Genomic DNA, 72089 nt, shown 5'->3' on the forward strand with positions numbered 1-72089 from the left:
CGCATAATACAGGGTGCTCTCAGAATGGATATGCACTTCTATTAGGGTTCTCCAGAGAAACAAAACCAATAGGATGAAATACATATTATATAATGGTATTGGCTTATGATTGTGGAGTTGAGAAATCCCATAATCTGCCACATGCAAGCCCAAGACCCAAGAAAGCCAGTGATGTAGTTTGAAGGCCTGAGAGCTGGAGAGCCAACAGGGTGAATATTCTAGTCTGCATCTGAAGGTATGAGAGCCAGGAGCACCGAGGGCATGACATCTATGTCTTGGCTAAAGAGATCAGGCAGCAAGGGTAAATCCAAACATCCTCCATATTTTCATTGTATTCAACAGATTGAGGAAGGTGCATTGGGGAAGGTGATCTGTTTTACTCTGTCCACCAAATCAAATGCTAATCTCTTCCAGAAATGCACTCACTGAAAAAAACAGGAATAATGTTTGATCAAATATCTGGGCATCCTAAGGCCCAGTCAAGTTGATACACACAATTAACCATCAAAACACGAATTTCTAATTTGTTAGATAAAAGAATAATAATTATACTTTGTCTCACTTTTATTTTATGAAAACTTTATACCTTTAAACCTCCCAAATTCAACAATGATTATCAATATTTTGTCACATTTGTTTCATGCCCCCCATCTATTCCTTTCATTTCTTGTTTCATTTAAATATTTTCAAGCAAATTCAAAACATCATGTCACTTATCTCTACAAGCATCAGCATGGAACTCTAAAAAATGAAGATTTTCTTCATGTGCAATATGCAATACAATCACTTATAAAATTATAATGACAACATGTTTGTTTTGTCAAGTGTTGGTGAGGATGTGGAAAAGAACTCTTGTCCATTAATTAATTATTACAGCCATCATGGAAAACAGTAGCTCCTCAAAAAACTAAAAATAGAACTGTAATATGATCCAGCAATCTCACTTCTGGGTATATATCCAAAGAAATTAAAATTAGTATCTCAAAAGAATATCTGCACTCCTATACTAATTGCAGCACTACTTGCAATAGCCACTATGTGAAATCAACCTCTAAGTGTCCATCAATGAATGAATGAAGAAAATATGGTGTATATATATACACACACACAATGGAATATTCAGCTATATAAATAATTCTGTTATTTGCAACAACATGAATGGAACTGGAAGTCATTATGTTAAGTGTAACAAGCCAGACACAAATCCTGTATAATCTCATTTATATGTGAAAACTAAAAAAGTTAAACTTGTCAGTAGAAGTAAAATGGTTACCAGAGGCTGGGAGCATGGGGTAAGGAGGGAATGAGGAGTTGCTGATCAAAGAGCACAAAGTTTCAGATAGACAGGGGTGATAAGTTTTGATTTATTGCAGAGCAGGTTGATATAGCCAATAATGTATATTTCCAAATAGCTAAGAATACATTTCCAACAAATGCGAATGAGGGGATGTATATGATAATTAGCTTGATTTAACCATTCTCCATTATTTACATATATCCAAATATCATTGTGCCCTGTGTATTTTTACAACAATGACTTATCAATTTAAAAGATTAATTTTAAAGCTACATTTTATATTTCTTTAAATCAGGAACCAAACATCCACGTAACATTCAGTCTAGAGCAATCCAGCTCCCCATCCCAATGTTTATGCTACAGACTTGTTGTAGAAGCAAGGCTAGTTGTTCTGTAATACCTCTCACATTCTGGGTTAGTCTATTTGATGCTGTGTGCTGTCATTGATCGTCTTCTCATAATCTCTCCACATATTTTTTGTAAAAATCAGGGGTTAGCAAACTTTCTCTAAACGGTCAGGTAGTAAATGTGTCAGGCTTTGGAGGCCACATATGGTCTCTGAAACATACTCTGATTTTACTCACAACCCTTAAAAATGTAAAAACAATTCTTACTGTGCAGGCCATAGAAACACAGACCACAGTCGGAATTTGGCCAACAGGCTATATAGTTTGCTGAACTCTGCCTCTCTAGGGTTTCATTGTATTGGGGTTTAACTTTCTTGCATATAGACTTGATAAGTGGTCCTAGGTGCTTCACTTGCTAACATACCAGGAGGCACATAGTATCTAATAATTACACTGATAAGGGGTTCAGCTGGGGCTGCCTGATTCTTCAGTGTAAAATTTCTTAGCAATGTACCATCTAATGGTTCAACAGGTGACTTATTGCTTGATTCAATTGTTTGATTCTACCTTTCCTTTAGAACTTACTATTTGAAATCTTCGTAAAAAATATTTGCTCATCAACTAGGACTATTTGGTTGCTCTGAAACACCATTTATTCAGGAATGGTAGAAAGCATGCTTCATTTTTTCTTTTAACTTTTAATGTCTGAGAATCTAATGATTCCTAATGGGTTATATTTGTTTTTGATTGGTGTTCTGTCTTTGCATTTTTGTGTATGTATCATTATGAATTAATAATTATTGAGGGTTTTGTAGTTGATAATCACACGCTTTAAAAATTACATCTTTGTACAAAGGGAGCTCCTTCGTGTTAACAGTATACCCTTTGACATGGCCAATTGGTCTGTGATAGCTTCTTTGAATTCTGGTACCAACTCCTCAAGGCTCAACTGGAATATTTCCTACTCCAGGCCAGCAATCATTTTTACTTCCAAGAAGTTCTCATTCTCCTTATGGGGAATGATTTGAGGAGACTACCATTTGGAAGGGAATGATAGAAAGGAGAAAAGACAGTAGTCATTAAGTGAAATAACAGGGACCTGAATCAGTGAAGTCTGAGGCCAACATATACACAACATACCACACTTAAAAGTACTAAAACTCCAGTTTGTATGAAATTTTATTACACCACAATACAAACAGAACTTTGCCTGCATAAAAACTCAGGTTCTTATCAGTCATAGGATGTTAGAATCAATGATTCCATAACAATCTTGTAACACAACTTCCTTTACAAAAGAGAAAGCTGAGGCTCAGAGATGGAGGCAGGGACTACTCTGCTGGGGTTGACTATTGGTCAAATGGACTCTAATACTCAGGTCTCCTGACCCAGTTTTTACTGTCATTTCTATTCTACACAGTATACTCTGCTATATTTATTTCTCTTGCCTTTAGCCTCACATGACATCAGTCTCATTTTTCTGTTTCAATCTGTATCCATCTTCCTCTTCCTCTTCCTCTCCTGCCCTTCTCTACACTTATTTATTGACTTCTTGATCCAGTTATTTAACATTCCATAATGAGCTATTGTGTGCCAGGCACTGTGATGGGCACTGGAGATGCAATTCATGAGACAGTTAGGCTTTTGCAAAGTTCCCTGTCCCAGGGAAGCCTGCCTGAGGATGGGGCATAACAGCAGCTCTTTCCTGGGGGAAAGACATACGCTAATGACACATCTTACTCTTTCCTTCACACAGAAAAGCATGTCTTGTCCCTTACTCTGCTTTCCCAGGCCTCATCCCATCCTGCATAAATCACTGCTGCATCCACCAATCTCCCTGCTCCAGCGACTGTATCATGGTCAGGTTCTGGCCATGCTTCTTCCACAGAAGTTAGTGTCTCCACTTTGCCTGCAGGATCAAGTTCAAACCCTCTAGCCTGGCATCGAGGGTCCTCTCGAGGCCAGCATGCACCCCTCCACGCATAGACGGAATGACTATGTCTCTGACATGCACCCTGGTTAGGGGATGAGACTGCAGCTTCAGAGGGTGGCCTCTATCTAAATGTTCATTCCAGGCTTTGTCACTGGGGATGTGAATTGCAATTAAGTGCAACACACTTTGTGGACCCTGTGTCTCAGCCCTTCTCTTGCCACTCTGTAGCTGGTCAGTTCCCCAAATTCTGCTCGCTCCAGAGGAGTCTCAAACCCCTTCCCTATGCCATGTGTCCCACATCTGTGCAATCAACTCAGACCTCTTTGTGCCTGAATCTTCAGTTATGCCAAATAATACTTAAAGGACCCCATGTAAAGCACATAGGATGTACAGAAACTATATATAATAGTTATACTAGTTATAACTAGGAAGTATTTATACATAAATGGCAAATCTCACTGAAAAGAAACTCAAATCCAATAAAATAAGTGTTTGGCTTCTTAACCATAGTAAAAAGAAAAAACACTATTACTGGTGAGGTTGGGGTAAAATTCTCTCTCTGACTCTCTTAATTGTAATGAACACTTTGGAAAGTGATTTGGCAATGTGCTTTCAGAGCCACAGAAACTCATATTTTTGAGCCAATAACTCACTTCTGGGAACTGAGCCCAAGGATATAATTCTATATCTGAGAAAGAAAAGCAACCTCTATGCATAAATATATTCCCTGAAGCATTATTCTTAATAAGAAAAAAAGCTAGGAAGAGCCTTAAAAGGGAAGTGGATATATAAATTATCCTGGATACAATCAATGGACTCTGGCTACTGTTTCTAAACAAGTTAGGAAACCTCTAGAGCAACATGGAAAATATACCATGGACAAAGCAGAAAAAAAAAAAAAAAAAACAGAATAGAAAATTAAACATACAGCACTTTGGGAGGCTGAGGCAGGTAGAGCACCTGAGCTCAGGAGTTCGAGACCAGCCTGGGCAACATGACGAAACCCCGTCTCTACTAAAAATACAAAAACTTAACCAGGCATGGTGGTGCACACCTGTAATCCCAGCTACTGAGGAGGCTGAGACACGAAAATCACTTGAACCCAGGAGGTGGAGGTTGCAGTGAGCCAAGATTGCACCACTGCACTCCAGCCTGGGTGACAGAGCAAGACTGTCTCCAAAAAAAAAAAAAAAAAAAAAAAAAACCGGCATGATTTTATCTATGTAAGAATGGAAATAAAGTCCTAAGGCCACAAAATATAAGCATTTTGATGTAGTGGGGGGAAATGTTTTACTTACTGTTATCTGGTTTTCAAGTATCTAAGGTACAGCTGTATCACTTTAATGTGGTAAAAATACTTTTAATTAAATTCAGAGATCTATATTGATGGAAGGCTAATTGAGGGTTTCTCCACTCCCTGGAGAAACATCTGAAAAGGTCAATGACTATATATCCTTCTCCTGAGAAGAGGTGTAGGGTTTGCTACGCAAGGAGGACGACCTACATCCTAGCTACAACTTGGCTCTATGAAGAGCCTCCTCTGCAGACAGCTAGAAGATCATGTTTGAAAGAAAATAATTTCACTGCACTTCCTTGAGCTACAGAGAGTATTTTTTAGACAACTGGCTGATCTTTCACACCTGTTTTGTGCTTGCTAAAAGAGCTACAACAGATCACTCGAGAAACAGAAAATCCCCAACGCGACCCTCATGGAACATGTGCCTATCACCTTAGCATTCATGGAGCATTGCTGCCTCCACTGAACCTACACGCACCCTGTCACAGCAACAATTTCTCAACCTCTGTACCGTTGCAGGCACTATCATGGAAAGGGGGCAAGGGACTCACCCAAGATCACTCACAATATAGTGAGAGCGTCACCTCTCCATCCTCCTTAACAGACTCCAAGTTCAATGACATCTCAAATGGATGAACTGCATTTTAACTCCCATTCTATAACTTATTAACTATGTGTCCACAGCGAGTTGCTTCATCTCTCAAACACGGTTTGGTTATTTATTAACCAGGGGTGATAGAAAGCATTGCTACGCTTCATGTTCACAACCAAATGAAGCAGATATTACTATCATTGGATGTTGATAGGTAACTTATGTATAATACCTTACCACGAAGTAATATAAATGTGTGTGCTGGCTAATTAAAGCAATGGCCCAAGGGGAGATCATTACCTTAAGGACTTTACATTCCAGATGGTCAAGTAGCATTCCAACCAGGAATCACACCTCCAGTGTGGGTACTTGGTAACCCTTTAGTCAATACTAAATGTTATGCAAATTAACATTGGATATGGGAAATGGACCCTCTTTTATGAAATTAATAGCATCTACAATATATAGCCTGATTAAAATACGTTAAATATTTCTTCACCATTGCATTAGCTAAGAAAGAAAATCCAGAACCCTCTCTAGCCTGAATCCTTAGGGAAGGCAATATGGTTTGATCCCTAAATAACCCTGTCTAGCCACTAGGTGGAATTCTTACTGCCCGATGCTGACCAAAATGATAATGGTTCCAGAATGTTGTTTGGTCTCCAGTTAACCTTTCATGCAAACCACAGTTGGATCACCTAAAATGTCATTGAGCTAAGAGAATGAGTTGTAGTGGCAATTTTGTGCTATCTTCTTAAGTCTCTTGAGTAGACACCCACCTGGGTGACAAATTCTGGTCTGAGACTCCTCATCTACAGCCGAGCAGCCTGACTTGTCTGCACCCACAGCAAACTTGTCCAGAGCTGCCCTGCCCTGGCTAGAGAGCCCAGTAGATGGCTTAGAGGATGGACAAGGCTGTTGCAGTAACCACCTGGCTGCTTCTATGAGTCAGTAGCCAGGAAAACCCAGGACCACAGGCCTTTCCTGAGCTTCTACTCTGCACTTGGCCTGCTGTTTTAAGAACTGCACCGGCCTGGCCAAGATGGTGAAACCCCATCTCTACTAAAAATACAAAAATTAGGCCAGGCTCAGTGGCTCACGCCTGTAATCCCAGCATTTTGGGAGGCCGAGGTGGGTGGATCATGAAATCAGGGGATCAAGACCATCCTGGCTGACACAGTGAAATCCCGTCTCTACTAAAAATACAAAATGAAATTAGCTGGGCATGGTGGCCGGTGCCTGTAGTCCCAGATACTTGGGAGGCTGAGGCAGGAGAATGGCTTGAACCCGGGAGGCGGAGCTTGCAGTGAGCCAAGATCACGTCACTGCACTCCAGCCTTCCAGGCTGGGTGACAAAGCGAGACTCCATCTCAAAATCAGCCGGGCTCCAGTGGTAGGTACCTGTAATCCCTCCTATTCAGGAGGCTGAGGCAGCAGAATCACTTGAACCTGGGAGAGGCGGAGGTTGCAGTGAGTCAAGATCACACCACTGCACTCTAGCCTGGGCAACAGAGCAAGACTCCATCTCAAAAAAAAAAAAAAAAACCTGAGCAAACTGGGTGCTCATGCTTGTAATCAGAGCACTTTGGGAGTACGAGGCAGGCAGATCATGAGGTCAAGAGTTCAAAACCAGCCTGGCCAATATGGTAAAACCCTGTCTCTGCTAAAAATAGAAAAATTAGCCAGGTGTGGTGGCGCATGCCTGTAGTCCCAGCTACTTGGGAGGCTGAGGCAGGAGAATCACTTGAACCTGGGAGGCGGAGGTTGCAGTGAGCTAAGATTGCACCACTGCACTCCAGTCTGAGTGACAGAGCAAGACTCCATCTAAAAACACAACAAAAAACAAACAAATGAATTGAGCAAACTGAGGCCCAGAAAAGTTAAGTGCTTTGTCCATGTCAAATAAGTCTGCACAGAGATGGTCCAGGGCATGCTCAACACGTGGCTCTGAGGTCTGGAAACACTGTTCCCATCTTTCTTGGAGAAAGTTACAGAAGTTCCCGCAGACTCTCACCCCCAGATCCTCATAAAATTCCTTCATGGCGGTCTCTGCTCAGGTGTGCTGAATCCATGCTCCAAAATAGAGCAATGGCTTGGGGAACTCCACCTGGACCTAAGTTCATGGGCTCAAGAGGACACATCCCCCCTCATCTGTGATGCAAAAGGAACACAGTGAGATGCTCTGACAAGTGGCCATTGCAGCCCGGGCTTAGAGTCACAGCTCGTCCCAGGCAGGTGCCAACAGGCCAGGCTCTTGGTGCGCTCAATCTGCAGGAGAGCTGTGGAGGGACCTGCTGTGGTGCACTCCCTCCACACAGTGTCCTAGCTCTTCTGCTTTCTTGATGGGAAGAGGAGGGGGTGTTAAAGGGGAAAGGGCCTGTTGAGGCCTGCCTGTTGCCTTCAAGAGATGGTGCCTGAATCTCTGGGAGCTTCAAGTTCTCGTATCACTGAGTACAATTCTGCTCCAGCTTAAACACCTTTGTCAATAGCCGAATGCAGCATAAGGATCAGAGACAAAGAGGAATTAACACTCAGTGGGCAGCTTCCCTGCCTGATATGGTTTGGCTGGGTCCCCACCCAAATCTCACCTTGAATTGTATTTTCTAGAATTCCCACGTATTGTAGGAGGAACCCAGGGGAAGAGGGGAGGTAAATGAATCACGAGGGCTGGTGTTTCCCATGCTATTCTCATGATAGTGAATAAGTTTCATGAGAGCTGATGGGTTTATCAGGGCTTTCCGCTTTTTCTTCTTCCTCATTTTCTCTTGCCCTGCCATGTAAGAAGTATCTTTTGCCTCCCGCCATGATTCTGAGGCCTCCCCAGCCGTGTGGAACTGTAAGTCCAATTAAACCTCTTTTTCTTCCCAGTCTCAGGTATGTCTTTATCAGTGGCATGAAAGCAGTTTAATACACTGCCCTAGACATGCTGCACCACAGGCCATTTTCTGCTCACAGCCTCAGTGTCGGCAACATTCCCCAGGCTTTTCACAGCAGGCGAAGGGAGCTCAGAGTTGAGTTGGAGGGTTATCCAAGTATGCATTCATTCATTTATTCAGCCATTCAATAATATCTATTAAGATTGCATTGGTCATTTGGGGCAGCTTAGTTCAAAAGCACTGAGCTTTGTAATCAGATCCTTCTTCATTCAAATTCAGGCTCAGCCCCTCTTACTAGCTATAATGCCTGTGTGGAAGTTCCTTAATCTTTCTAAGCCTTGGGTAATTGGGGATGATAATGTCTTACCCAGACAATCCTTATGATATTCAAGTGAGACAGGAGTGACAAATTATCTCACACTGGGCACATATTAATGGCACAGTAAATGAGGCTGGATGTTCTAACTTGATCACATGTAAATTTGCACAGCTTCTTGGTGTAAATACCCTTCAAAACCTGTGTTTGGGAAACATTGCAGGAGGTGGGAACTGTGCTGAAGCTCAGAATTTTTACTACCAATTATCCCTGGAAGAACACCCTGCATTAGAAAATCTTTCATAGATCCAAAAGTAGGGCAAGATCCCAAGTCCACAATAGATTAGAAGGAACTGGGGTTAGAGTCCAGCCACAAAACAAACTGAGGGGAGACTCAGGGAGTGATGGGTTGTTAGAGAATCTCAAAGACCAGAATCTGATGGGGTTGGGGGCATAGAAGCTTTTCTGTTTATGCATAACAAACTGCCCCAAAAGTTAGAGGCTTAAAATAATAGCTCATTCTTATCCCACTTTCTGTGGATTGCCTTGTCAATTCCTCCAGCCTTGCCTAGGCTTGCACATTCAGCTGGAAGGTCAGAGGTGAGCTGGATTCAGCTGGACAAGGGTGGCTGGGCCTCTGTCACCATGTGATCCATCACCCTTAAGAAGTAAGTCAGACCAGGCTTCTCTGTGAAGTAATGGCAACATTCTAAGAAGGCCAAGTGGAATATGAAAGACCTTCTGAGGCCTGTGTTGCTTCTAACACAACAGAAGAGCAAATGAAAAGGCCACCCAGATTCGAGGGGTGGGAGACTAGATGCCACCACTCCATGGGAAGAGTTTATGGTTGTGTTTCATCTCCCACGGAGACCAAGAGTATGGATGACATAGAGGAGAAATGAGTCAGGAGAACAACCTTGCTTGGGGCTGCTGGAGAAAGCATTTGTGTTCACGTGCAAGTGTGTGCAGTTGCTAATCTGACCTTGAACATCTTCCCCAACTCGTTTCCCCTTCCCCTTGCTCTGGTCACCCACATTTTCCAGCCACCAATGATTATTTGTAGTTCCTCCAGATTGCTCTGTGGCCTGTGTCCTGCTTTGCCTGGAATATGACCTGTCCCCTTTCTACCCCTACGTGAATTGGCCAGTGTATTAATTTTCCATGGCTTCTTTAATACATTGCCACAAACGTAGTGGCTTAAGACAACAAAGTTCTCTTACAGTTCTGGGTGCCAGAAGTCCTGGCTCAATTTTAGCCCCATAAAACTGAGTTATGAACAGAGCCATACTCTTTCCAGAGTTTCCAGAGGAGAGCTCATTCTTCCAGTTTCTGGTGGCTCCAGACACTCCTTTGCTGGTAGCCACATCACTCTGAGTCACTCCAATCTCTGCTCCATTTTTACATCACCTTGTCTTCTGTCCATATCAAATCTCCTTCTGCCTCTCTCTTATAAGGACACTTGTAATTAGATTTAGGACCCTAGCTAATCAAGGACAATCTCCCCATCTCTAGATTAACTTAATCACATCTGCAGAGCCTCTTCTTCCACATTCAGCAACATTTACAAGTCCCGAGAATTACGGCCTGGTATTTTGGGAGGCCTACTACCCCTGGGTGTCTCAGATATTTATAATGTCTGATTTCATCCCGTCATCTCTGAAATGTCCGCTGGCCACAGCCTGTTCCTTGCCAGCAGGGCTTCTCAACCACATACCCCTGATCCCCGCATTTATCAGGTTGGATTATGATTGCTTTTAAACACGTCTTTGTTCAAATTGAGCTCCCGAGAGCACGAATTATGCCGCTCTACCTCCACCTCCCCAGTGTCTACAATGGCCCTCAAAGATAGGAGAGGACTTTCAGATGACTGTGACATTGTTGGAGTGGGGTTTGGAGGTGAGGGGTAAGGGAAACCTCCATTCCTTGCACAAACACATCGCATTTATCCCCCAGCACAAGCCACCAGGGTTTAAGTCAATTCTTACGAATCTGATGTGAGCTCTACAAATGCACATTTTTACTGTGTCTGAGATCCATTCTGCTTAAAATATTTAACCAGGGATCCAGAAGGCAACTTCCTAGGTTAAGACCCAGACAAAGAGTTATCCAGTGTGATTTGGTGTTTGAGCAGCATGTCTCCAGGGTAACTGAAGCCCAGTGTGGAGAGCTGGACCCTGGGGTATTAAAGATTCCAAACTGAGGAATCTGTATATAAATGTGCTTCTGCCTTCCTTATACACATTTGGCAAACACACAGATGAGAGGCCTGACCACAGAGTAGCATTGCTGGTTGCTTTGCTTTAACTTAACCACACATATTAGTCCACTTGCATTGCTACAGAGGAATACCTGAGGCTGGGTAACTTATAAAGAAGAGAGGTTTAATGGGCTCACAGTTGTGCAGGCTGTGCAAGAAGCATAGTGATGGCTTCTGCTTCTGGTGAGGCCTCGGAAAGCTTCCACTTATGGTGGAAGGTGAAGGGGGAAGCAGGCACATCACCTGGCAAGAGAGAGGGAGCAAGAAAAAAAGAAGGGAGGTTCCAGGCTCTTTAAACCACCAGCTCTTGTGAAGTAACAGAACAAAAACTCATGACTTCAAGGAGAGCACCAAGCTATTCATGAGGGATCCACTCCCATGAACAAAACACCTCTCACCAGGCCCCACCTCCAGCACCAGGGATTCCATTTCAGCATGAGATTTGGAGGGGACACATGTCCAAGCTATATCACCGCCACCTAAATTCCTGTTTTGGAGATAGCACTGTATATGTGGAAGCCCATCCCAGGTAGGTTCTCTGCTTGGTTCTCCTACCATACGCACACCACAAGGGGCAGGGGAACACCATTCCTGCTTCCTAAGGAGCTGACCAGTTACATCAGATTTTCTCAGTATGTTCCTTGAGACTCCCACAACAGACTCACCTGGAGGGCTGGCTAACATGCAGACTCCCAAACCATGTAGCTCACAACACTTTGGACTCTCTGAAGGGGTGGGCCCCAGGAAGATGCATTTGAACACATTCTTGGGGTATGCTCATGCTCCTTCCAGTCTGTGTCTAGCACAGCAATGCAATGTGATGTTTGCCAAAGAGAGGATCCCTGGGGGGTAGTTCCATAAAAGGGCTTCTAAAAGGATGCAGTTTTCTGTCAGCTATGAATGCTATCTCTCCCAGGATTCCTCCTTAGACGGTCTTCCCCAGAGAAGCCCTTTTACTTCAGAATTGCTAACAGGTCTGGTGGCTCTTAGAAGCCCAGATGGTCATTCAGGCCTCAGTAACAAAGGTCAATTGAGAAAAAGATTAGCAATGTGCCCAGACCAGCTCAGTCAGGGAGACCCTAACCCAGTGGCATTGGAGGAATTATAGACACACACACAGAAATATAGAGGTGTGAGGTGGGAAATCAGGGGTCTCACAGCCTTCAGAGCTGAGAGCCCCAAACAGAGATTTCCCCCCATATTTATTAACAGCAAACCAGTCATTAGCATTGTTTCTATAGATATTAAATTAACTAAAAGTATCCCTTATGGGAAACAAAGGGATAGGCCGAATTAAAGGAATAGATTGGGCTAGTTAACTGCAGCAGGAGCATGTCCTTAAGGCACAGATCACTCATGCTATTGTTTGTGGCTTAAGACTGCCTTTAATTGGTTTTCCGCTCTGGGCGGGCCAGGTATTCCTTGCCCTCATTCCCATAAACCCACAACCTTCCAGCGTGGGTGTTAGGGCCATTATGAACATGTTATAGGGCTGCAGAGATTTTGTTTATGACCAGTTTTGGGGCCAGTTTATGGCCAGATTTTGGGGGGCCTGCTCCCAACAGCAATGGGTATGCAGGGTGGAGATGAGGGATACCAGTGAAAGAACACTATTGATGACCAAATATGCAGCTAGCCTTCCCACCATGTCCTACCCTAGTCTCTTCATCCCTGCCCCAATCCCCCAACCCCCCAACCCCCCAACCCCCCAACCCCCACACATCAGAGCCCATGTCATCTCTTGCCTGGGAATTCACACCAGGTTTGCCCATCTCAAGTAGCCAAAGACTTGTCTCTGAGCCACAGTGGGATACAGGTACTGTTTCCTATTTCTTCTTGTCCCCTGCCCACCTCAGCCTTCCTGTTGTGCTGGGTACCTGCTGGACTTGGTCTCTGCATCCTCTAATCCTGTTACTTACCTTTTCCTGGGGCAGAGTTGACTGTAGAGGAAATTGTGACCAAGGATCCAAGTAGAATGCAGCAGGCCCTGGGGATCCCATCGACTGCTCAGAAGCTTCTCTGGAGCCATTGATTCCTGTAACTTTTAGGAAAGCTAACTAGCTTACCTGTTAAAAGTGCTGAACAGGGTTCCTGCTTTCAGAAAAGTAGGATTACATAAAGATACATGCATGGGTATGCACACAAGTCTGTTTCAGGGTTTGCTTGTTTGCCCTGTATCAAGACCTCTGTTACATCCAACCCATTCTCTTTATCTGTACGAACTTGAAAGGATGGCAGTGATCTGCTAAATGCAAAGAACAATTTGCAGAGTAACTTGTATATAGGCAGCTTCTGTTTCCAAAGACAGAGAAAAACCCACATGCAGGCGATGAGACATGCCCACAGTTTTCTGAGAAGTAGGATAGGACTCATGGTCCTCACTCACTGCCCGCTTGAAGTAGGTTCTCCGTGGGATTCATCTGATGGCCAAAGCTGCCCAGATGATTGTCAAAGGCAGGCCATTCTCAGAAATGCTGAACTAGCTGAGCAGCCTCAGTTCTCCGGCTCTCCTGGCAACCTCTGCACAAAATGAGCTGGGACCACAGCCACACAGGGCCTGGGTAACCTATGTTGGACACACCTGCTCTGCTGCAGAATCCCATGGCCATCAGTGGTCTGGAAGTCTCAAGAAACCCTCAGCCCTGAAAGAATGTGAGGAATCGTGATCAGCGCCCGGGCCTGCCCTGCAAGGGTTTTCTGCAAGCCCTGGATCTGAGCTTCCCAGCAGGTGTTTTCTCTGCTGGCACTCACCCTTGTTGCCAGAGGTTGCCAAGCTCAGAAGGAGAGGCCAGGGGAGCACAGGTTCACAGTCACACATTTCATTCAAACTCCACTCTCTCCATGTATTCACGGTGTAACTTTGGGGAAATTATATAACCTCTCTGAGACCATAGGGAGAGGGAGCTCAGAGGCCATTAGCCCCTGTCTTGGCTCTGGAAATGACCATTCCTGCATAGACAGAGGACTCTGGCCAATGTTCTCCTGCCCTTGAGCTTCCCTTGAGCTTCCCTTGAGGAAGGAGGATAGAAACAGAGCATATTGTTTCTCCCAGGAGGACATTAAATGCCAAAATGAGAGAAAAGAATCCATCAATAAGAACTATCAATAAAAGCTATGGGAGTGTTAGTGCAGTGAAAAACATAGTGGGCAAATAGGGCCTCAATGTTATAACCACGACTCTGCTGGAATTCTATGTCTGCCTTGGGGAGGGCTGTCCTCTCAGGCTCTGTTTCCCAAGTGTAAAAAGGTGTTTGGGTTAAGAGATGCTTTGCTTTCTTTTTTTTCTTTTTTTCTTTTTTTTTTTTTTAAGTCAATACTTTGGTTCAAAGAAAGTCACAGGGAGAAACACATAAACAAAGCTGGGAGAGAGAAGGAGGGCACCCAGACCTCAGCTGTCAGTCTTCCTTGCTAAGTCACATCACCCCAGAAGGGGCTCAGGGTACACAGTTCAAAGTCAGTCATGATTCCTTCCAGCTCCTGGCACAGCACCACGTAATCAAAGACTCCAAAGATTAAGCTTATACCCCTTTCCAGTAATTTCTGTAAGCCTGAGCAAGTCACTTTGTTCATCTCATCTTTGAAATATGTAATGTATGAATTCACTAATGCCATAAAATGCTTACTGTGTATCAGGCCCTGCCTTTCTAATGGTCAGAGCAGTCAGTGAAATGGCCCTATTACTGCATTCACTTTACAGATGGAGAAACTAGGATTAAATGAACTGAAGTCTGTTTAAGGAATGTAATACATGGATACCCTCAACTTCTGCACTTTGCCTAAAATTGAGAAGAAACTGAGACTGAGCTGAAACAAACAGAAGTAGTTTGTTACAGTTCCCACACCTATCCCACAAATGGAGATACACACATGGATATTTGATATGCTGTGTTTTCATTTTCATTCAGTTTCTATTTTTAAATATCCTTTTTCAGTTATTTTTAGACTCATGGGTTGTTTAGATTTTTTTTTAGCCTCCAAACATATAAAAATATTCTAGACCTGTTATTGATTTGTAGCTTAATTCTATTGTTTTCAGAATATGACATCTCATTTTGAATCTTTTACATGACTAGCCAGTCCTGCTCTTCAGGTAAACACAAGACTTCCAAAATTCAGTGTTCAAGACATAATGAGATATCGATACTTAGAGGAATTTCTTCCTACCCTCATCCAAACTGTGTTCTCAAGAATAGTCCACCTGACCAAGATGTTTATGTGTTAATATCACCTCAGGGACAACTAATATCAACATTACTCTATGGATCACCCCAATGGTTTGCTATCCATGTTCTCTAATTGAACTCAACATCAGGATCTGAAATGATTATAAACAATGAACAATGGCATAACCCAAAGTTTTCTAACCTGACATAGTGTTAACCTGGCAAAATCACATGGAAGTTGATTCACGGCAACCTGAAAATGCAGATTCCCAGGCCCATCCTACTCCATCCCATGAGGCCCATGTCCATCCAGCAGGTCATGGACAGAGCAAATTCATGAGGGTATGGGACAAAGTCTATCAGCTTTAATGGGCAGCTACACATGGAACCAGTGACTATATCACTTCTGAAGCTGGGAGGACTGGGTTCAGTCCCAGCTCAGACCTGGATAATCTGGGAGAAGTCAGACTTCTCTTTTGAGTCTGTTTATTCTCCTGAAAATGAATAGAATTTATTCCCAATTCTTCTGAAATTGTATATCAACAAAAAGAAGCATGTGCCATATCCGCTGTTTTTGGCTCTGCTGTGCTTGTCTTCAAGGAGCTCAGTCTAGTGAGGAGCCCATATCTGTAATATGTGGATGTATATGTAATCCTGTGTGCAGTGATGGCAATAGACACATGGGCAGGGTATGCTGAGAGTACAGAGGACAGGGCTCCCAGAGGAGGTGGTGCACGTGCAAACAAGTTGGGCAGGAAGCCAAGGTTGAGAGAGGTGTCCAAGGCACTATGAGCAAAGGTGAGGAATAGCTGGGCACCTTTGGCGGCCACTAGGGCTCTGTACAGCTGATGTCAAAGGACAGGGTAGGAAGGATTTGGAGAGGCAAGTGACATTCAGACATCAGGCAAGGGAGATGGATTTTAGCCATTTGGGAATGAGAAGCCTTTGAAGGATTGTAAACCAGAGAGTGAAGGGATCAGAGAAATGTCTTAGAAAGGCAGAGAGATGCTCATAGCCTCTTCACCAGTGTCTCACAGCCAGCTATGGTCCATGTTTAGAACTTCGCTGCCTTCCTGTCCATACTGCTGACCTTTCCAGATGCCCTCTCATTCTGAGATCCCATCTAAATGCTCTCCCTGCCCCATGGAGGGCTCAGATCAAGAACTTCACCATTCACCCCACTTCTCAGTACCTGGGGTTCCACGGACTATCTATGCCCACAGATACATCCCAGGCAAGAGAGAAGAGCTAGGTGGAGACTTGGTTTCTGTATTAATCCATTTTCATGCTACTGATAAAGACATACCTGAGACTGGGCAATTTATACAAGAAAGCGGTTTAGTGGACATGGACTTACAGTTCTACGTGGCTGGGGAGGCCTCACAAGCATGGCAGAAGGCAAGGAGGAGCAAGTTGCATCTTACGTGGATGGCAGCAGGCAAAGAGAGAGAGCTTGTGCAGGGAAACTCTGCCTTATAAAGCCATCATATCTTGTGAGACTTATTCACTATCACAAAAACAGCACAGGAAAGACCTGCCCCCATGATTCAATTACCTCCCACAGAGTCCCTCCCACAACATGTGGGAATTCAAGAGGAAATTTGGGTGGGGACATGGCCAAACCATATCAGTCTCCTTCAGTTAGACATCAGTTCTCATAACTGAATGTTCAGAGATTGTTAGTATGTAATTATTATGCTAGAATTTGTTTTTTCTGTTTGGAAGAAGATACAAAGTAGGCCATCTGGGTGGTTATCTGTACAGAGGTTAAGGCCCTTCACTTGGTATGTGCTGTGTAACAAAGCATGAATGCACATCATTGGCAGCAGGAAAGGTCTGGGGTCAAATCCTGGCCCTGCCATTTGAAAATTAATCTTGCTTGTACAAGGTCATATAGTTTACTAATCCTCAATTTGCTCTTCTATAGAATGCAACATCTACCTCATGGAGTTGCTACAAGGATTAAATACATGTCTTAGCACTTATTCCTGATGGTAAGGGCAAATAGCTAGAATTTTCTATTAGAAAGTAAAAGATCATAGAGGAAAGAAGATACGACAAAGCATGAACCAAAGAATGATTAAACATCCCAACAGCAGCATAGTATCTGACAGTATTCTCTGGGCCAGTGCTTTGCATTCTTTAATGTGCATACAAATCACATGTTGAGGGATTCTAATTTTATATGGTCTGGGGTGTAACCCAAGATTCTGTATTTTTAACACTCAGGTGATGCCAATGCTCCTGATCCGTGGACCATACTTTAGCAAAGGCACTTTAATGAGATACAAATGTGATCTGAATACATATTGTAGTTTGAGAGAAGCTCTATACTATATCAAGAAGTTGTGGTCATTAAAGAGAAATCATTTAGGGTGACTCTAAGAGCTTTGACACTGTTGGCTGTGGAACAACCTCTGGGAATAAGGCATTGACTCAGAAGGTGCAGAGGATGCCACTTTGTGCATGAAACTTTTAGTAGTTCATTGGAGTAACAGGAAATACAGCTACGGTTTCCTGAGTATTTTCACATGTTACAGTCCTTTGTATTGTTTAATCCTCACTTTAACTCTCAGAGACAGGGACTGTCATAATTGCCAAGGAAGCCAAGGATTATGAGGTTGGGTCATGGTTTTACAGATAACCCAGTTAGGTTTGAACAGACCTATTGTGTTCAGAGTCCACAGGATTGAATATCTTTCCTTCCCAGTTCAGCAATCTGACAACAATGACAGAAGCAGAGGGACCTCCACAGTAGGGAGCAATGGCCAATGACCATGTGCTAGCCTCAGTCCTGGGAGCTCTGGGTCATCTCTGTCCTGCACTTTTTTTTTTTTTTCATTGCGTACATTGGCTTTGAAGCTGAAAAACTGAGCCTGCTGCATCCTGGGGTATATGCCGAATCCCTTTCCTCTTTTCTCTCCTTGGTCCATTAGACTTTTCAAGCACCTGCATGTTGGAGCTGGAGGAAAAGTACAGACTCCTATCCCAGCTCTGTCTGGGGCTATGCAATCCTATGAACTCGGACCTTCTCCAGTGTGTCCTTCAGCACCATGGACAAAGCCGACAGCACCTTTATTTGTTCTCTCATCATTTTGGCCCTAACCTACAAGGCTGTTTGAGGGCACATAAACAGCTAAACTCATTTTCTCCCAAACCCTTTAATTATTGTAAAAATAGAAGTCACTCAGTTATCCAACTCTATAACCATAAATAATGCACATTAATGCACAGGCTAAGAATAGGAGATGGGGGTGCCAGCCGTGAGCAACCAGGATTGGGGTAAGTGGTATGTATGAAACTTCCAAGAAGTATTTGCCCACACACCATATTATCTATACTTTCAGAGGCAGATGCCGCATGATACACTAAACAGGCTGCTTAAAATACCCAGACCAGCAGCGTCAACATCACCTGGCATGAAATTCTGGGGCTGGAGCCCAGCAATCTGTGTGTTAAACAAGTGCTCTAGGTGATTTTGATGCTTTAGTTAAGAACCATGGTTTTATTTCAAAACTGACTTCACAGGTGAATAACTTCTTCAGAACTAGAAAATGTCTCAGAGGAAGGAGAAAAAGCCTGTGTTGGCCAGTGCAGTGATTAAGAGTGGAAGGTGGGCTGGGCGCAGTGGCTCACGCCTGTAATCCCAGCACTTTGGGAGGCTGAGGCAGGAGGATTACTTGAGATCAGGAGTTCAGGACCAGCCTGGCCAACATGGTGAAACCCTATCTCTACTAAAAAATACAAACACTAGCTGGGCATGATTGTGGGCACCTGTAATCCCAGTTACTTGGAAGGTTGAGACAGGAGAATTGCTAGAACCTGGGAGGCAGAGGTTGCAGTGAGCCGAGATCATGCCGTTGCACTCCAGCCTGGGCAACAAGAGTAAAACTCTGTCTCAAAAAAAAAAAAGTGGAAGGTGGACTGTGTTGGCCAACCAATTCCTTGTGGCCCATGAGTCTTTGTCCTGTTATTGATACTGCCTCCATTGTCTGCATTCAGAAAGAATGAGTGGAATACAATGTGCCTGTTGTCCACTCCACACCATCTATTTCACCTGTACCATCACCCAGCAAAGGATAAATCCTCTAACAGTGTATGGAGCCCACCCATTCACTGTGGAAGTACAGAGGATCTTGGAGGAAAATATTTACTTATCAGACTCACCCACTAATCATGGACCAGATGACCTCCCCTGTCTACTTCTGGCTCCAAAACATCTTTGAATCTCAGAATTTCGAGTAGCCTCACACTGAAAAACATCAGAAAGATCCAGGTTCTGATTCAAAGTCCCTTAGCTCATGGGCTGTTCTCCCTATAGGAGGAGAAGTTATTATCATAGATCACATCTCTCCCCGTAGGGCCTGCAGGAAGACCAGAGGCATCACGGCAGCTGTTTTGTAAGTAGGCTGCCTGGAGCAGGATCAGACCGGTGGCTGGCCCAAGGTCTCCTGTCTAATTAGAAGGCGAGTGGCATGGAGACAATGCCACTAGCTACTGCCTCTGCCCTGTCTGTCACACAGCAATGGGATGACCTTTCTAAAGCACAGTTCTTCTGGAAAAGGCCTGACGGAGCGCCTTACTACCTGCAACTGAAGCCAAGGTTCTCAAGTTCTCCAGACAGTTTCCCACCAGCCTTCCTTGAGCTAAATCAGTGGTTCTCGAGTGAGGGACTGGGACTTTTGCCCTGCCTCCAAGGATATTTGGCAGTGTATGGAGACACTTTTGATTTTCACAATTTGGTAGAGGCCAAGGAAGCACAGGACAGCCCCCATAGCAAAGAATTATCCAGCCAAAAATGTCAATACCACTGAGATTGAGAAACCCTGAATTAAATTCTGAGCTCAAATGTTGCCTCTTTCAAGAAGCATTCTGTACCTGCATCCTCTTCTCCAAGGGGACTTAGTTGCCTTTGGGCTTCCATAGAGGTAGCCTAGATAATACAGAGGGCACCTACACTGTTACATTCATTTAATTACAGTTATCTGGTCACTGTATATTCCCTCTACTAGACCAGGAGGAGGTCTTTCCAGGCAAGAATGAAGACCAGTTCCTTTTTACTGTTTGTAGCCTCAGGTGCAGAGCATGGAGATTTTTTTATACCAAATAATTAATAGAACTTATCTTCCCATGCAGCATGTAACAACAGTTTGACACACAGTGGATATTCAATAAGTATCTCTCCAATCAGTAATATGTCTGGAGATTATAAATCGCTTTTGCCTTCCTGCTACAACCACTTAGCATGGAAAATAAAACTAACAAAGGCACTGGGCACCATGGGAAATGCAGGTCCCTGGCTCACTGTGAGGAATGGGGTTTTTTGGCAGGGCTAAGCCAGATGGGAACCCGAGGCTTCTCAATATTTATGCCAATGGCTTTACTGGAGTCACACAATCTCTGAAAGGTCACCTGCCTCAAGGTCCAGGGAAGAGTGGGAAGGCTCTGCTTGCCTCTGACTTGAAGACATTGAACAACTCTTGGGAATCAGACAAGGAAGTTTTAAAGGGGCGTCAATGGGCCTGCATTTAGAACAAATACTTAGAACAGTACTTCTTCGAGGCCCTGTCGGGAGCCACCGCATACCCTCAGTTGATTGATAGAAACCAGTGTGTTGTAATACTTTCCTTTATGTGGGTCTTGGGCTTGCTTTCTCTAGCATCTCATTGGCTCCTGACTTGCTCACCTGCCTAGTGAGCCACTGCACAGAGCATCTGGTTCTCTGCTGAATGCACAGGTACCATCTGTGCTGCAGAGGGTAGCTGACATTCTGTTTGGGAGCATCCAGAATAGCCATAGGGAAGCAGCACCCTGTGGGACACAGAACAGCCTTGGCTACTTTTTCAGCTCAGACTTCTCTCACTATGCTCATCCCCTATCAGGTTTATGGCTCTGGTGAAAATGGAAGAAAACCATACAAGACAATGGATTCCTAGTTGTGCAATCTGAAATTGTCTGCTGCTGAGTCAACTATAACTCAATAGGACTCAGCTGAATTTCTTTTATTTGCCTGCTGAAATCCTCCAGTGTCACAAGCATGACGTTGGAGCATAAAATCTATATGAACTTTTATTTGTCACCATATGCATTCTGAAATACTGAAGAAATAATTTCTTAGTAATGGCATCCCCCAACCAAACCTACGAGTTTTCGACCACAGACATAAGCTTGTTTTTGTGGGACATGACGCTTGTCCCCACATCTTCCCTTATAAGTCTTCAAGGTCCCTCTAGGATAAAATCCAAACTCCATGAGTACCGAGACCCTTCCTCAGTTTTGCCTCATAACATTATCTGCTTTCTACTCCAAGGAAATTGGAACTGCTCGGGATCTAACATCATCGTATCTCCAGGCCCTTCCTAGTCTCCACTAGAAGGTTCTCCCCCTCTCTCACACAGCACTAACTACAACAAGGATGGTGATGAGACTATAATGAGAAGACATCAAAAATACTAGCTCCACGTAGTATTCAAACTCTTCCCAAATACTAACATAATTCTCATAAGGTGTCTGCAAGACAGATCGTATTATTCTAACTTTACCAATGAGGACACTGAGTCACAAAGGGTTTAGGTAACTTCCCAGGTCAAACAGAAAGATAGACAAATTTGAATCTAGGACACAGGTTTTAGAGATTGGTGAATGCATCACCCTTTAGCACTGGACTAGCATCTATTAAAAGAACAGAAGGCTCACTTCTCTGGATTTTAGCAATTTTATCTAGCAGAGAAAGGAAAATATTGAAGGCAAGATAACTAATTTTTAATGTGAAACTACTGGGTGTCAGAAAACAAGGTGCTTCCAGGTACACTGTCTGCCTTCTTTCATCTCATAACACAGCTATGAGGACCCAGGCTCAAAGAGCCTAGGCAGATAATTGCAGGTCATCTGGCCAGTTAGCACACCTGAGGTCCATCACAGGCGCCCATCTTGGAACACGACGGGAGGTCTTCCCTCCTCTTCCTTCTCTCTCAGGGCTCCGGGTTCCAAAGAGAAGCCACACAGCACAGCCCCTAGGAGGGTGGGAAGCCCAGGAGCACCCCTTCTGCAGCAGCACCTGCAGAATCCTGGAGTGGATGCTCTGGCTCTGAGCCACAAGAGGGCGCTGCAGGCCCAGGAAGAGGCGGCCGCGGGGCCTCTACCTCCCACCTCCTCCATCGTCTCACTCTGGTCTCTAGACAGAGGCTCTCTCAGGATTCACTGAAACAGAACTCAGTGCAAACAGCACAATTTAGAAAAGGCAACAAAACCAGCCCACGCCTCTTTCTACTCATAGATTTTATAGCCCAGTGGAATCCACCCTCCACATCCCTCTAAGCCAGGATGACTCGTCTGCTCACCCTACGGCAGCCCGACGCCAGCATCTGTCCTGGGCTTACTTTATTGCATTTCCTAGAATCGAAGGCTAAACTCCTGGAAAGGGTCCGCTGGAGCTCCTTGCATCCCTGGCCCCAGCCTTTGCCGGTCTGATGGACTTGGCCCACTCTGCCCAGGACTATTGGCCAGACTTTATCATTGCCATCATCTTCATAAGTTAAAACTCACAGTTACAGTAGAACAGCATCAGCAATAGCTAACATTTGCTCAGTACTTTGTTAGGCACTAGGCCCAAAATTTTAATCCTCCCAACAACCACACAGGTAAGAACTTGTCATCCTCTTTTAGAAAAAAGAGAACTGAGTCTCAAATGTCATGAATACACGTCAACACCAGCATGTGAAGTCACGTCTGTTTGGCATCAGTCTGTCAACCCCAGCATGTGAAGTCACATCTGCTTGGCATCAGTCTGTGGTCCTTCTGCTGAATTGAGCCATTCTGGTTCTCTGATCACTTTGAGTCCACGACCTGGATATATGAAAGTCAGACTCTCATTCTTTTGCTCATTTATTCAACAAGTAATTATTAAGCACCTACTGTATACTCACACACTCTGACTATACATGCAATATAATTTGATATGGAGTCTGACCCTGAACTATGGTAAATATCACCCCAGGATTGTTCTAAGCACACTATTCAGGAACCAAGAAGACAGTGATTCCGAAAGACAGGTAATGAGGTGACCAAAATTACCAGGATAATACAGAATGGCAGACTATTTAGTACTGTTCTCAGTTCCTCTCTCTCACCAAGGCCATCTGGATCTATGCCCTCCTCTTGCCACTCTTGATCAGGCTGCAGGTGGCTCTTTGGGGATACTCTTTTATCTTGTATTAAAACGCTGAGTCAGATTTTCTCCAAAAGGACTTACGACTGTGGATGGATATGCCTGAATCCATGGACATCTCTAAATACTGGAGAGAGGGCTCGTTTCCAAAATGAACCTAGCAGAGGCAGCCCAGTGACACAGACATCGAGCAATATCTTAGAGCTAACGGTGGATGCAAGGAGAGGCTGCATGAAGGCCGTGGAAGAGACAGGGAGGTCTGAGTCCTTGAAATACCATTCAGCCGTGTGAACTTGGACCTTCTCCCCATCATCTCTAAGCCTCATTCTCCTCACTTGTAAAAGAGAAAGTGAGATTTAATAAGCTTTCCACCTTATTCCTGTTTTAGTAATCACCAATTTTATTATACAGCTCACTATTAGCGGTCTGACAGCCAGTCATCTCTAAATCTAATCTCTAATATGCAATATCCTCATCTTGGAAATAGGGATAACATTAATGTCCTTGAAACATTGACATAAGAATTAGATAGAAAACGTTCGTATACCTTGCACTTGCTTATAACAGGGACCCAACACATCATAGCCATAGCTGTAATTAGCAAAATAAAGGTCGATAACGGAAAACTAAAATCAGAAATGCAATTCCTCGGGGCATGAGACTCCATCCTAATGAATTTCCTGGTTCCGCAAAGGAGGCGGCTGTCAAATCCCCTCCATGAGTCATCAGCTCCCTCCTCCTTCCTAAGGTCCTCTCTTCTGTGACTCCAAGCCTCCACTGTTCTGGAGAAGGGGGTGAGGGTGAGCCAAGGCTGATCAATGAGGCCACAGAGTGTTTGGGATGGGGGTGGAGTGATTGTTTGTTCACCAGAAAAAAAAAATGAGGAGGTTGGACATGATGAGGCATAAAGGCCCTTTCAGGTGGGAGATCTGAAATTGGCAGAGGCCCAGAGAGAGGAAGTGACTCACCCCAAATCATACAGCTAGAAAGACTAGGCAGAGCTTGAATTTAAACATTGCTTTAAAAAAAAAACAAAAACAAAAAACCCAACTGCAAGAGTGTCAGTGAGGCCTGGGCTTAGAAGTTCCAGAACCTGTGTTGTTGTCCTTGTCGTCTATCAGTACTGGAAGCAAGACACATGCTGTGTGTGCAGGGGGTTCATAGGAGGCGCCGTATTTATACCTGTCTGTGCTTTGTGGTCATAAATTAATTCTGAGGTCATCAGAGAGACAAAAGAGGATGAGCAGAGACGTCCCTGTTCTTCCTAAGGAGAAGGGATGACCTATGACCATCCTTGCCCAGACTAACGTCATTAACATACAAAAACACAGACACACTGGAGCAGGACAGGTCAGTCCATGGAGAACAGAAAGAAAGGAAGGTCATCAAGGCCAACTTTGGCGGTGCCCAGCAAGAGCTGCCCTGGGCCCAGCTGCCTTCACCCCAAGGACACTCGCAGCTGCATGCCCTGAAGCCAGGAAAATTTCGAACCATCCAATCAGCAGCCTCTGCTCTGAGTCACAAAATCACATCTGCAAGAGCCCCTGTATGGAAGAAAACTGAGTCATCTTCTCCTTTCACAATAATAAAAATAGTTCCCTCATTTGAGCACTCATGATATGCTAAATGCTTTACATTTTAGCTCACAAAAATCATATAAGGTAGTTCCCATTTATCCCCATTTTGAATAAACAAATGCAAAGAAAGGTAAATTATCTTTTTTTAAAACCTAAGCTCTAAAAGCTAGAAATTGGCAGTCTTGATTTCAGACAGATCTGCCTGACTCCAAAAGGTTTCTGCTAGGATACTCTGCTGTCTGAAACTTCTTCTACAGCCATGTCATATGTTGATATGTGATATGTAAGCATACATATAAACATACTTTAAATGTAAACATGGTAAATGTTCCTTAGGAGTAAATGGAAAATTCAAGCAAATACAAGGACGATCACTGTGGGATAAATGTCAAAAATGTAATGTTTTACTCTAGCCTCTCTCCTCTTTGTGCACACACATTCAATGATGACATACTTTTTCAATCTGCTTTGTTAAATGAATATATTGCCTGTATTTTGCACATTAATTATCAATATAATTCTAAATCATTGCCTGCTAGTTCATTATTTGGCTCTACCATAATTTATTCAACTGATCCCCTCACTGCAGGGTGTTTAATTGTTTTGTTTCTATCACAAATTACACTGTAACATTTGCACATGTAAATATTTGTGTGCATAGCTCTGACTATTTTCCTGAATTATTCAAAGGTTCCAGGTATTTCTGATAGGTCTGCTTAACAGGGAGAGAATGGGATTGACACATGAATATACATCTACCAGTGTGGCAGAACTACTTCTCATTGTAATTTAATAAAGTGGCGTTTGGTTCACTTTATCCACTCCTGCGCGATTAGCTAATGTGAGCGCCCTCTAAGCGAAGCCAACACCCCCGGGGGCTGTTGAAATCATCTTTCCGAGCCTGCAAGCCCCTGGATGCTGGTGCATTAATCAAGGTGAATGCTCCCTCGCGAGGCTTCCTGCCTGCCGGGCGGTGAACTAGCTCTCCTGAGAAAGAGGCACACTCAACAGGCAATTGCTTTCCGTCCTGAACCTTTGTCCCAGAGGAAAGCAAACACTGATTGATCATTATAATTGTATGAATGAGAAATGTCATTCTTAGCCTCTGCCTTTTATAAATTCTTATGGATTCAAAGCCAGACAGTTGCTTCCCTCTTAGAAGGATTTACAAATGAGAAAGACAAATTTTTTGTCTGAGGAATGTGAGCTCCTTGAAATTATCAGGCCCAGAGAGGCATTGAAATGTGGCAGTCACCTCTCACTCCCTGCCTGAGGTAAGTAATCACTTCTGGAAGCTACTTGCTATGTGGACTCTAGACTAGCTGACAGTAAGTAGCCAGAAATTAACCTAACAATGCCAAACACTGGAAACCATAACTCATATTCTAAACCTGAATAACATGAGCCAATAACATATCAACATCATTCCTGTAAAACAGTGAGATTACCTGAAACACGACTTTTGTAATCGCCCCCTCTCCTGAGTTGTCCTTTTTTCTCTCAAATCTCTAGCTGCCGTCTTTGTTCTCTACAGCATTTCCCAGAGTGTCCTGAGCTGGGCAGCCGTGCTCAATCTTGGCCCAGATAAAACTCTCCATGTTAATTTTGCCTTGTTTTTTAGAATGTAAGTTGACACATATGTCTACAGATTCGTGACTCATGAATGGCCAGCTTAATAGGAAAGACAACACAACATTAAGCTCAGGAAGAACTTTCAGGGTTCCCCCAGGGTCTCCTCCACGCCTCTCCTCCTATCTAGTCCTGCCACACTCCCCCACACCCCACACATACATCATTACAAATGCTACACTCCCTGTCAACCTGCCGTTTCCCCAGCTCCTCTGGTCCCCCCCATCTCAGACCCACAGGGTGCTTCACTGAATTGTCAGAACTGTCTGCTGAAAGATTTCTCAGAAATTCCAGCCTTGGTGAAATCTCTTAATAGCTTTCTGCTGTGTCATGGAGGGGGAGCCCAAATTCAAGGTTCTTCAAAGTTGGCCACCAAACCACTTCTCCAGCTTCATTCCCCATAATAAAATAGCTCCAGCCATTCTGAACTATTCATTTCCTACCCCAGTGTTCACCATTTCTTCCTCCTTACTTTGCTTATGCTTTTTACTCTGCCTACAACCTGCCTCTGCTGTAGCTTCGTTTCTGAAGCTGCCAAGTGACCTGCCTGTATCAGCTCCACTTCTTGGGTTCATCAGAAATGCCACCACCTAGATCGAATTCTCCCCTGAGGACTTCTGCCTCCAGCCATGATGGAGTGGCAAGCAGCAGAGCAATGCAACCTGAAGAACAAACAGAAGAGCCCACAGAGGAGCAGAAGATGTGTTCCAAGGAGTCAGATCGCTATGGCAGCATTTGGGATTTGGGGAACCAAGAGTTTTGAAAGGAAATGCAGAAAAATATACTCACACTCTGCACCTGACTTTTCCTCAGTGTGTTTGCCAATTCGTGATTGAGGGTATGGGGGCTACGATCCCACATAATCCAGCTGACAAAGGACCACTGCTGGAAGGCAGAGAAATCAGAATGAAAATCTTACAGGGCAGGAGAGACCCCAAAAATGGGGTTTGGGGGTGTCAAGGCAGCCAGGACTTAGGACCCAAGATGCCAGTAAGAAACTAGGCACAGAAAAGTGGGCCTAGCATTCAGCTGGTTTCTCTGCAAATCATTGATATTCAAGTAAGCAGTGCTTAGAGCCTAAGAAGATCAGCCAAAGCCACTGAAAACAATCGATTAATGTAGAGCATCATCCTAACGTGCTGAGAAGACAAACCTTGGTTCACAACCAACAAAGACCACATGTTCTCACTTAAGTGGGAGCTGAATAATGAGAACACATGGGGGAAGAACAACGCACACTGGGGCCTGTCAGAGTTCTTCAGAGTTGGCCACCAAACCACTTCTCCAGCTTCATTCCCCCTTCCTTGTAAGGACCATAATAGCTCCAGCCTCCTGTGGGGAGTGGGAGGAGGGAGAGCATCAGTAAGAATGGATGCTGGGCTTAATACCTAGGTGATGGGATGATCTCTGCAGTGAGCCACCTATGGCACACGTTTACCTGTGTAAGAAACCTGCACATCCTGCACATGTACCCTGGAACTTTAAAGTTGGAAATAAAAATATACAGCCTGAACTAGAAATGTCCTCTAAGCAGATCCCCTGTAAGGAGGATTTGTAATAAACAAATATAAAAACCTACAGATCTCAGGTGCTAGATGCTAAAAGAAAATAAGAGAAACTAACAGGTAGAATAAAATTTTATTCTGTTTGTTCAAACACACACACACACACCTGGGAGGCCAGCTCACCCACTCAGCAAAACTCAGAGCCATAAACATCCTGCCACTTCCACACAAACACTCCCCCTGACCCCCAAGCTGTTGTACAAATATGAGATTAACCAAGTTCAGATGTGAGCCAGAAGCAGCCTTGAGCTTCCCCCCATTACCCTTGAAACAAGCAATATTGGTCATCTTTCATTTTTAGTACATGTACTCCCCTTCCTTCTCTCCCTCCCTCCCTCTCTTCATTCAGGAACTGTGGGACAATATAAAATGGTGACAACATAACAGGCAGACAACTGAAAAACCAAATGAACAAGAAAGAAAGGACATAAATAGTTGAAGTAATGGCTGGAAATACTTCAAAATAGGTGACAGACACACAACCACAGATCCAAGAGGCTCAGAAAATACCAAGTAGGATGAACACCAAAAATAAAGTTACCCAGGCATATTATACTCCAACTGAGGGAAACCGAAAGAAAATATTAAAGGTAGCCAGAAAATGAAGTCTTAAGGAAAATTTAAACATTTTTTGAAGTTAAAATAATGCAATTATTAAAACTTACGAGATGCAGCAAAAGAAGTACTTAGAAGGAATTTAGAACATTAAATACCTATATTAAGAAAGCAGAAAGACCCAAAATTAGTAGCCTAAGCTTACACTTTAGGAAATTAGAAAAAGGAAAACAAAACTAAAAACAAGTAGAAGAAAGGAAATAGTAAAAATTGTAGCTGAAATAATGAAATCAAAAGCAGGAAATTAGAGGAAATCAGAATCAAAAGTTGACTCATTGAAAAGTTCAAATAAAATGGATAAACCTATAGCCAGGAAAATTGAAGAAAAAACACAAATCATGATCAGAAATGAAAAAAGAGGTCATTGCTACTGATCCCATGGAAGTTAAAAAGATAAGGAAACACCATGAGCAACTCTATCATCATAAATTTGATAACTTAGATGAAGTAGACTAATTTCTTGAAAAAAACAAAGCTTATTCAAGAAGAAATAGATAACCTAAATAGTCTTAAAGTGAGATCCATCCCAGAAAGGCAATGCAGGTTCAACCTTCATAAACCATTATAATTCATCATATTAACAGACTAAGAAATCATACAGATACAGAAAAAGCATTCTACAAAATGTAATACCAATTCATAATAAAAACTCTCAAAAAACTAAGAATATACAGAAACTTCCTTCACTTAGTGAACAGTATTCATGAAAAATCTACAGCTAACATATTTAATGGTGGAAAACTGAAACTTTCCTCCTGAGATTAGAAGCAAAGTATGTCCCCTTTTACCTAAACTCCTTTTTAACATCGTACTGGAAGTCCTTGCTGGTGCAATAATACAAGAACAAAAAATTGTCACACAGGTTAGAAAAGAAGTAAAACCATCTTTGTTTGTGGATAACATGATTGTCTATCTAAAAACCCCAAGGAACCTACAAACTAATTTTTGGAGTTAATAAGCAAGCTTAGCAAGGTTGCAGGACACGTGGTCATTTGCTTTCTTATGTATCAGCAATGAACGATTAGAATTTGAAGTTTTTTGAAAACCATGGTAGCTCCAAAATATAAGTATAAATACAACAATGCATGTGCAGGGTCTGTATGCAGAACTACAAAGAAATCAAAGATCTAACTGTGAGAACAGCCAAAACAATTCTGAAAAAGAAAATGCAGAACTCACATTACCCAATTTTAAGACTTACAAGACTCTTGATTTCTGTAAACTTTTATAGTATTAGTGAAAAGATAAATTATCAATGGAATAAAATAAAGAGCCCAGATAATGGTATACTCAGTCTGATTTTTAACAAGGTGGAAAGGCAATTCAATGAAGAAAAGAGTCTTTTCTTTCAATACACAGTACTGGAACAATCGGACTTCCAAAAGCAAAACAAAAAACTTCAATACCTCACGTCTCACACTGAAACATTAGCTCAAAATGGATCACACACTTGATGTAAAACACAAAAATAGAAAACTTCTACAAGACAACTTGGGAGAAAATCCCCATGAACTTGAGTTTGTGATGAGTTTTCAGACACATCACTGAAAGCACGATCCATGAAAAAAATTAATAAATTGAACTTTAAATAGAAAACTTTTGCTCTGTGAAGACATTATTAAGAGAATGAAAAGAGAAACTACAGATTAGGAGGAAATATTTGCAAAAGACATATCTGATAAATGACTTTTGTTCAAGATACACAAAGAACCCTTAGAACCTTATAAGAAAACAAATAACCCAATTTAATAATGAGCAAAAGATTTGTACTGGCATCCACCAAGGAAGATAGACAGATGGAAAATAAGCATATGAAAGGATGCTTGACATCATTTGTCATTCAAGAAACACTAATTAAAAACAAAATGAGATAACACACCTGTTAGAATGACTCAATGCAAAAAAAAAAAAAAATTGACAATACCGGTTATTGGCAAGGATATGGAACACCAAATTCTCATTCATTGCTGATGGGAATAGAAAATTGCACAACTACTATGGAAGACAGTTTTGCAGTTTCTTATAAAGTTAAACATATGCTTATCCTACAGCCTAACCATCACACTCTTAGGTATTTGCTCACCCACACAAGAATGTTTATAATAGCTTAATTCCTAATTGCCAAAAACTGGAAGCAACAAGGCAAGATGTCTTAACCATTAAATAGACAAGACAAAGTACAGTACAGCTATACGATGGAATACCATTTAGCAATAACAAGAAATGAACTATTAATCCACACGAAACATGGATGAATCCTAAATAGATTTCATGAACTGAAAGAAGCCAGATGTAAAAAGCTACATCCTCCATCTTGTATAATTCCGATCATATGGCATTCTGGCAAAGGCAAAACTCCAGAGACTTAAAACCCATCAGTGCTTGTCAGAGGTTTCGGGGAGGAGGAGGTTATCTGTCTAGAGGATGCCCAGGGCACATCCTTGTGATGGTGGCACTAGTCTGTATGGCGCATTCTGTAGCACTGGATACATGATGCTACACGCTGGTCAAAATTCACGAATTTATAGCACAAAACGTGGACCTTAATGTATAAAAGTTTTGAAAAATCAGTTGGGAAATCGGGGATCTCAAGATGGACTACTGTGACAAATTAACGTGTTACAGAGGTAATAGAGAACCTCCCTGCAGGGGTGAAGGATAATGGTGCTGACCTTTGGAAAGTGATGTCTTGACTGGAAACTGGAAGATTAAAAACAGAAGGAATTTTACATCAACACTGGGATCTTAATAACTTATTGGTTTCTCATGAGGGTGTAGATGAACCATTCAGAAACTGTTGCTGGATGGACTAAATAAACAGATGGTGGAAGATAGGGACAAGGTTTCTCACTATTGGAGGGAGAAGTTGCAGATAATTAAGAGGCAAAGTCTAGAATGAACCATGTGGGACTGGATCAGGGTCAGAGACTCCAGTATGAACTCAGGGTTAGCTTTAGATACAAAGTAATCTGTTCAAAATACATTGTTAGGAAGATGAAAAGACTACACATCAGGAAAAAAATTTGCAAATCACACATCTGACAAAAAGACTTAAATCCATAATATACAAGGAAATTTCAAAATTTAGGAAGAAGAAAACAACTCAGTAAGTGGTCAAAGATTTGAACATACCACTCACCAGAGAATACATACAAATGACAAATAAGCAGGTGAAAAGAGTCTTAGCCTCATTAGTCATTAAGGAAATGCAAATTAAAACCACAATAATTCAGTGCTGGTTAAGATGTGGGTCACCTGGAACTGTCATACATTACCAGTAGGAAGTCATACATTACCAGTAGGAAGGTAAATGATAACAGTCAGTTGGAAAAACAGCTTGACAGTTTCTTAAAGTTAAACATGCCTTTTTTTTTTTTTTTTTTAAATACAAAACCCAGTAGTCTTTCCTAAGCATTTACCCCAGGTGAAATGAAAATTAGGTTTACACAGAAACCTTTACCTGAATGTTGGCAGTGATTCTGTTCATAATCACCAAAAACTGGAAACAGCTCAGATATTTAACATGTGAATAATACATGAACAACATGTAAATAACACGAGATAAATAACACTTGAATTTAACACATGGATAAACTCACTATGTTATACCCACACAATAGAATCTTAACAATAAAAAGGAATGAACTGCCGCACCCAGAAATGTGGATGGATAGATGCCAAACCTACTATGCCCAACGAAAGACACCAGGCTCAAGAGGCTACACGCTGTGTGATTTCATTTTTATGACATTCTTGCAAAGGCAAAACTATAGGAAAAACAGATCGACTGACATTGCTTCTGGACAGGGGGATGGATCAGCCACAGGGGGGGCATGTCAGCATTTTTTGGAGTGGAGCTTTTCTATGTTTTGATTTTTGGTAGTTACACAATTTTATGCATTTGTCAAACCCTGCAGAACTGTACACTACAATAAGTAAATGGTACTGTAGAATAATGCTGTGCCTTAAAGGGTCTCTATCAAGTACCCTGTAAAACAGAAGCATCAGAAGTGAGTTCGATGGGGAAGGATCACTCGGATGACAAAATGCCCCTTAGCCCTCTCCAAGTGTAACCTCCCATCTCTTGGTCTGTGTACAAGAGGTATGGAATGGGTATGAGGCATGGAATTCCAGAAACTAGAATGCATTTGTTCAAATGCATATTCAGTGGGAAACATAAACAAAGTAAGAAGACATGTAGCTTCCATTTCTCCCCTAGGAAGTCAGGATGCAGAAGCAGAGCTTTCCAGCAGATTTTGAGCAGTCACGGAGGTCGTGGATCAGGGTCAAGGCACGCTACTATGGCAGGCTGTGTCACGGTAATACTCACACATAAGAGTTGACCACACCGGCAAAACAACAATCTTTGGTTTTCCTGTTTTCCCTTCTGCAACCACTTTCCTTTTCATGCTCTTTTCCCCCCAATTCATTTGAATTTTTCTCCTCTTATTGTTTGGCAGAGCTTAAGGGTCATTATTTTATATTAAACTGAAGAACGCAGGAAAGAACTGGGCTCGCAGTTCTGCATAAAATGAAAGGTAATTTTTAAAAATGTTAATAGAGGACATGATGTGCTTTGGGAGAGTGGAGTAATTGGAGCATCATAGGCTTTGGAGAGGCTGGCAGAGTTTGAATGCGAGCATTGTCTCTTGCTAGCTAGGTGACATGGCCTAGTTATATAACATCTCAGAGCTTGCTACGCCATTCTGATATGGAGCTGCCTACCTCACAGGGCTGTTGTGAGAATTAAATGAGATAAAATTACATAAAGCATTTAGCGTTGTACAGCATGTCAATACTGCATTGCTATTATTATTGTAACTTGCTGTTATTATCACTATTTCCCCTCAAATATGACAGGGCTAAAACATTTTCCAAACCAGTCCAGGCCTCCCCAGGGCTGGAGATGGGCAGGCCACCCTTGGAAAGAACTTAAGTTCATCTGTCTTGGTCTCTTCAGTGCTGCTTCCCCACAAAACTTCCTTCTAATGCCATTTGCATTTTCAGAGGGTACTTGAGAGAGACTGTGTAGATATATCATTTTTGCAGTGAAATCCACCCTATGTAGCATACAGTGAGATCTGCAGGGTGTGACCTCAGGACTTGTCTGGGGTCGCTGCGAGGCACAGAACTCGGATTGTACTCAGAGAAAGAAATGGCAGGCAGGGCCAACTGGGTTTAGCAACATGGTGAAGGTTTTTGAGCAACGGAGTCAGTCTTCGGTTATATTCTATATCCATCACTTCCTAGCTATGTTAACTCAGGCAAGTTCCAGGACTCATCCAAGCCTCAGTTTCCTCATCTGTAAAATGGGAATGATGATGATATGTGACTTCAATCAAATGACATGACAACCTCTTTATATAATATCTGAAACTTAACCAAGAAATTAGAGTTGTAATATTTTACTATCAATATCACCATCTGTCATTTTCACATAAAGAAGTATTTTTTAATACTGAATTCTGCCCAACACATCTTTCTCTCACTTCCTTATTCACCAAGTATTTCTGAGTCACTACCAGGGAGATAGAGGAGGCAGCAAGACAAAGTCCCTGCTTTCGTAGAATTTATAGAATTTTATTTTGGGGTGAGATGAAAATAAACAAGGTAACAAATATGTAACTTCAGGTAGGGATAAGAGCTCTGATGTATAATTCAGCAGGATTAGGGTTTTGAGATTGAGACGAGGGTGGTCAGGGCAGATGTCCTTGAGGAGAAGACTTTTCAGTAGAAGTCAGAACCTCATAGGAGCAGATCAAGCAATGATCTGGGGAAGAAGGTTCCAGATTTGGAGCTGCTGGTAGGATGGTGGACTGGAGCCTGCTGGACCTTCCCCCGGCTGAGATTATCTGATTTGCTGAAAACGACTAACAGGCATCCTCTTGCATTGTCTTTGCTCACCAGTTTGTTCTATTTCCAGATGGAACTCCTAACGTTAGATCACTTTGGGGCCTTCAAAGACCCAAAATAAAATATAGGCCAAGTTTATTTCACCAGATTTAGGTGTGAATATCCCCAAGGACCTGGCCTGTGGACGGCCAGAGAGGAGAAGCAGAGAGGGCCCTTTGACAACCCCAGTGGGTGTCAGGAGAAAGCCTTACCTTCTGCTAGCTTTCCCCCACAACAGTGTCATGGGAGGGGAATACAAAGAAAAGCAAAACTGTATTTTCAGTATATTTTACAACAATGGAAAAACAAAGAAAGCCCTATTTCCTGGGTAGCGAATAAAAAAGTAAACTTCAACTTGAAAAACTTCGAACAACAAGCAATTAACTAGGTGGCAGCAAAGCGCACCAAGAGAAAAGATGAATTGCCTGAAATAAATAAGGGCTGGGAACAAAAATGAGAAATGTTCCCGAGGTAAATGGACTATAATGCAAGGCTCTGTGAAATAAAGAAGCAACTGTTTAATGCAAAAACAATGGGAAAGGCATCTCACTCGAACCACAGTCATCGAGGGAGATGATGGGTGATTTTTTTAGTTGCTGGTTGAATGGCTGCACCTACTGCATGCCAAGTGCCTACCACACCATTTCTCTACTCATGCTTTGCAGATCTGCCTGGAAATGCATCTTTTCTGACTCCCCCAGGCAGGATTACTTGCTCTGGATCTGCAGCGGCTCAGATCAAGGTGCTCTGCAATGTGGCTACTTATTTCTTCCTCTCACTAAATGGCATCCTCTGTAGGTATGAGCAGGTATAGTGTATTTATTCATCCCTTAAAAATGCCTGTGCATTTTTGTTCTTGTTAATTGGATTGAGATACTCTGTTAAAGTTAAGGAGAGAAGACAGGTGGAGACAGAAGAAAGGAATTTGATCAATATTTATTAAAGACCTTCTATTATGTAGTTCAGATTCCAACAATTAACAGGACAAAAATCTCTGCTTTCTGGGAGCTCAATGGGAGAAATACATGTGAATATGTCATTTCAGTATCATGAGCAAATGTTAAAGTGGGGGATGTCCAAGATACTACTACAAGAGTACCTGGATTATTTTTCTTACCCAGCTGAGAAGTTAGCAGGGATTTCTGAAAGAGGCAAGTCCTGATCTGAATTTGGAAAATTTGGAAGGACAAGTAAAAACTGATCAGACAAGGAGAATGCCATGCAGCCTCATGCACACGTGCAAAGGCCAGAGGGTCTGATTGAGTCAAGTTCCTTCTGGGAATAGCTATTGGAATGGCGGGAGCTAGAGGTGAGTGCATGAGCACCTGATGGAACTGCCTGGGGATTAAATGGGGTTGTGACCCTCTACGTGGGCGTGTTTGACTTCCTCCCCTCACAGGTAATGGGTGGCCATGAAGGGATTACAAGCATGAGGAGGTGCAGGAGGCATGATCTGAGTGATGTTTTCAGATGTCCTCTTGCAAGTCAGGTATGGGGTGAGCGGGGCAAGGCTGGAAGCACAAAGATCCACCAGAAGACTGCTGAATAGTTCCCGATGAAATAGTGGTGGCTTTATACAACAGTGGCAGGGGGAATGGAAGCAAGTAGTTGGATTGGAGAGAGATTAAAGGGTAGAATGAATTAGAATGAATCAGAATTGGAGATGTGTGGGATGTGGGGTTGGGAATAAAGAGGAATCCAGGATGTCTGGGGTTAAATTTCAGATTCGCATCACATCTATGTTTACCTTTAAACGGGAAATCATTATTCCATGCAAGTTGTGTGAAATGTTTAGTAACTAAAAGTCACAGACCTATGAGTAATTAGAGAGGAACCTTTTAGCCTGATCCCTGTTTGCACCTAGAAGCAAGACGAGCTACATAATTTGCATACGAAAAGAATATATGGAGCCCTTTTATAAACTGGAAAAAAGTGCCAGTAAACATACTAAAACGTACAACTTGTTTTGCTTTTGAGGTATCTTGAAATGTTAGTGTTTTTGACTCACTAATGTCATTCTAGGCAAAGAAAAATTAAATTTTTAAGTGAGCACAACTTTTACCGTTCATCATTATATAATGTGCAATGCCAGTTCTAAAGGCAAATATCAGAATATTTAACTTGTATGCAGAATCACCAAAAGTACAAAATTTGTAGCTCATTCATACAAATGGATTTTGTTCTTACCAAAGCAATGAAAACACTGCATAAAACCAACTCGACTGTCTTTATTTCACTTCTTAATATGCTTCTGTTTTAAGACTCTTTACTGTGGTTTACTGATGGGTATGGAAGGACTGGAAAGAAAAGGAACTGTGGATTCTTACCCTTCTCTTTCACGTCCTCATGTTCAGCATAAGAGGTTAGCAAATACAGGGAAGTAACACGAGTAAGAAAAGCCACTGTAGGGTTTCTTGGTTCTTTAATCATCTTAGAACACTATTGCCGCCTCTTGGCTTTCCAAATAAGTTCTGGTCCCAATGGAAGTGTGGCTTCTCAGGGCTGCCAGCGCCCCCATTCACTCCACCATCAATGAAACCTGCTTTCCTTGTATCACTTCTAGGCTCCCTGAGCTCCCACACACTAGGGGCCCACTGGAATTCTCTGCTCCTGGAAAATCATAATCACTCCATGCCCGTGGGGCAGCAAGCAATGGTGGACACAGATAGTGCAGGTGCCTCCTCTGCTAATGCACACGTTCCACTGTCCCATCAGACTTCAGCTACAAAATACAAGTTCAAAGGAAAGAATTTCAAGATGGCAGCAGCAGAGCACTAAACCAGGCATAGGCCCCTCTGAGCACGCAAGAGTTGCATGCCCCATGCCCCTGAAGTTGGGTCTGGCAGTAGGGAAACTGAGGCTCATTGACCTCACTGGATCTCATTACGGTTGGGCCACACAGCTGATGAGCAGCAGGGCCTATTCAAAGGTGTGTTTCTCCAAGTCCCTGGGTCTGGTATTTTTCTCCTACAACGTACAGACCCCCACCTTTATATTCCAGGCCATTCTAATGGCCGGTTCTAATAGCCTCCACTACTTAATGGAAACAACTAAATGTAAATACTTTGGGGAAGTGAATTACATTCGACATATACAAGCTACACCTATTCCTCAATTGTATTTACATTGGAAGGAAGAGGTTTCCATTTTTTGCTCCAGCCCTGACCTAGATGGAGCTTTCTCTAGTCAGATTATGATGAGAGCAAATGGTAGATAAAGCCCTTTGTGTGGAGCCATACAGACAGGACTCCCACTCTACATGCTAATGAATGCCCAATGGCATTGTGATTTATTTCCCAGGAGCCTCAGAGCTCATGGAGGGGAAAGAGAGGCTTCAAGGCTCATCTGCTTGGCTGGAGATACCAGTGGATTCTGAAGAAAAGAATCCCATTTCTATCCAATCAGCAAACATACTCTTCAGAGGAGCCCCTTCATATACCCTGTGCTATGTTCAGAGTCTAGGGAAAGATGGATAGGAAATCTGAACAGTTTGAAATGTGGGAACAGCAGACAAATGCATTCATTCTTTCATTTACTCATGCTTATTCCTATATTATCCCTTCAATCATGCATTGTATTTCCATATTTATGCATGCATTGAACAAACATTTCTGAAGTGCCAGGTGCCCTGCTAGACCCTCAGTCTGCGGAGATGAATGCACACACCTGAGTAGATGCTGCTCTTGAGCATCTTACAAGTTGGATAGGGAGGTCTGATTGGGATTATCAACTGGGTAGCATTTGCACTGGGCTTTGGGGGACATGTAAGAGTCCACCAGCTAGACTAAGTCAGGAAGAGCACAGAAAGTCAAAGGAATACAAACAAAAGCAAGTATTCTTTTGGTCTCAGCATTGCAGTACTAGTAGATACAGAATTTGTTAGTAGAGGTAAGACCTTTATGCTGAACCAGGGAGCATGATGCATATAAGAGTCCTGATGAGTTAGAAAAAAGCTTTATTCTGAATCAGGATTTTAGGAAAACAACTCAAGTGGCATGTCTGGGAGATGGTAGGTTGTGGGGAGGACTGTGCTGGAGGGTGGAGGGCTGAGAGTGCCTAGCAGCAATGCAGGTAAGACACTGGCAGCAGCTGAGATGGAGAAAACTCAGGCATGAGGAAACTTCAGGAGGCAAACCTCAAGTTACCCAGCTCAGTGAGAGGAACCATCATAGACTTTGTTTTCTAAGCCAGCAGCCTGAGATTTCCCCTTGTGGCCAATACAACACCCACTTTTATAATCTTGCTTAGCTTTGTTGCCTTTGAGATTCTGCTTACACGTTGGTTTTTGTCTGCTTGCTTGTCTTCTAAAGGGTTCTTCAATAAATCCCCATGTCAGACTCGACTTCTAGAGAAGCCAACCCAAGTTAGCTGTATGAGAAGCAGTCCCAGGAGACAGAGATTCAACCCAAGTTAGTTGTATGAGAAGCAGTCCCAGGAGACAGAGATTAGGATGGGCTCTGGAGTTGGGTCACCCATCACTAAACTGGAAATAAGGATATATCACTTTGGGGAGGAGGAGGAATATAGTCCCTGGTGTGCTGTTGCAGCACGAACACCAAGATGCTCACCTATGGTGAAATAGGATGGAATGCAGGTGGAAGGTTATACACTGGCTGGGAGAAATAGTCATGGACTGTGAGCATGTGGCTGTTGTTGGGAGCAATTGATGTATTGAAGAGAAAATGACAGGCTCCCTGGTCAGCTAATCACTAACATAAGGCAAAGCATGAAAGCCAGAGGGCATTGTTGGTAGCATCTGAAAACACACTCATCCCTTGCAGCTGGAGAACAGACTCAGCTGACAGGCAGACATAGAAGTTAATTGTAAGCATGGCAGGACTTCAGAGAAGCCTGAATAATCAAGTTGGACATTTCTGCTATAACAACTTTGGGGTCACAAAAGGAGGAGGGCTTGAGATTGGGATGGGGACATCTGTGCAGATGCACTTACAAACCTTGAGTCCTTAGACTCCCCTGAACAATCTGCACCTGAAGAAACAGCTCAACCATGTAAGAAACTACATAACAGAAAGTAACCTATAGGATACGCTTGCCCTCAAAATTGACCCCTCCACTGCCCCGGCCACCAGATGCATATCTAGGGTAAGACCTACAGCATGACCCACCGGGGCTAAAAAATGGAAAGGATTTGGCTTTAAAGGAGCTGCAGGATGTGGCTACTCTTTGTCAGCAGGAACTATAAAGGCACACTCGGGAATGCTGGATAGAGGGGCAGATAATAAGACCAGTTAAATCCTGTGACAAAATCTTTAACACTCTTGTGGGAGACTTGAGGCATTGTTTTGATATCTGCCTGAACGTTCCTTGGAAACTTGGAAAAACTGGCTTGTAGGAAATGAATTCCAGTTGCAGAAGCTGCTGCGGCTGACTGTGGCAAGGAGGAATATGCAAGTAGGGAACAGCACCACTTGAAACCTGGGTGGCACTGTCATATATAGACCAGGTGACCATAGGAGACGCTGTTATAGAACCAGGTTCCCCATGGCAAAAGACGTGAAAGAATCGCAGGGCAGCAGAGGCTGAGGGGAAAGCACCCAGGCTTTAGACCACAGCTGGACACAATTTGCCATAAAGGGTAGTGAGATTTGGAGGAGTCACAGGTTACCTGACCTTCACGGATCTACGGAGATGGAAATGAGGATGAACAATCCTGAGGATAAGACAGATGGGCCTCCAGCCTGGCTAAGTTTTGTATTTTTAGTAGACAGGGTTTTGCCACGTTGGTCAGGCTGGTCTCGAACTCCTGACCTCAGGTGATACACCAGCCTCAGCCTCCCAGAGTGCTAGGATTATAGGCATGAGCCACTGCGCCCAGCCGAAACAACTGGTTATTTAAGAAAGATAAAATATAGGACAAAATAGAAAGTTCAAACAGATTGTCAAAGGTCTGTGCAAGTCATAAAATACTCATGAAGAAAAATTGATAAAAGGAAGCTTAGTTATAATTAAGTTGGCTATAATTCAAAAGATATTTATGAATTCTAAAGATTCTAAACATTTAGTCTTGGTATTAAAAATACACTGATACGGCCGGGTGCGGTGGCTCACACCTGTAATCCCAGCACTTCGGGAGGCTGAGACAGGAGGATCACAAGGTCAGGAGATCGAGACCATCCTGGCTAACACGGTGAAACTCCATCTCTCCTAAAAATACAAAAATTAGCCGGGCGTGGTGGCAGGCGCCTGTAGTCCCAGCTACTTGGGAGGCTGAGGCAGGAGAATGGCTTGGACCCGGGAGGTGGAGCTTGCCGTGAGCCGAGATTGCGCCACTGCACCCCAGCCTGGGTGACAGAGTGAGACTCCATCTCAAAAAAAAAAAAAAAGAATACACTGATACAAAACTAAAAGGGCAATTCTTATATTCTTATGTTAGAACTATGGGGTTTTTCTGAAGTATTGATTGGCTCTTAGTAAAAATTGCAGGACTTTTTCTTTGATTCTAAAATCTGTTTTAACAACCATCTTCTCAACTGCAGACAGTTTCTATTTCTGCTACATTTCTTTCTGAGATCCATTTAATTTCCCTAGTTTCAGGTTGGAAAACTGCCTTCCTTGTTTTGAATGGTAATGTGATTTCTCGAGGTGGAGTTTTCATCCTGAAGCTTCTCGGACTCAGGTCTGACAAGTTCCACTTTTGCTGCCTCTCAGCACGTGATTTGCAGGTCAGGCGTCTTTGCCTTCAGCTCTTTTTTCCCCCCATGAAAAGGTGTATCTTTTAGCTTGGCTGGAGTGATCATTCTCTTCTGACTTTCTAGCAGCTCTTACGACTTTTTCTCTCAATCTAACTCTGCTTTTACCTGAGACTGAAATGTTCTGTCTTAAAGGCTTAGAAAAGCAATGTTTTCCCCCAGTACAACTTGATTCTTTAGTTTCTCTTAATGCATCCGAATTGTTCCAAATAACTAGGAAACTTCCCATGCTATTACTAAGAACCATGTATTCTCCTGTTCAAGATACTAGTTTTCTTGTTTATCTTCCTTTATAATATGGTGTACATTCATAAACTTGGACAAACTCTTCCTGTGTCTAATTAAATTTAAGTACCTTTCTCATCAAGTTCAACTTCGTTTATCTAAATGGGCTTCCCATAAGGAAAATAAATCACATTGCAGAAGGTTTTTTTGTTTTTACCTTTTTAGTGTCTTCAGGCCTAAGAATCAAAGATTTTGCTTCTTATCCAGATAACTTTATGTATTGTCTCTATTCAGTTTTTTTTTTTTTAATTTGGGAAAATTGAGCCTTGAAAGGATTTTAAGGTGAGTTTTAACATTCATGTAGCTTTATTGCTTTTAAAGTTCTTTATTATCACTGGTTAAATGATTATCAAGAATTCTGAGATTTTTTTATATATCTTCAATGGGTTTCTCTAATATCTAAATTCCAAATTAAGTCTTTTTGGCCTAAAAATTGAGATTTTCCAGCTGGGCCCCTGGAGAGCCTCAAAAGATGTATCTCTCATCTTGGAGATAGTACATGATTAGGCTTATTTGGTAAATTGGAAGGGAAGAATTGTCAAATGATAAGTGACATTAAATTTTCTTGCAGTTACATTTGTTATTGATATGAATGTATAAATTGTACAAAACTTTTAGAAATCTAATATTTCACCAGTCATAGTTCTTGTTACTATGTTGTATGTAACAAAAACAACCAAATTTCCCTGGCAATTGCTGATTATAATGAACTCCCATCAGATTTTTAACCATGGCTATTTTATGTTTCTGTCATCTAATTATTATTTTAATTTTTCTCTAAAGGCATCTGCCATCAGAATCATGAAAAGGACTTTAACAAATATTCTTAAATGTAAGTTTCTAATAACTTTAAGATCAATGAACTAAATAAACATTTTCCAGAACTCTAATAAAGAATCTGATGGGTTCATAAAACTGCTGATCAAGATCAAGCAGAACAAGAATTAATTACGTGAGTTAAGTACCTGAAGATAATGTTTTTATGATTTTTATTTGAAAAATATTGTCTCTTAAATGTTTTGCTTTCCATATTTAAGGAAATTTTTTCTTAAGCTATCTATAGATTACAACAATGTGGTAATATATACTTTTGTGAACAAAGATGGAAACATTTGCTTTTTCTCTGTTATCTCTCTAAAATTCAGAAAATATTTGAGTATTCTTATGGAAATATGGTTATTTGCATAAGTTCAATAAAAATTTGCTGTCCCTTTATAACAGGATACAATTGAAAACATTCGTTATATTACCAAGAGTGTGACTGAAATGTCGTATTGGAGAATGTGCATAAAGTGCCAGACTTCAAGTGTTTCTGACTTTACAATGAGGGAGTAAAATTATAACTTCCTACTAGGCCCAGGAGGAAACGTAGAATCTGCCTTGCTCTGACTATCTATCCTCAGGAGGTTTTTACATCTGAGATTTCTATGTGATCCACAGAAATAAAAAGTCATGCTTCCAAAAGAGAAACCATAACACACCTGGAATTAGATCGTAGCTCTGTGCATCGTTTTTGAGTTCTTCTCTAGCTACAGGCAAGACTAGATCCTGAATTATTCTAGATTCCTCCTCTCCAACTTTCTTTCATGAAATTATTAAAACTAGGAACTGCTGTTCCTGAAGTCCTTAGGATGAAACTCGATAAAATATAAGGAACATAGTGCCATATGTAAGGGTCACACCCAAAGTTCACCAAAGTCCCCAAACCCCAAACCAGGCATTCAAACTGCAAACCAGCATGAGAAGTTGACATTTTCATGCTGTAGGAAGCTTTTCCTAAGATGTCAGAATAAGATTCCATATCATAATGAGACTCATAGTTTCCCCTTTATGCTACCTTTTTTATTTGGCAGGATAATGGTGTCATCGAAATGTCATACTCGGTAGCTTCTGGTAATTTGAAAGAACCTAACCAGAGAGATCCTTCAGTCCACCTAGTGGGTAACTTTTGACATCATCCCTAATATAACTTCTGCTCATTCTCTGCTTTAATTTTACCTGGTCATGGGATACCTAATGCAGAATATTGCTCTATATTATCTATTGGTTAAATTTAAAAAACGTCTGTGCTATTGCTAACTCTACATGCTGTACCTGGATAAATTCCTCTTGGTAAGCTGAGACCCATATATATACAATATAAGAAAACAGGCAACCTATTTGACAACAGATGTCTCCTAATTTCCTGTGATCATTTGTTGTATTCAGTTGGTTGACTTTTAAGCCCTTGGTTCATGGCTCAAAACCATTATGCAAACTGGGGTTGTCATATTACTATTATCTTATTTTATATTTTCCTTTTTATACTTTGAACTTGTTACTTAATTTTTTTCAGAAGTACAACTCCTAATAGAATAACGCTGGCCCAAGCACTTTGAGATAGCAAAAATCTATGAAACAGATGAAATTGAACTTAATAATGGACTCCAGGTCACAGCCCGAGAGCCACTCCCTTTGAATCTCCCGTGTTGCTCAAATGTGACTATAAGGGTTTTGACATGGACTGCCTCCAAATGGGACCAGACCAGCAACCCAGCATAGGCCTATGGAGGCACTGAAGAATAACTGAAATCTAACTACAGAAAGATGGAGTGATGCTTTGGAGAAAGACTTGATCAAAAGAAGAAAAGGTGAAGGTTGTCAAAATCAAAATGAAGTCACTTGTGGGTTTTCTTGTTCTATTTGTTTTTAAAAACCTGACATACAGAGCTGGGGAAGCCCATGGAGAAAGGGTTCTTACACATATTTTCCTGATAACAAAAACTGTCACGAGAGACTGCAAACACCACAACTTTGCCCAAAAGCCCTTGCAACCTTCATATACAACACAAAAATTATTTCTGCAATGACATCTATCCAGCAACTACTTGTCCAACCTTATTATCGATTCTTATAGCCAAGCATAATTGTCTCCATTATGTAATCCTCATTTTTCTTTTAGAATTCTTTGTCCTCCTATACTGTCTTGAATAACACATAGTTTACCATTATGGCATGTGTATTCCCATTGCAATGCCCTATTCCCAAATAAATATTTTCTTTTAAAGAAGGTACTATTTTAAAGAAGTTGTTTAGGTGGCAATGGCTATCCTGCCTCTGTGCTTCTTCACATCATCTTCCCTCTGCACATGCCTTTCTCCGTGCAAATCTTCCTTTTACCTAAGGATACCAGTCACTGGATTAGGACCCACGCTAGTAATTATATTTTAACCTGATTATTATCCCTGTAAATACCCTATTTCCAAATAAGGTTACATTCTGAGGTTACTGGCATTAAGATTTCATCATGTCATTTTGGGGGGTGATGGGGAAGACTTAGAATGTAACCTTTGACAATAGAGACCCAGCAAAGTAAATCAAGGGTAATATCACATGTTCCACATACTCTGATTAAACTTTATGCATGGAGAGTGCATGCAGGGAACGGGGGAAGCCCTGACCTAGCCTGGAAAAGGCAGGGATGCCTCCACTAAAGATCATAGCTTCAGTTTGTTGTAACAGAATAGATGTCAGCCAAAAGGTAAAAGAAAGGAATGATATTTCAAAGATGGACAAGGAGAATTGTAACTAATTAGGAAGCTACTGATGAGGCCAGAATGACGACCAAACATCAGGTTATGAAATTGTCTTACATACCATAAGGAGGAGCTCTGGGTACAATTCTGAAAGAATGGGGAAGAAAATAATTATAAATTGTGAATATAATTAGAATTGATATTAGAATCTTTGAAAGAGCTGAAACAACATTATACCTTGGGGTGATTTTAGCACTCACCATTATTCTCAATATAGATAAGATTTTTGTTTATGGCAACTGTCTCTCTGAGGAAAAGTACCATAAGCTAAATTGACCCAAATCAATTGAGACTTTTCATTAGACCAAATGTTTTAATAGTAAATTATGTGCTTGTTTGAGAATTGAGAATAAATGTTGTAGACACAGGGACACAAATGAAATTTTAATTCACCAAAGCTCATTCTCACGTTCTCTACAGCACAAAAGTTTCTCAATTATAAAAAACCAGTGGAGCAAGTCAAAATAGCCATGCATGTTGAATTTACCATGACAGAATCTTATTTATAACTTTTTTCTTCTTTTTTTGGAGATGGAGTCTTGCTCTGTCACCCAGGCTGGAGTACAATGACGTGATCTCAGTTCACTGCAACCTCCACCTCCCAGGTTCAAGCAATTCTGCCTCAGCCTCCCGAGTAGCTAGGATTACAGGTGTGGGCCACCATGCCTGGCTAATTTTTATATTTTTAGTAGAGACAGGGTTTTGCCATGTTGGCCAGCCTGGTCTCAAACTCCTTACCTCAGATGATCCACCTGCCTTGGCCTCCCAAAGTGCTGGGATTATATGTGTGAGCCACCACGCCTGGCCTATAATTCTTTTTTTTTTTTTTAAAGGTCATAGTCTTTCATGTGTTTCCCCCACCGCCCCCAAAATTCATATGTTGAAATCCTATTCCTCAGTACCTCAGAATGTGCCCTTATTTTGAAATGGAGCCATTGCAGGTTATTAGTCAAGATTAGATGAAGTTATATTAGAGTAGGGTGGGCCCCTAATCCAATATGACTTATGTCCTTGCAAACATTTGGATGTGAGACATTCAGCATGAGAATTGCATGTGAATATTAGAGACAAGGGACTACCAGGAGCTAGGAGGGGCCAGAAACAGGTCCTTCTCTAGAACCTTCAGAGGGGCATGGCCCTGCCAACACCGTGAGCTTAGTACTTCCGGCCTCTAGAACCTTGCAACAATACATTTCTGTTGTTAAGGTACTCGGTTTGTGGTATTTTGCTATGGCAGCCCTAGCAAACTAGTATGTTCCAGAAACAGCAATACGTTGCTTGTCCAGGCCCTGTAATTCAGGCAGATGGAGCCATATTTAAACTTTGGACCCAGCAAACCAATGGCTTTGGTTATATGTTGATTGTGACAACCCATTGCTTTAACTTTGGCAGCCTAGCGGAAAAAATGATTTGGTAACAGGTGTCATTTAAAAGCCATTTCATTAGAAGGTTCTTTTACTTGGCCACAAAGAAGCCATTGAGGACTTTAGCTAGAGACCCCATTCCAAGATGAACCTCTGAGTCATGGCTCTGCACACACCCTGAAGAGCCAGCACTGTCTCCAAACCCAGGTGAGGAAAGTCATTCCTCATAATAGGAAAGCAAAGAAGATGACATCTTTTCTAAGGCTTTTAAATCTTATACCCCAAATGGGTAATGTTTTATTTTATTTTTATTTATTTTTTTTATTATACTTTAAGTTCTAGGGTACATGTGTACAACGTGCAGGTTTGTTACATATGTATACATGTGCCATGTTGGTGTGTTGCACCCATGGTAATGTTTTATTTAGTCTTGAATTGATCGACAATCTGCCTTCTGGTGCTCTGGGTAAATTTCCTGACTTTAAGTTGCTGAAAAGACAGTTTACAGTTCACTTGGATGAATCAGAGCAAATGTCTCTTGAAATACACCCTCCACCAAGTTTCCCCGGTATGCATTTGGGTTTCAGTTGGGTGGGTATTTGATATTTAATATAAAACATGAGATTTTATTTGGGTAGGTATTAGTTTTTTTCATTGAATATTTGGCAGGAAGACAGGATTGGCATCTATGATGGTTAATTTTATGGATAAACTTGATTGGGTCACAGGATGCCCGGATATCTGGTTAAACATTATTTCTGGGTATGTCTGTGAGGGTGTTTCTGGAAGAGATTCCCATTTGTTTTGGTGGACTGAGTAGAGCAGATAGCCCTGAAACATGGGGAGAAGGGGGGTGTCATCCAATCCCTTGTGGACCTGAATAGAATAAGAAGGTGGAGAATGGGAGAATTTGCTCTCTCTGCCTAATTGTTTGAGATGGGACAGCTTCTCCTGCCTTCAGACCTGGACTTACACCATCAATACTCAAGGTTCTCGGGTCTTCAGACTTGGACTGGAATCACTAGCTTTCCTAGGTTTCCAGTTGCAGATGGCAGATCATGAGATTTCTCAGCCTCTACAATCATGTCAGCCAATTCCTCATTATATATCTATTTTTTAATGTATATGATACACATATCATATAGGAATGTATCATATATATCATAGTAGAGAGATATATATATCTACTGGTTCTGTTTCTCTGGAAAATGCTGATACTGCCTCCAAAGCACCACTTACTGTATAATTATATGCTTTTGTCCTATATAGTTTCGCCAAAACTTTGAGAGTACAAATAAATCACCAAAGCTTTAATAGTGATCTCTTTATTTCATTTATATCCTTATCCCTTAATTCATTTATCCAAACACACACACAAAAATGTTGGACTCCAGCTATATGCCAGCCACTGAGCCAGGAATGCAGAGATATAACGTACAGGGATCCAGCCAGGGCACAGAGGTGGATAATGCACAAGTTACAGTCCCTGCCCACAAGCAGCTCTTGGGCTGGCTGGGGAGACAGACCCAATAAACATAAGGGACATAAAATGTTCCAGCTGCTGTCACATCCTGCCTGCAGAGGGATGGAGGGCACTTCTGCGTGAGACTTGTCCTCTTCCTCATCCTTAGATCAGCCCAGGGGCCTCACTCCCTTCCCATGTCAAGCTATGTAGGAGACCTTCTGTGTTTCCAGGTTTCCTGGTACTTCCTAAAATGATGGATAGGGCTGGGCATGATGGCTGATGCCTGTAATCCCAGCACTTTGAGAGGCCAAGGCAGGTGGATCACCTGAGGTCAGGAGTTTGAGACCAGGCTGACCGATATGGAGAAACCCATCTCTACTAAAAATACAAAAATTAGCTGGGCGTGGTGGCGCATGCCTGTAGTCCCAGCTACTCAGGAGACTGAGACAGGAGAATCGCTTGAACCTGGGAGGCGGAGGTTGCAGTGAGCCAAGATGGCACCACTGCATGCCAGCCTGGGTGACAGCAGAAGAAACTGTTTCAAAAACATAAAAATAAAGTGATGGATGGAAATGCTGGGTCTCCCACTGGATTGGAAACTCCTCAAGGACAGCACTGGATCTTATTCACCTCTGTATCTCCAGCATGAAGATCAGGCCCTGGCACATTTTTGGCCAGAAGTAAACATCTGGTTGAACAAAGCAAGCCATCATACCTGAGTGGAGCAGTAGTAGCTGAGCCTAAGGACAAGGGCTAGGTGGAGGGAGGTTCCAGGTATGGCCATAACACACATGGGGTCCATGAACATCTTTCCATGTGAAGGGGAAACTTTAATAAAAGTGCTCATTTCTACGTGGAGGTTTTGCACACAGCCTCTCAGCTCCAGCCACGGAGATGTGGCAGATTCCATGAGTTTACAGTCAAAAAGCCAGTCAATTTCTCCATTGCTGAAAGAACCCTAATTTGACTTAAAATATCACTGTGCCCATCCCCAAGGGATGAGTTGTGGTTGACCTATGTCTACTCCAATTACAATAATCCCATGTCTAACTTTCCTGACCTCCAATAAAGCTAAGGATAGCCATGTGATCTACAAAACAGCAGAGGTTAGCTGCAGTTGTACTGAGCAAGTGTATGTTTTGATGTTGTTGTTGTTGTTGTTGTTTTGAGACAGAGTCTTGCTCTTGTCACCCAGGCTGGAGTGCAATGGCGCAACCTCAGCTCACTGCAACCTCTGCCCCCCAGATTCAAGTGATTTTCCTGCCTCAGTCTCCTGAGTATCTGGGATTACAGGTGTGTGCCAACACACCTGGCCAATTTCTATATTTTTAGCAGTGATGAGGTTTCACCATGTTGGCTAGGCTGGTCTCCAACTCCTGACCTCAGGTGATCCACATGCCTCAGCCTCCCAAAGTTCTGGGATTACAAGCGTGAGCCACAGCACTCCACCAAAAGTGTGGATGTTTTTGATTTAAAAAAAAAAAAAAGTGGCTGGGCATGGTCCCCATCCACTTTCCAGGTATTGAATGTGGATGTGACATCTGGAACTGCAGCAGCTGTCTTGCCACCACGTGAGAAAGACCAAGAGAATCAGGAAGGTGTGGGCCCTGACGTGAATCAATACCATCTATCTCTAGGCTTGTTTTGTGAGAAAAACCAACTCTTATTTGTTTCAGTCGCTGAATTTGAGATGTCTGTTACTGGCAGATGAATACATATATAGTCTTCTGCCCTTTTACCTCCTCAGAACCCCACTTCCAAGGTGACTGAATGGATCTGGGGACCAAGTTTTCTCCTGGATTTCCAAATCCAATTAATGAGTGTCTAAAGAGAAATGCTTCATTCTCTAGTAAAGCAGCAACTGACTAGAGCACTGTTGTCACCATGAGCCTTGGATCCAGCTGGCAATCACTTAGGAGCAATCAGAGAAATAGTGTTCTTACTGAGAGGAGAGAGTTAGCAGGCCTCAAGATTGTATCTAATTAGCTACTGGTGGATTGGTTTTCTCCACTGAATAATATGAGGGATAAATGGCTTACTATAAGCCTGACCACTGGGAAGTATCTTTTTCTAGGGATCTATTTTTTTTTTTATCTAGTTACTTGCATTTCCCTCAGATCTTGGGTGACTAAAGCCCTCCTAGAATCCTGGAGGTGAAAAAGATGCCTTCACACAGGAGTGAGCTCCCTATTCCTGGAAGCAATCAAGCAGACGCTGGATGCCTGTTGCTCATGGCTGCTCCTCTGAGAAAAACTTTGTATCTGTGAGGTACAGCTATTCTGCAGCATCCAATATCAACTGTGTGGCCTGTGGTAAGCCCTTTTAACTAACTGGGGCTCATTTTCCTCCGTGGCAAGATGGGAACATGTGAGTTGTGAAGGTGGGAGGAGAGGGAAGCACAGATTTGCACAGGATGTCTTTGAGGACCGTCACCTACAGTTACCCTCAGTGCTTTCTACAGAGCACACAGCCATTCCCCATCTCTGCTCTTCCTGTATCCCTATGCCTGAGTTGCCTGGCTGTTCCTCCAAGAGTCAGACAGCAGAGGAGGGTATAAAGGCAGAGAGAATGCCCTCTGGGCACTGATGGGCACTTTCCAGAGAGCAGCATCTTGGGGGTGTAGATTTCTTATCTCACTGCACTATGAGTAAACCAGTGCTCAGAGCTTTAGTAGTTGGAAGAGCTGGGTTGTAAATAAATCCTTCCAAAGAGACAGTCACATGTTAAAATTCAGATGCATTTGAAACCTAGGAGTTGAGATAGCAGGACCTAAGTAGGGGATCAGCAAGACCCATAGAAACAAGGGAAGGATGCTGGAACAGCCCTGCCAGGTACCAGACAGGAAGCAATCCTGGCTCATCCATCACATCACAGCAGCCACTGCTGAGTGCAGCTAACCACAGACAAGATGAATGGCATCCAAGTGGGAAGGGGAAGAGGCAGAGGAGGGAAGAGCTGAAGCAGATGCCCAGCAGACACAAGGTCCAGTTCCTCCGCTGCTCTGAGGCCAGCCAGCCAACACTGGGATTGGTAGGAGAATCAGAAGTGATAATGATCACAATGGCATAAGAGACTGAGGGCCAGAGAAGATTTCATGACAGCCTCACTATAGAGTGGATGGCAGGAGGTGGCTCCATGAGGCTGATGCACTCCCAAGCTCTCAGAGCAGCCACATAGTGGGTGGCATTGAGCACATGCCGCTCTGCCTTCTGTTTCGCCATTAAACATCTCTGTGTGTGAGGATCTTTGAGAACCTGAGCTTGTTTTCCAACTCCTTTAAGTTTTTAAATCTAATACTATTCTCAGAATTCCTTTGCTAATTTATTCAATTGTTCATTTCTTCATTAAGCAAACATTTATTGTATGCCTGCTAAGCACCTGGAACCAAGCTGAGAACTGGAACTCAGTGAAGGACAAGCACTTGAGGGCCTGCCCTCTGCAGCATCCAGCCATTTGTGGTGTTTTAGTCTGTGTGCATTGCTACAAAGAAATACTTGAGGTTGGGAAATTTATAAAGAACAGAGATGTATTTGGCTTACGGTTCTACAGGCTGTACAAGAAGCATGGAGCCAGTATCTGCTTGAGAGTTGCTTTCACTCATGACAGAAGGTCAATGGGAGCTGAGCCAGCATGTTCAGAAATCACATGGTGAGAGAGGGGAGGGAGGTGCCTGGCTCTTCTTAATAATCAGCTCTCACGGGGACTAATAGAGCAAGAACTCACTCATTAACCAAGGACAGCACCCAGCCATTCATGAAGGATCCATCCCCATGACCCAAGCACTTCCCACCTGGCCCCACCTTCAACACTGGGGATCAGATTTCAACATGACATCTGGTAGGGGCCAAACAAACCATATCTAAACCATAGCACAGGGGAAAGGAGGGCAGGTCTACACCATTTTGCTCATGAAAGTCATTAAGACAGGAGTGGAAGGAGCCATCTTTTCTCCAGGCTCAGGTTCCCTGGCCCCAAAGTTCTGTCACCCACAAATGCATGCAGAATGACATATAGAGTGAATGGTAAGATGCAGGTCTAAAACAATCACACACACACACACACACACACACACACACACACTCTCTCTCTCTCTCTCTCTCTCTCTTTTTCTCTCTCTCTTCTTCACTGCATCACAGTCCTTAGCAGGACATCTGGCACTTAATGATTGCTCAAACAATACATACACGTGCTGGTTTCTAAGGAGCTCTCACGAACCAGCATTGCATTATCAATCTCCTTGGCCATCATTTTTCATCTCCTGTAACCCTCACAGCATCCCTATGTTGTAGGCATTCTAAAGCTACTGTTATGAGGTAAGAAAATGAAGGCTGAGAGATTAGGTGACTTGCTCGAGGTCAACAGCTAGTGAGTGATTGAAACAGCATTCAGACTTGGAATGTTCTTCCAGAAGTTGCATCCTTAATCACCACATTACTCTGCATAAAGGGAAATCATACTTCTAAAATCTAAAAGAAAAGAATGTACTTGAAAATGTTGACAGTGGTGGCATTTTTATCTGGTTTTGGTGTATCTGTATTCTCGTTTGCTCAAACAAAAATTGTTCATGGGCATAAATTACTTGTATGATTTCTTATGCAAGTCTAACACTTGTACAGTTTGAGCACATAAGTGCCCAAAAAATGGAGATAATAGCTACAATTTGCTGAATTGTCAGAAAATTAAACAACATAAAGTACATTTATGAGCTGACAGTGCTTGGTTTGTGATAGGCACATTCTGATTCTTTCTTCTTAGAAGAAGGAGAGACCATGTCTTGGCTCAGAATTTTCTCCACAGTAGGTATCAGAGCACTCACTCTGGGAGGGGTTTTTACAGACCCCACACCTCCTCGAGCTGGAATAGAAAGGAAGAGAACCTGCAGCTGAACTCATTACCCCTCCTACCTCCCAAAGATATGGCAGAACCATCAGGATAGTGGAGATGGAAGGAAGTTAAGGCCAAGCTGGGGGCTGGGGGGATCCCTGTGGAGACCCCAGGACTGGGCCCTGCCAGAGCTGACTGTTGGGTGTTCCTCAGAGGCATGTTCTGGGTACAGCAACTCTACCTTCTCCCGTGCATGAACAGCTGCAGATGCACAGGCTCCAGGAAGAATGCTTTTGTGGCCAGTGGGCAGTGGCTGGAGTCCCTACCCAGACAATAGGGAGAATGTCAAGACAGATGATCACTAAGGGACCTGGGCTTCTCAAAAGCCCATTGATGTGTATCAGAAACAGGAAGGAAGAGAAAGGAGTTGCAGAACACTTCCCTAGATGGAAAAAAAAGCCCCATACAGCCTCAAAGACAGACAAAAGGAGAAGGGAACTTATATTTTAAAGCACCAAGGAGTATGTTACAGCCTCTGAGTTAAGGTGTTCTAGTCTCTTTGGTCTCAGTTGATTTGCACAGCAACCCTGTGAGCTTAGCATTTTTTTACAGGTATTAAAGCGGAGGCCCAGATCGGTTAAGTAACTTACCCAATATTACACAGCAGAAGTGGCAGAGGCAGGATTAGAACCACAGTCCTGACTTGAGTGCTGGCTCTCATATTCCCAACGCAGCAGCAAGCTGCTTCCCGGCGAGCACCCACCTAAAGGTCATCTAGCTGCACCGACACTGAACACCTGCCTGGGTATCTCATTTCATCCTCACATACCAGAGACAGAGCTGAAGTCATTAAAGGTTTTTGGATGAAGAAATTGGTCCCCAGAAAATGGAAATGACCTGCCCACAGTCACAGCCTGTTACTCTGTTCTCACATTACTACAAAGAAATATGAGATGGGGTAATTTACAAAGAAAAGAAGGCCAGACACAGTGTCTCACGCCTGTAATCCCAGCACTTTGGGAAGCCGAAGCGGATAGATCACAAGGTCAGGAGTTCAAGACCAGCCTGGCCAGGAGTGAAACCTCGTCTCTACTAAAAATGCAAAATTAGCTGGGTGTGGTGATGAGTGCCTGTAATCCCATGTACTCAGGAGGCTAAGGCAGAGAATTGCTTGCACCCGGGAGGCAGAGGTTGCAGTGAGCTGAGACTGCACCACTGCACTCCAGCCTGGGCGACTGAGTGTGACTCTGTCTCAAAAAAGAAAAGAGGTTTAATTGACTCACAGTCCTGCGGCTGTCAAAGATGATAACATAGGCCTCTGCTTCTGGGGAGGCCTCAGGAAGCTTCCAATCATGGTAGAAGGCAAAGTGGGAACAGGCATGTCACATGGTGAAGGCAGGAGGAAGAGAGGGGAAGGAGGTGCCACGCGCTTTTAACCAGACCTCACCAAGGACTCAGTCACTATCGTGACAACAGCACCGAGGGGACGGTGCTAAGCCATTCGTGAGGGATCCGCCCCAGTGACCCAGTCACCGCCTGCCAGGCCCCGCTTCCAACGCTGGGGATTGCAACTCAATAGGAGATTTTGATGGGGACACAGATCCGAACTGTATCACAGCCCCTGTACAGAGCAGCACTAGGAACAAAACTAGGCCCTCTGATTCACGATGTAGAGCTCTTCCTATACAGATGATGGTGCCCAATTCACACATCTTTTAAGGGGTAGGCAGGGGGGAGCTGGTGTTTTCAGGGGAGAGAAAGGCATTCTTCAATCTTTCCAAAATCTTAAATGTAGAACAGTTTTAAGGGGCAGGGGCATGGCCTTACCCCACAGTCTCTAAGGAGCTCCCTGGAGCAGTAAAAGCCTCCATCCTGGTCCTTCATGCAGTCTGAGCTGGAAATCCCAAGAACAAAGCCTGGCAATCGGCCTCCAGTTGCTAGTCAGCTACACCATGCCAGGAACCCTGTACAGGCACGGTACCTGTAGCAGGGTATATAAACCTCGCAGCAATCTGGCAGGACACCCTTTCGCCTGTATTTTACAGACTTAGAATTCACTTTAGTGCCTGCCTCACCAGGCTGGGGCACAGACAAATGAGGGCACCACTTTGGTGATGTCAGGGAAACACTGCCTTGGCCACGCCAGAAACGCATCTCAAGGACGAGGATCTGCATCCCTACATTGGCTTTGTCAGATGTAACCCAGCACCAAGGACAGCGCCTGGCACATGTCGGGTGCTTAATAAACATAATGAAAATGCGAAGGATCCTGGTGCTCTGTGGCCACCTCTGGCATGTTTGGAAGCGCTTGTACACCTTCACATTCAAGATCAAGGTGCTACCGACTTTTGGGCCACTCCGCAGTGACCTCAGACTCTCATACTGTCAAAGCCACGGCAAATCCTACCTCCAGTCCTTTAGGCTGGAAGGAGGGTGTGTGTGTGTGTCCACGGTTCCCAGTATAATCTGAGCATGACAGGATTTTCATAAAAGTTTCAGAGGCAGCCTGATAGAACAGGGAGAGTATCCCCGGGGGTGGAAAAAAATACCCTTAATCTGCTGACAGCTGTCCATACAGGGCCCCCAGGGTTCCTCTGTCTCTGTGTCTTTATCTGAAGAAGCAAATGTCTAGCAAGATATGTGATGAGTGGTGAGTCCAGAGGAAGAAATTAAGCCCTGGGCCTGCCTGAGCTTAGCATACCCTGGCAGCACTGTCTGTCCTCACCTGGTGCAGAGGCGCACACCTGCTCACTGGGGCCCAGAAGGAACCAAGGCACAACTGAGCAGAATAGGCTTCTCCCCACGCAGTCAGGAAGGAGGTTGAGTCCGCCAGCCCTAGGTTAAAGCCCAGAGTTCTTTTCTTGTTTGCCAAGCGACTCACCTACAAATACTTTCCATCCAGCTTCGTTTGAGAATCAATCCACATCTGTGAAATTCCCCCATGATGCCGTGCGTGCACCACAAGCTTCATTCATTCATTGGACCCCCAATTTTTACTGAATTAAGTCCCTAGCACTGAACATCAGTACAAACCAGGCCACAAGATAATGAGATGGGCCTGGGCCAACCCTGGCCTGCCTGGGGGAATGACCTTGACAGCATCATCTTTTCTCAGTTGTCCCCTCAAAGTACAGTGAAGATACGCGTGAACTGTTGTGCACCATGGGATCTTGAGGGGGAATTTACCGGGGCTGGAGGTGGCTGTTTGGCAGCAGCCCTTCATAGGCCAGATGTGACTGGAAGGGTGGAAAAATTTGAGAGATCAAGGCTGGAGCTTCTTTCTGCCCAGGTGACCCCCATACAGCTTTGTCCCTGTCTATCACCAGCAGACATGGCCTGGATGAGAGGCCTAAGGAAACTGTATATTCCAGAGCTGCTGGGCCTTGCAGTGGATGGAGATGCTGAGCTTCCTGCACTGGTTTCCTTTGTAAAGGCTAAGTGAAGGCAATGTCTTTTGAAAGTCCATCATGCCTACAAGTTTGCAAACCCCTATATGCTGTGTGTGTCTGTACAGAGGGAGAAAGGCAGGTCCCTGCCTTCTGGGGGCTCACATTCTAGGGGATGTAAACTAAAGAAAGGAATGAAGACATAGTCTAAATGATCATTGTTGTTAAGGAACTGAGCAGAGTATTGTGAGGTGTGGGCTGCGGTGGGCGCTTCACACAAGGTAGGTGGGTCAGGAAAGTCTGTGGAGGGGTGTCCTTCCTTAGCCGACAGCTAAGGACATAAAGGAGCCATAGGACAAGAATATTCAAGGTGGAAGCACCAGCATGGGCCTTGCTGATATCACAACAAAAAGGAAGGGAACGAGATAAGAGGTAAAGGAAGGAACACTGCCAGGGCCTGGTCACACAGGGTCTTGTCATCCAGGCACGGAGGGTGACGTGTGTCCTCGTTGTAAGGGAGCCGAGGGTGGGCTTGCAGCAGGGCAGTCTTTTGCATCCAATGTATGCTTTCAGAGATTCTTCCAGCTGCTGAATGCAGAGTGGTTTGTGGGGCACAGGCGTGGAAGCAGAGAAACCTGGCAGGGGGCGATCTCAGTGTGGTGTGATTGTCATCACTGGCTGTAACGTGGGGTATTATAAGCTCCAGTTCTGGATACCCTGTGATTTGAGACGTCTCTGGGCTTCCTCCTCCCCATGGGCCAGGCACCAGTAGGTGTCACCAGAGACTAGGGGAAACTTTCACTGTGGAGGATGATGGTAGAGAGGGTCTTGCAGAATTCCTGCTAAATCCTGGAGGTTTTTCTAGAGCATTAGCTCCAACAAATGTACAGAAACATTAAGTAGCTCTAGGATTCAAACGAGAAAACTGAGGCTCAGTGAGATTTCATGATTCTCCCAGCAGTAAGCTGTATCATAACTGGTGCCCTCAGAATTCAAGCTGATGTTTGTCTGATGCCCAAAGCCCCATCTTTCTGGCACAGGAGGCCACTGTGCAGGAGGACTCACAGCAAAACTCCAGACCAACACAGGGTGAGAGGAGCCATTTCTTCTGAGAAGCTAAAGTCAAGGGAGCTTCTGGGGGCACCAGGAAGTATCTCTCTGCTAAGCATAATTTGTGGGACTCTGCCTGATGATAGCCAGGGATAGTGGGACCCATAAGCAGTCCTAGACCAGTGGCCAACAGGAATGAGAGGGGATGCCCTGTCAGGAATATTAGACATTTATGTTCTGTTATGATGTGACAATTGAGCTGTTAGTCTCACTAAAGAATGGACAGAGAGCTAATGAGCTGGCATTTAGTGAGAATCCACTCTCGTGCCAGCCCATGCCTCATCAAGTCCCTTTGTTTATGAAATATTTATTGAACATCTGCTAAGCAGACATTCTCCTCACTGCTAAGAGAGCAGTGAAGAAACAAGATAGAAAATGCTGCCCTCTTGAAGTTCGCTTTCTGCTTGCTGGATGATTTTAGTTTGTCAACAGCTTTCTGGCGGGGTATAACTTGCCTCATTTTACAGATGAGCAAACCGAGACTGAAAGGTTAAATAGTAGGTGCAAGGCAGAGCTGGGACACAACAGAGGATTCATTCACAGATATGGCTTGGCTGTGTTCCTATTCAAATCTCAATTGTATCTCCCAGAATTACCATGTGTTGTGGGAGGGACTCAGGGGGAGGTAACTGAATCATGGGGGCTGGTCTTTCTCATGCTATTCTCATGATAGTGAATATGTCTCATGAGATCTGATAGGTTTATCAGAGGTTTCTGCTTTTGCTTTTTCCTCATTTTTTCTCTTGCCGCTGCCATGTAAGAAGTGCCTTTCAACTCCCACCATGATTTTGAGGCCTCCCCAGCCATGTGTAACTGTAAGTCCAATTAAACTTCTTTTTGTTCCCAGTTTTGGTTATGCCTTTATCAGCAGCATGAAAATGGACTAACACAGTAAATCGGTACCAGCAGAGTGGGGCATTGCTAAAAAGATACCCAAAAATGTGGAAGCAACTTTGGAACTGGGTGACAGGCAGAGGTTGGAACAGTTTGGAGGGCTCAGAAGAAGACAAGAAAATGTGGGAGAGTTTGGAACTTCTCCTAGAGACTTGTTGTGAATGGCTTTGCCCAAAATGCTGATAGTGATATGAACAATAAGGTCCAGGCTGAGGTGGTCTTGGATGGAGATGAGGAACTTGTTGGGAACTGGAGCAAAGAAGACTCTTAAGTTTTAGCAAAGAGACTGGCAGCATTTTGCCCCTGCCCTAGAGATTTGTGGAACTTTGAACTTGAGAAAGATGATTTAGGGTATCTGGTGGAAGAAATTTCTAAGCAGCAAAGCATTCAAGAGGTGACTTGGGTACTGTTAAAAAGCATTCCATTCTAAAAGGGAAACAGAGCATAAAAGTTTGGAAAATTTGCAGCTTGATGATGCAGTAGAAAAGAAAAACCCATTTTTTAAGAAGAAATTCAAGCCGGCTACAGAAATTTACATAAGTAGCAAGGAGCCTAATGTTAATCCCCAAGACCCTGGGGAAAATGTCTCCAGGCCATGTCAGAGACCTTCACAGCAGCTCCTCCCATCACAGGCCCAGAGGCCCAGGAGGAAAAAGTGGTTTCATGGGCCAGGCCACAGGGGTCCCTGTGCTGTGTGCAGCCTAGGGATTTGGTGCCCTGTGTCCCAGCCATTCCAGCCATGGCTGAAAGGAGCCAATGTACAGCTCGGACTGTAGCTTCAGACGGTGGAAGCCCCAAGCCTTGGCAGCTTCCACATGGTGTTGAGCCTGTGGGTGCACGGAAGTCAAGAATTGAGGTTTGGGACCCTCTGCCTAGATTTCATAAGATGTATGGAAACGCCTGGATGCCCAGGCAAAAATTTGCTGCAGGGGTGGGGCTCTCATGGAGAACTTCTGCTAGGGCAGTGCAGAAGTGAAATGTAGGATCAGAGCCCCCACACAGAGTCCGTACTGGGGCACTGTCTAGTGGAGCTGTGAGAAGAGGGCCACCATCCTTCAGACCCCAGAATGGTAGATCTAATGACAGCTTGCACTGTGTGCCTGAAAAAGCTGCAGACACTCAACGCCAGCCAGTGAAAGCAGGGAACCCACCTCTCGCATCAGTGTGACCTGGATGTGAGTGAGATCTGGAGTCAAAGGAGATCATTTTGGAGCTTTAAGATTTGACTGCCTTGCTGGATTTCAGACTTGTATGGGCCCTGTAACCCCTTTGTTTTGACCAATTTCTCCCATTTGGAACAGCTGTATTTTCCCAATGCCTGTACCCGATTGTATCTAGGAATTAACTAACTTGCTTTTGATTTTACAGGCTCATAAGGCAGAAGGGACTTGCCTTGTCTCAGATGAGACTTTGGACTGTGGACTTTTGGGTTAATGCTGAAATGAGTTAAGACTTTGGAGGACTGTTGGGAAGGCATGATTGTTTTTGAAATGTGAGGACATGAGATTCAGAGGGGCCAGGGGCAGAATGAGATTTGGCTGTGTTGCCACCCAAATCTCAACTTGAATTGTGTCTTCCAGAATTCCCACATGTGGGAGGGACGCAGGGGGAGGTAACTGAATCACGGGGGCCAGTCTCTCCCATGCTATTCTCGTGATAGTGAATAAGTCTCACGAGATCTGATGGGTTTACCAGGGGTTTTCCACTTGTGCTTCTTCATTTTCTATTGCCGCCATGATGTAAGAAGTACTTTTGCCTCCCACCATGATTCTGAGGCCTCCCCAGCCACGTGGAACTGTAACTCCAACTAAACCTCTATTTCTTCCCAGTCTCGGGTGTCCTTATCAGCAGTGTGAATACAGACTAATACACACGTAAGTCTGGCTGTCTCTCAGAAATGACACCTTCCTGTGGGAGTGGGATAGGGGTTGCAGTCAGAGATGGGAAACCTGACCCTGTGGGGCTCCAGGGAACAGCAGGCCCACTGTTCCCACATGAGTCCATCCTTATTCCACTCTTCTGCCCCAGCTTTGCCTCCAAAGTGCACCCAATTCTGTGGTCCCTCCCTTCTCAGAGCAAGGTGGAGGGAGTGAGAACCATAGGGCTGGAGAGCAAGGCACCTGGGTTCTCTCTGTACCTTTCTAGTCCTCAGTTTCCTCAGCTATAAAATGGGCATATTACCTGCTGTGGAGGGTTGTGCAAAGATGTGTAGAATGCCCGAGCTTGTCACATAATAACTCACAATTCCTATGTGTGGGGGAATTTGGCTAAAAATTTCAAATATATTATCTCATCTCAGAGCAACTCTGAAGCAAATACAATTACTAGCCCTGCTACATGCAATAAAACAGAGGTGCAGAGAGGACCTTGCTCAAGGTCACACAGCTGGCCATGGCAGAGCTGGAGTTTAAACGCTGACCATAGGGTTTCAAAGGTGGTGTTGTCACCCCTTGGCTCTCGGCCTCTCACACAGCTTGTGATCCACACGGTGGCTCCCCTGGCTGACCACCTCCAGAGTTGTTGGGGTCTCCACTCACTGAGCACAGGAGTCTCTGGGCCAGAAAGACCCCCAATGCCCACCCTGCACAAGCTCTGCCTCACCTCTCCCTTGAACACTTCTGAAAACAGGGAGCTCACCACCTCCTGTGGGAGGGCTGGCCGTGTATCCAACGTTATGGGTAGATTTTCTCCTGTTGTAACTTTCCTGAATTGCCCCCTGTTCTGCCCCCGGCCCTTCATGTATAGGGCTAGATCAATCTGTGTCCCCAGGAAAGCCCTTCTGAGATGTGGGGTCCTGCCTGTCTCCCCAACCTCACACATGAAGTGTCCTTGGCATCCGGGCCTCGCAGTCACCTTTTCTGACCCATTCTTGTTCATTCCTCCCAGCCCTGCCCCCAACAAATGTGGGAATCAGTCCCCTCCAGTCCCTGCTCAGGCAAGACGCCTGTTACAGCTGGGGGCACCCCAGGCTGGCTGAGAACCAGTGGGGGAAGGGAGTGGCAGGGGCAGGCCACAGCCCGAGGGGGACAAAGACACACGGTGGTGAGAGAGGTGCAGAAAGCAGGATCTCAGCCGGGAAGCCTGTTCTTTTCCCTTTGGGGCTGGGCTGGTGCTCGGCAACAAGCGACACAGGCGGTCATGCTTTCTGACCACTCCTGACGGAATGTGCTTGACTTTGTGGAGGATGTTCTGGCATTCTCACAACCTTCTTGGTGAGGCAGGCCCCTAAGTGGGGACTCTTACCAAAGCATCCCGAGTACTTGTCACTCCTTGGTTATCAAGCATGATCCCGTGATGTCATCAATACAGTTGACAGACACCAGACAGTCCCTATCTCTTCCAACAATTTTGTTATCAAGAGCAGCAGAGAAGCTCCTCTGATCTTCACACATCACCCCAAATTAGTCAGTTTATTATTTGCTCTCTTCAAAATCTCGATGGCACTTGGCTACTCAATTCCATAGTCCTTATAATTACTCTTTCTCCTGGACTAGGATCCTCATCACCAGGCAGCCAGTGTGGACCCCAACTTTAAAACTCCATCCTTTGAGGCTGCTCTTGAGAACCACTTCTGCCACACACCCCACATGCACACCACACATACACACTGTGCTAAGCATTGTTCTCTGTGTACCTCTCAACCCTGCTGCAGAAAACAGTCTTGGATGCTGCTGAGAGAGTTTCTAGCCCACAGAGCAGGGTCCCTGATGTCTCCTGAGTGGAAAACACAGCAAGATACCCAAACTTTCAGGAGGGATGCTTCATTTGTCCCCAGTGAGGCATGCCGAGATGGAAGCTGGGGGAGGCCCTATGCAGAGGCAAGCCCCTCCTCCTCCCTGTCCCTGGATTGGCTATTTTCAGAATGGACCCCAGCAGGTTGCTAGAAGTAAGGCTGCCTGATCAGTGACACAGGGCTATCACCTGTTAGGACCAAAGTCTACACCAATAAGGGTAGAGACCGTAGATCATCTCCAGGCAAAAACTCAAGTGGTCTCATGGGAACACAGCTCTGGACATCATGAGAATGTTGGACCCAGGTTTTGTGAACTCTAACGCTATTTTCAGCCATCGTCTTGCTTGTCTTCAGACCTAGAGGAGGACAGGTCTCCACATGGTGTTGGTCTGCCTAGCTCTTCCTCTCTCCTGCTTGCAATTCTCAGAATAATCCCATCATGTACCAAGAATGCAACATCCGGAGATAAGGAGAAGTGTCTGAAACACCCTGGGTTGGTCCTTGTTTCTCTTAAGAAGAAGGTGTTCTACAACACTTGTGCTCAGCAAGCCCACTGGTGCCGAGGGAATGTAAACCCAGACACTTGTTGAACCCCTCAGCTGGTGGATATGTAAAAGACTCTATCCACCCTAAGCAGCTTTCCTCAGCTGGCTTGCCCTGAATCCCAGCCTTCTGTTTGTTCTTTCTGCGTACCCATAAGGAACACATCTGTTCAGCCTGCCTAGTGTGAGAGCTCTGTCTCACTGGATTCCTGCAAATGGTAGAGTTGCCAGAGCTCCTTTCACTCCTCCCAGCTGTCCTCATGGTGTTGGAATGGCTGTAGCAGCTGGTTTTACTCTCAGTCCCTGCCAGACTTAAAGACCTTTGCAACACCAACCTCCTTGGTAGGGAAAAGGAACTGATGTATGTTGCACCCCTAGCATGTGCCATGCCAGGTACTTGAACAGGTGCTTCACCGTCTCTATCTCGGCTATCCTAGGAGTTCAATTCCCACTTTACTGAAGAAGATAGCTGTGCTCTGAGAGGCTAAGCCATTTGCCATCAGTGGTAGAATGAGCATCTCCACATGAAGCCCTTTGTTTGCATCCCCTAAAGCTGCCTCCCAGGGAAGGTGGGCTGGAGGAAAGAGGCAGAGAGTTGTTGATAGCAGGCACCATGCTGTTTCTTCACTGGGTGTATGTGTTGCTTGAACCTGGAAAGTATGGGTTCCAACCCACCTGGGCTACCTGCTGGCTCTGTGTCTTTTAAGCAATCACTGAAGCTCTATGTGAAATGAGTACAATGATGTATCTACCCAATTTCCTCTTCAGGTTGGCCATGCTGGGTGAATTGGCTTGTAAGTGACTAGATATCATACAGAGGGAGGAGTTTTCATCAACTCTTTGCTGAGATTTGTCATGCAGACCTGGAGAGAACTTCATCCTCTCCCCCACCAAATTACTTATTTTCGCACAGTGCCACAGCTTGCCCTGGACCTTGTGAATGGTGTTGAAGGCTGAGATGGGAAGGCATGGGCAGATTTGGGCTCAGAGGCAGTCTCATTGGCTCTTTCTTCAGGGCCCACACCCACGCCAACCTTTTAGTCGCACTTGGGGGTGGTCACGGTGGCTACCAGGCAACTCCAACATGGAAGGTGCTCTTGGAACATCCCAGAAGGCTGAAGTGGCCCAGCTTGAAGGCTGTGGTGGGGTGGTCCCTGTAGTGCCCCGTATCCCTGGAGATGCAGTTGGGACCATGCTGGACCTTCGCAAAGCCCTCTTTAGCCATGCTGGAAGACACGGGTCTGAGATGAGGACTAGGGTGTAGTGAAATTTTACTAGCAGAGCTTAAAGGAAAAGGGACAGTCAGGACAAATGTGAAATGGGATGTGCAATGACAAGCGAGGCTACAAGGCATGTGCATTTTGAGGTCAGAGAACTGGGTCAATTCCTTGCACCCTTGGAGCCTTGGCTTCCCCAACCATCCTGTGGCATATGGAGAAAATAACAGCGTGCACTCAGATGCTGAAAATGTCAAAGGATAATAAGCATTTACTGAGTACCTATTAGGCACTGTGAATAATGTTGATGTTGGTGTTGCTGTTATAAAATTGACTTTTTCTTGTTACAAGCATAAAAAGTGTTCCTACTTACTCAGAAACAATCACTGCTAATACAAAAATGTATGTTTTCAGATAATTTTCTATTTGTATATGGTTATTTGTAAAATATATATATATATATATATATATACCATATGTACCTTTGTGTAAACTGCTGTTTCCTCCAGTTAATTTATCACAATCACTTTTCCAGCTCAGTAGACTCGTTTCTACAATGCTGTTAGGATGACTGCAGTGTTTCATTCTATGGATGGCACACGCTATTGGACTCATTTCCAGTGGCTGACTACATAAGTGGTTTCCAATTTTTCTATTAGAAAGAGTGCTACATTATGAAGCATTAGAGACCACATTTCTAGTACTCAGGCAGCAACCTGTGAGGTGAGCCTTATCACTCTTGTTTTACAAATTATATATTTGAAGGTGTGTTTTAAGCCATGAAGCATCACAGAGACATCACATCAAAGGGTTGTTACAGAGAAGCCCCAGTCCCGCCTTTCCCTGCATCTTGAGCATAATGATATCCTTGACAGCAACAGAAAAGCCTTAAGACACCTCTCACAAGTTACTACACACCCCCTTTCACCCGCCCTGCACCCCCACAACCAACCCACTACATATGCCACATGCACCCCACACCACTCACTCATACCACACATACCACACCCACACCATGCACACACACCATGCACACATATACCCCCCCTCCCCCCACACATTCATACAGTGGAATTCCGTCAGCTTTTAAAATGATGGCTGTAAGAATGTATGTCTATTTTCCAACATGAGAGATACTTTCAAATTATTGTGGATTGGAAAGCAGATTAAAAATCTTGTGTATAGGCCGGGCGCGGTGGCTCACGCCTGTAATCCCAGCACTTTGGGAGGCCGAGGCGGGTGGATCATGAGGTCAGGAGATCGAGACCATCCTGGCTAACAAGGTGAAACCCCGTCTCTACTAAAAATACAAAAAATTAGCCGGGCACGGTGGCGGGCGCCTGTAGTCCCAGCTACTGGGGAGGCTGAGGCAGGAGAATGGCGTGAACCCGGGAAGCGGAGCTTGCAGTGAGCCGAGATTGCGCCACTGCAGTCCGCAGTCCGGCCTGGGCGACAGAGCGAGACTCCGTCTCAAAAAAAAAAAAAAAATCTTGTGTATAATATGACCATCTTTTATTAAGAAAATATATTTGTGGCCAGGTGCAGTGGCTCACATCTGTAATCTCAGCACTTTGGGAGGCTGAGGTGGGTGGATCACCTGAGGTCAGGAGTTCAAGACTAGCCTGGCCAACATGGTGAAACCCCGTCTCTACTAAAAATACAAAAATTCACCAGACATAGTCGTCTCAGCTACCCAGGAGGCTAAGGCCAGAGAATCACTTGAACCTTGGAGGTGGAGGTTGTAGTGAGCTAAGATCGTGCCACTGCACTCCAGCCTGTGCCACAGAGCAAGACTCTGTCTCAGAAAAGAAAAAAAAAAGAAAATATATTTATGTATCTTTGTGAGCATGTATGATTATGCTTGGATGAATATGCAGGAGAAAATAGTGCTAATATGTAGAAAGGAAGGATTGTAAAAAAAATGTTTTCCTTTGTGCTTTCTGGCATTTTCTAAATATACTGTGCAAATAAATTATTAACGTCAAAAAAGGAAAAGCAACAAAGCTACTTCCACGTGCACCCTTGCATGCATGTGTGGATGGACTTTCCAAGTTGGTCTCAGGTCCATTCCACTCTTCTTCCCTTCCCTCTGTACCCTGCTGTTTTGTTTAATTAACAGCTTTACTGAGTTACAGTTTGCATTATATAGAATTCACTAATTGTAATTGTAGTTTGAGATGTGACAAATACACACAGTCATGAAGCCACTAATACAATCCACCAATAATGGGTGACAATAGGGAGCACCTCCATCCACCATACAAAGCTCACTCTGATCTGTTGTTCATCACTATGTATTCACAGCATTGATCACAGTACTAATCACAGTATTGATCAATACTTTCCACATGGCCTGGTGGAAAGTTAAAATCTGTCATCTTGCTGTTTATTTTCTGTTTGTTCTATCTTCTTAAAATTTTTTATTTCATTTTATCTCTAATGACTTAGCTCTACCTCTTGGTTTTGTTTTTTGTAAGTAGGCATTCAGGTTTTTGAATAATATTATATCTCTATTACATAGAACCTTAAAACTACCTGACAGTATACCTCCATATTCCTTTCCTGGCTTTTATGCTATGGTTTTTGTACATTTAACCTCTACATTTGTTTTAAATCCCATAATTAAGATTACTTTTTCTTTAAACATGCAATTATCTTTCAAAAGTGTTTAAAAATGAGATAGTATGTTTTGTCACATAAGTACCACTTATTCTTTCATTTCTCTGTGTAGATCCAGAGTTCATTTGGTATCATTTTCCTCCTGCCTGAAACATATCAGCAATTATCATAATGCAGATTTGCTGGTGAATGTCTGAAAATTTTTATTTTACTTCTGAAAGATATTTCTGCTAGTTATACAAGGCTAGGTTAATTTTTTAAATTTTGTTTTGCATTTTAAGACATCACTCTATTGTCTTCTCATCTGCTTAATTTATGGTTAAAAATGTTTTGTTATCTCTTTGTATGTAATGTGTAAGAAGCCCTTTTCTAGCAAATTTGGTTGCTTTAAGATTTTCACTTGATCACTGAATTTTCAGCAATTTGAGTGATATGTCTCATTTTTTCTTCTCTTGCTTTGGAGTTTGTGAACCCTCTTTCTCTGGGTTTATGCTTTTCTTCAATTTGGAAAATTGCAGCCATTATTTTTTTCAAATACTTTTTCTAGCTGCTTGTAATAACTCGAATTGCATTTTTATGAAACAAATTCCTATTATGAAAAGGCTCTTGATCCTCTGTTCACTTGCTTCTTGCTTTTCCCTCCCTGTGCCTCACTTGGAATAGTTGCTGCTATCGTGCGTTCAAGCTCACTGGTTGTTTCTTCAATGTCGATTCTGTTGTAAATTCCAACCCATGTTTTTCATTTCAGACACAATAGTTTTCAACTCTTCACTTTGTAAAGACATTTTTAGTATATCTTCTACTTGTCTCCTTATCCATGTTATTCTGTCCTCCTTAATATGTGGCACAATCTATAATAGCTGTTTTAACGGCCTTATCTGATCATTCTGTCATCTGTTATTCTTTTGTCTGTTTCTATTGAAACAGATTGATTTTTTTTTCTCCCGGTCTTGATTATATTTTCCTGCTTCTTTACCTGCTTGGCGAGTTTCTCTGAGATCTAGACATTGTTTTGGTGCTGAGTATTGTGGTATACTTTTAAATAGTGTTTGGCTTTGTTCTGGGATGGAGTTAAGGTATTGATCAGTTCAATCCTTTTGAAGCTTGCATTTCAGCTATGTAAGGGCAGGACCATTGCAGCCTTTTGACTAGAGCTAATTTACCTGCACTACTAAAGCATTACCCTTCAGAGGATTCTTCCAGATGCCCCAGGTGTCTTTCCACATAGGCTGGTGGAAACATAAACTATTCCCAGACCTGTCTGAGTTCCAGGGATTGTCTGCCCTTCTGATGTCCAGGGGATCCTTCACTGATCTCTTTGTACAGAGCCTCAAATGCCTGCCCAGATCAGAATCAGCCAGAATGACAGGGCTCCCCATGCAGACCTCAGGTTGTCCCATTGCAGCGCTCTTCCCTCTGGCATCCTGCCCGCTGATGTTTTTCCCTTGACCTCCCAAACTCCTTTCTGTGTTCTCAGCTTAGTGTGACTGCCAGGCACTGTCTGGATGCCCCTTTCCCCTCCTGCCCTCATATATATTCATTTATCTAGTTGTTGAAGGTGGAAAGTAAACATGTTCAAATCATGTTAACATCTACATTCTGTAAAGCAGAGCTAAACGCTTCCTTTAGCAAATTTGATCATTAATAGAATTAGAGTGTTTTGAGTGTGTTTACTTAGTTATCGCATTGAAAAATAATTAAGTTTTTCTTCTCGACAAGAAAACATATCCTTTTGTCTTGGGGACAATAACTTCTCAATGCTTTTAGGATAATTGTGGCTGAGGGCCTGGCAGGTCTCAATTGTGGGGGCTGGATAATCTTAGAGAAAATGTGTTTTAAGCCTCCAAAGGGTTCATGAGTTTGGGAAGCCCTTATAGCCAAAGAACTCTTTAGAGTTTTTAAAAATGGTTTCCTGGAGGCCCAGGAATGGACCAAAGTATGAGTGTGTTAGAATAAAATGTGACGTGGCAAAAACGTTCCTCAAAGAGGCCAATCAGGCATCCTGGCCTCTGGTGCCTGTGCTGACTTCAGGGGTTGTTTGAGATTCGAAAACCCCCCGTATCCCTCTGGGAGTCCAGCATCTCCCTTCCGTGAAGAAGGCAGCCTCTACCGTCCTTAAAAGTACATAACACTGTGTACACGCATCAAAGTGTGAAGGTCCAGTTTTCTAAATTTTCTTGTAAAACTGGATATGAAGCCTCCTTGAATGTACAAGAGGGTGTTATAGATTAAATTGCATCCCCCAAAATTCATGCGCTGAAGCCTTAACCCCCAGTACCTCAGAATGACCTTATTTGGAAATAGGGTCACTGCAGACACCCTCAGTGAAGTTGAGCTCCCGCTATAACATGGCGGGCCCCTAATCCAATACAACTGGTATCCTTATAAGAAGTGGAAATTTGAGCACAGACGTGCACATGAGGAGAATGCCATGTCAGAGTGAAGGCAGAGGTGAGGGTGATGCTTCTGTATGCCAAGGAACACCAAAGCTTGCACAACACCAGAAGCTGGACAGTGAGCGTGGAACTGGTTCTCCCACAGCCTCAAGGGAAGCAACCTTGCTGCCACCTTCGTCTCAAGCATGCAGGCTCCAGCGAGACTCTAAATTTCTGTTTTTTAAGCCACTGGTTTGTGGTACTTTGTGGCAGCCAAGGAAACTAATGCAGAGAGATGTCCATAGTATAACATAGATTTCACTAGCTAGACAGCCTGTGAGGCTCAAAGAACAATTCATCATCATGTCACTTTTTTATCATTAGAAAATTGTATAAGTTATATACATAAATGTGAGGACTGTGCTTTTTACTTTGAGGCTCAAGCATACTAACTTGAATTTGAAGAAATATTAACCTGAGTTCCTCATCCAGTTTTCTGTGTAAATTAGTAAACATCTCTGTACTTCCCTGAAGCGGGGAAAACAAGTGCTAATGTTGGGTAAAAAACAGTAATTCTTATGCAGGAGCCCAATGATCATGCCTCCCAGAGTTCCCACACTCGTGTGTTTCCTCCCACAGTGGATTAGAGCTGCCTTCCTGGACCAGTAGGATGCAGTGGAGGGAGCACCATGCCACTCTTAGGGTCCAGGCCATGAGAGGCATTGCAGATTTTGCTTGTGCTGTCTTGGAATTCAGCCCTGACACCACCTTGTCATCAAGCCAGTCCAGCCTACTGGAAGATAAGCAGCCGCATGGAGGAGAACCAAGGGGTGCAGTCAACAGCCAGCACCAACTTGTGACATATGAGTGAAACATCGTGGACCCTCCAGCCCAGTTACTCCTCCAGAGCCACAGGAGTGAACCCAGGAAAAACCAGCAGAGAGGCCAGCCAACACACAGAACTATAGGAAATAAATCCTTGCTATTTTACATGCCTGTCTCATATAGGCATGTACAATAACAAGGATCATTTACACGCCTTTATAATACAATATTATAGGTGTGTAAAATACTTATGCCACATGCAGGGAGATGCCCCTTCCTCCCAGCAAGTCAGTCCCACAGCCCAACAAATTCCTCCCACCACAGACTCTGTCAGGAGAGCCCTGACGTGTGAATCCACCCTGTTTGCCAAGTTCCAATGTGTAACACAGTTCTTAGCAAAACACATTGGATTTGGGTTTTGTTATGTTTTGTTTAAAGCATTCTCCCAAATCCACATGCACACAATTGGCTGGGGTTTGTCAAATATCTGCTGGATCCAAGCTCGCAGCCTCTATTATCCCACTCCCCATCTGGATGGCAGCTCTGTACATCAGCTGGCTGAGTTCTGCCTATCCAAGAATGCTTCTGTCTTCCTATATCCTCGGTTGTTTCTGCGGGATTAGTGCCTCAAGCTTCTGGGCTTGGCTATAAACATTACAGGGAGGCTTTATTTGGAATGCCTTCATGTAAGTAGATGTGACTAACTCCAGTGCAGTCATCTGAGGCTTGAATTCCATGGCATTTATCTGCATCTTGAAGAGCCAGAGCCATGATGGTACCTGGTCCAGGCCTCTGTCAGAGCTCCTAGCACACACACTGCCAGGATTCGTTTGTGTTTCTGTCGTCCCTTCCAGCCTCTGGTCTCTTTGAGGCAGGGACCCTGCTCCACTTTATTGATACCGCCAGAGCCCAACACACAGCTCAGCCCATTTGTGTTAATGGGAGGAAGGGAGGGAAGAGACAGCAAGGAACGAAAGAGGGAAAGCAAGGTCAGGAGGGGAGGAGAAAGGAAGGAATGGAAGAAACTCTGGCCCATTCAGAGAAATAGAGAATTGGGAAGGTTATTCAGCCTCCAAGTACCCTAGGATCCAGTGCTGTATTTTTTTTTTCTTTTAACAAACATAGCTCACACTCAGTAATTGCTTTTCCGGAAATGGAACTATTTATTTTATTTTTTGTTTGTTTTGTAAATCATCTAAGTTAGTTCCCAGTCCTACCTTATGAGAAAAATGCCACTATTCCCCCCATTTGATAGTTGAATGATACTTAGTGGTTTAACTGAGTGAAATAATCAGGCCAAACACACAGAGCAAGCAGTAGAGGCACCATGATTTGAACCCAGGGAATGGAAAACCAAAGCCCCCGCTCTTCATCAGATGCAGCTACCTTGCATGTCATCTTCTCTGCCTAAAGGAACACTTTGTTCACAGTAATGTTTTTCTCCAAAACATTGCACTTTGCGTCAAAATTTCAGATAAACTTACATTGCTGGGAAGATAGAATGAACATAATTTTCCCTTTTCCTGTCTCTAAGAAAACCCAAAAACCCTGAATGTTATATATGAAATTGGATTTGGGTTTTGTTATGTTTTGTTATGTTGGGTTTGTTATGTTTTGTTTAAAGCATTCTCCCACATCCACATGCACACAACTGGCTGGAGCCTCATGACCGAAGCAAGAATGTGGCAGTGAGGTCCCCAGGTTTTCATTTTGCCTCCAAAATCTTGGACCAGATACGGGAGAAACTGGCAACTCAGAAATGCCGATAAGTAGATATACAAAAAGAGCTCAACAACAACGAAAAAGCCCATTCTCTCTAACCTAATGACCAGGCTAGAGGCAGCCTAGCAAGCCAGAAAACTGCTCTATTCCAGCCAAAAAACACAGGAAAAACTGTGGCCTCATGTCTACCCCTACCAGCGAAGTCCAAGGGGAGAACTTAAGTCCTTTCTTGCCAGGACATAGGGAAGCATCCCAATCCTCCTCCTCCCTCCCTGCTCCCTATCAGGATCAGAGGAGGCCAAGCAGGAAGCCAAGACTTTCATCCCCACTGGGCAGTAAAGATCCCCCTCATGGTGTCAGTGAAGACACCATGTGGGGAGCATGTATGTGTCCCACGCTCAGAGTATAGAGGTGCCATCTCCCTTGGTAGGGGCCTAGTAAAGAATTTGCAGACATGAGACCAAAAAAATTCATAGAAGAACAAACTGATGCATGGGCACTATCAAAATTAGTAGCTTTTACTCTAACCAGGCTGGGTAACAGAGGGAAACTTGGTATCTCCAAAACAAAGAAAAAATTAAGTTTAAAAATTAAAAGATTAGCCAGGCATGGTGGCATGTACCTGTGGTCCCAGCTACTCGGGAGGCTGAGGTGGGAGGATCGCTAGATCCTAGAGCTTTGAGGCTGCAGTGAGCTGTGATTGTGCCACTGCACTCCAGCCTGGGTGATGACAGAGCAAGACCCCGTCTCAAGGAACAAAAACGTTTGCCAAAGACTCTGTTAAAAGGCTGAAAAGACAAACTACGTGCTGGGAAAAAAATATTTGCAAACCATGTATCTCACAACAGACTCATATCTAAAGTATACAAGAAACACTCAAAACTCAACTGGAAAAACAAACAAGCAATCCAACTAGAAAA

At 43.5% G+C, this 72089-nt stretch overlaps 3 annotated features.

Moving 5' to 3' along the window:
• Window positions 18008–18192: a silencer, noted in NCBI's record as "fragment chr8:140221580-140221764 (GRCh37/hg19 assembly coordinates)". NCBI's record gives its function as "represses an EF-1alpha promoter that drives an FKBP-Casp9 reporter gene in an ReSE screen in K562 erythroleukemia cells {active_cell/tissue: K562}" and the evidence as "EXISTENCE:reporter gene assay evidence [ECO:0000049][PMID:32094911]".
• Window positions 23645–24844: an enhancer, noted in NCBI's record as "CDK7 strongly-dependent group 2 enhancer chr8:140227217-140228416 (GRCh37/hg19 assembly coordinates)". NCBI's record gives its function as "activates an origin of replication core promoter dependent on BRD2, BRD4, P300/CBP, MED14 and CDK7 cofactors, with strong dependence on CDK7, by STARR-seq in HCT116 cells {active_cell/tissue: HCT116}" and the evidence as "EXISTENCE:reporter gene assay evidence [ECO:0000049][PMID:35650434]".
• Window positions 24236–24375: an enhancer, noted in NCBI's record as "active region_28025". NCBI's record gives its function as "activates an Ori minimal core promoter by ATAC-STARR-seq in GM12878 lymphoblastoid cells {active_cell/tissue: GM12878}" and the evidence as "EXISTENCE:reporter gene assay evidence [ECO:0000049][PMID:35858748]".

Source organism: Homo sapiens, chromosome 8 (genome assembly GCF_000001405.40).
Source record: "Homo sapiens chromosome 8, GRCh38.p14 Primary Assembly".
Lineage (NCBI taxonomy): Eukaryota > Metazoa > Chordata > Mammalia > Primates > Hominidae > Homo > Homo sapiens.